This window comes from Gigantopelta aegis, chromosome 14 (assembly GCF_016097555.1).
Source record: "Gigantopelta aegis isolate Gae_Host chromosome 14, Gae_host_genome, whole genome shotgun sequence".
Lineage (NCBI taxonomy): Eukaryota > Metazoa > Mollusca > Gastropoda > Neomphalida > Peltospiridae > Gigantopelta > Gigantopelta aegis.
In genome coordinates this window covers 52,227,119-52,299,207 of record NC_054712.1, presented here as the reverse complement: position 1 = coordinate 52,299,207, position 72,089 = coordinate 52,227,119, and the positions used below count along the sequence as shown (strand labels likewise).

The following is a 72,089-nucleotide window of genomic DNA, read 5'->3' as shown; positions in this document are numbered from 1 at the left end:
TCTGGCGAGCGCTTTACCACTAGGCTACACCCCGTCCCGTTAGAGTACTGACCAGAGGTTTTCATTAATAATTACTTATTATCACAGATGACTGTCATCCATGATAATAATTTGTAAATATTTACACCTTTGAACAATGAGAAGAAAAAACAGAAGAGTTTTATAATGATCATTATTCTGACATATGTGACGGAGACATGCTATAAAGATACCTGGTGCTGTAATATCACTTCGCACCACGCTTTTATCACCATCAGTGCAAACCACTTTTCTAGTTAATAATTAGCCAAGCGTAAAGTGACCTTTAGTACACACGCTCTTTTTTTATACATCATTAATATAAGATGTTTGGCCAGTCCAAACTCGGTCGTGCGTTATACATTAATGAAAACATATGGCACGTTTCTGTTTTTTTTTTTCTTTGTGGATACCTTGGAGTTTTCAACATAAAGAAATGAAGATACAAATACCAATCTAATTAAAACTAGCTCCACTGGTTAATAACTATTACTAGTAGAGCTGTTTTCAATCAGATTTATACAAATACGATGAATTATTTGTTTATGAAAGTGCCAAATGACAAATACTCGTAAAAATTGAAAATGTTAAAGGGACATACCCTAGTTTTTAAACACGAAGGCATATTTTTTTTACTGTTAGAGCCGTTTTTGTTAACTGAAATTATACTTTCCTTAGCTTTTATTGTTTAGATTATTAATTTCCATACATTCGGAGTGGTTTTGGTCATTCTAGTGTTTTTAATATCACAAAATGCACTTCTCATATTTTTAAAAACGCACGTGCGTCTGAGAAGTAACAGCTATGGAGTCCAGTTTTAGTTTATTTTTAGAGAGTATTTCGCCATTTCTAAGTCACAGACTCATGTTTCACTCAATTGTAACTTTATCCAAATGTGTCACAAGTTTGTAGATTAACTGAACTTAGTGTTAATTTTCACGGGCCGAAACTAGGGTTTGTCCTTTTAACAAAATATATCGTCATCTAGCCTAAATAGGCTTATTAGACACGTGCAACATTCCAAAAATAAAACATTACTTAAAAGCCTACAAATATCTAAAAACTAAATCAACTACATAATCATATTAATACTACTAGATTGCTAATAATTAAATTAACATCAATGATAATAAAGATTTTTTTATCATGTGCCATATATTATTATCTATAAATAAATAAATAATAAATACAGTGGTGTAGGAAGGTGCCAAAAAGGGGGGGGGGGGGGGGGTGGCACACTTATATTTACACACTTTTACACTATTATAAAGCAAATATAAAGCAAAATATCTGAAAAGTGTGTGTGTGGGGGGGGGGCATGCCCCCTTGTACCCGCTTCCTACGCGAGAGAGAGAGAGAGAGAGAGAGAGAGAGAGAGAGAGAGAGAGAGAGAGAGAGAGAGAGAGAGAGAGAGAGAGAGAGAGAGAGATAGAGATCCCATTCTTCCAGCAAACAACATAAACTGTAACATTTCTCGCAAAAAAAGAAAGAAAAAAAAAATCCTTAAAAAAAGTTTCTTACTACAAGAACCCTGTATCATACACAGTACGCATAAATAAATAAGTACAGCGGAATCTTCTGGGAGTGTGCCAAAATGTTTTGTGTTGTAATTTGTAACAACAATTTTTAAAACATGCATCATCCCAGCACTTTTATTCAATTAACTCTACCTGTTTGACTGCCCCGAACCTCTACAGACTTTGAGAGTGAATAGCTGAACAAATAAATTAATTTCCCCAGATACCCTGTTTAGTTAAACAAGCATCTTTTGAAATTAAATTTGAATCAAGAAACACATAAACACTTCCCAGGGGAGTCCTACAAGGTGGACTTTCCGTTCCATCGATATACATGGCATGACGTGGAGACGTTTGTACATGCTTTTTTTGCCCTTTGAACAGTCCCCGCGGTGACAGAATTACTGTCGGAAATATGCTGCTCATGTGAAGTGATCCCAAGAAACACAAATAATTCATCGTCATCAATTATGCTTGCTGATGAGTGGCACAAAATACCTTTTTGTTCACGGAGTCGACTAAACACTGGCGAAGGTCGAAACCAGACGAGAAACTCCAATACGTCTCTGGTTTTACATAAACAAATAAATAGAACATTTTATTTTTTGTTTTGAATTCTTCATCCCCGAACTCTATCCAGATCCTCCAAAATTTCACACAAGCTTAAAATAAGAATGGTTTGTGGTTCATTTTGGTATTAAAAAAAGTTTGTTTTGTTTAACGACTCCTCTAGAGTACATTGATTTATTAATCATCGGCTATTGGATCTCAGAATTTGGTATCAAAACGAAACCAAAGATTATTACACAAACATTCCTTGGTTTCCACGCCATTGTCTATCGTATATTTTGTAAATTATCTTCTTTCTCTTCATTTGAACAGTTGAATTTTTATATTGATATTGCTCATCACTTTTGTTTTCCCTTTACCATAGTTTGACACCCAATAACCGATGTATTTTTCGTGCTGGGGTGTCGTTAAATACTCATTCATTCTCCTCATTTGAAGATTTCAAATCCGAAGTTTATATTCAAGTATGGATAGGTGAACAAAACAAAGGTATATACAGTAATGGTGTGCCTAAAATGTACACATCACTGACAAAAACGCTCTAATATGAAAACAAGAAGGAAAATAGTTCATACAAATAAATATATCTATAACAAACAAACAAATAACTCACACACATAAGACACACCTACACACAGCAAATATACAAAATACATTTTTTTGTATGTCTGTCCTTCTGTCTGTCTGTCTGTGTCCGTCCGTCTGCTGTCCGTGTCTGCACACATCTCCGTTCATCTGTCCGTTTGTTCGTGTGTTCGTAACACACAGCCACACAAAACCACCCACCAAAACACACACAAAAACACACACACACACACACAAAACACACACACACACACATACACACACACACACACACACACATACACTGGCACACACACACACACTGGCACACACACACACACACTGGCACACACACATACACTGGCACACACATACACTGGCACACACACATACACACACACACACACACACACACAGACACACATACACACACACTGACAGACACTGGCACACACACACACACACACACTGGCACACACACACACACACACACACACACACACACACACATACACCACACACTGGCACACACACGCACACACACTGTCACGGGGATCCTATAATACACGTAACTGAATGAAACACGATTATCCTAATATTTCTCCTAACTGTATATCTATTAGATCTCTCTGTATCGGGCAGTATATACCCACGTGGCTCGTCTCTAGGTATGAACAGAGATAAGATCTTATATAAAGTATATATAATATAGCACGTCTAGTTCACTAGAAAACACAACAAAACACAATACACTTTGGAATCTGTATTAACCTTACGCTGACAAATATATTTGCCGCAGTTAATTACTTACAACAACAATAATAATAACTACCCGGAACTAATCACTTAATTAGTTAATCACTAGGTGTCTAGTTTACACCATATTCTAATCACTTCACCGTGACACAACACCCACACGTGTTATAATTGAGAAACGCTTCCAGGGGAACTTAATTAATAAAGGAATTACAACTCTATTCCTAACTGGTTAATTTTTAATTAACCCTTAACTACTCATTCAGTAACCTTGTAATACAGAATTAATACTGGTACCTATCACAATAAAGACAATAACCTACAGTTTACCTAGGTCCTCTAGGATGACTAGTTAAGCTTTAATATATATTAGAACAGTGAACCTACAGTTTACTGCATCAGATTACCGGCAGCACCGTCTAAATAATATTGGTATAATACAGTATTAAAATATTTAAAGTCACATCAATCACATCAAGGTTATACAACAGAGCAGAAATAATATATTTACCAGTCCGGACGGACAACGTTCCCCCTGGAAGCCTTCCTATGTTTCTTCCTGATATCTCTAAAACCCCAGCTATTTATTATAAAATCCCAGTATCGCCTGTGGGTACATCACGGCACCAAATACCTACAAGTGATATTTCCACAGGGACCAAGACGACAATTTTCCTTAGATAGCCAGACTTCCTGACGCCTAGTCGCCAAAATCACGGTCGTAAAAACCGCACTCGCGGAGGTATTACGTAACTACTGGCCACATGGCCTCCGCCACGAGGCTGGGTGTGTATTAGGCACAGCTCGACCACGGTCGCGCGGAGGTATTACGTAACAAAGTTCCCAACTGGGCTTAAGTGCATATTGGAACTGCACACGGCCCTCTAAAACAATTAATATCGCCACAGGCGAAAAGAAATAAGAGCATGTTCCGTCACACACACACACACACACACAAACACACACACACACTGGCACACACGCACGCAATAGTGTAGGCATCTTTAACTTCATATCAATGAAATAGTAATGTTGCAAGTTTACGTCTGCGACTAGCAGTTATATCGGTCATACGTGTACACGTTTTTGGCATCTATTTCACGCAGAAAATTACGTTATTATGGAAAACGGAGCAGTTTCAGGACAAAATAAAATAAAAATGAAATGTGCGTTCTTCAAACTATCTTGTGATTTAAAGTTTGTTTTGTTTAACAACACCACTAGAGCACATTGATTTATTAATCAAACTATATGGTGATTTTGTCGTAAATTTACGTTTTCGTGCAAAATTAGGCTTACGAGGTTTTATCAAATTAGATCATAGTTTCTACACGCACGCACGCAGACAACCACCCACCAAAACACACACACACACACACACACACACACACACACACACACACACACACATACACACACACATACACACACACAAACGTACACACACACAGACACACAAATACACACAGTGACACAGACAGACACACAGACAGACATAGATACATATTTACACTAAACACACACACTTCCCCCCAGACGCAGACACACACACGCACACACACACACACACACACACACACACATACATACATACATACATACATACACACAGACACACACAAACGTACACACACAGAGAGACACACATACACACAGTGACACAGACAAATATACACATAGACAGACAGACACATGTTTACACTAAAACACACACACACACATACACACACACACATACACACAATAACCTAATATCAATGATAATGAAAATGCTATAACATGAAATAGTAATGTTATGGTTCCGTTTTTACGACTCTCACAGCACGCTACCGGTCGGTCCACACTGATTGACAGGTGGGCCGCTCGTGGCCATGACATAACACGCTGACCGCAAGACGCTTGGCCATAAAAACGCGACTGTCCGCCGCTTAATATATTCAGCTGTAATATGAATAACAATGAAGTTTATTTCAGATACAAAGAAAGCTTTGTCAAGTGCGCAGAGCGAAGCAACGTACAGCACGCAGGACCAACCAACATAAACAATGCTGTTATCGCTGGTACGTGTTTGTCAAAGGTCCCACTCTCGCTGCGGGGAGTCTGGAAAGTCCTATAAACACTGCGTGGAGAATAAAATTTAAGAAGCGTAAACGCGACATAAAATTCACCCAAAGGGCCCACAGCCTGGTTAAATTGATAAATAAAACACGTTGTAAATTATGTACATGTATTTATTTATGCAAGAAGAAGAAGCGCAACGTCGGCAGAAATCCCGGTTTCAAAGTGGCGAGCCTCAAGACTTGGTGTGTGTATGGGAGGGGGGGGGGGGGGGGGGGGGGGGAATGGAGCTGGAGGAAGGAAGATGAAATATGTCGTAGTAATATATAGTATAAAGAATTGTCAATTATATTACGTCATATTAACCAAATGGTGAATTTCTGTGACACGTGCAGCGGGTCCACACATATTAGACGTACGGGCTCCCATTTTCGTAAGGAACAGGCTAGTTTTAACCCGAATTAACACGATAATACACGAATCTGGATGTTAACCTTTATTCATATTAGCATTACTACCAAACAACTACATGTATATAGGATTGCTTAACTTAACTTCGGTGACATACCCGAGTTTCAACCCATGAAAATTAACACTAAGTTTAGTGAATCTACAAACCTGTAACACATTTGGATAAAGTTACAATTGAGTGAAACATGAGTCTGTGACTTTAAAATGGTAAAATACCCTCTAAAAATAGACTAAACCTCGACTCCATAACTGTCACCTCTCACACGCACGTGCGTTTTTTAAAATAAGAGAAATGCATTTTGTGATATTAAAAACACCAGGATGACCAGAAACACTTCGAATGTACGGAAAAGGATAATTTAAACAATAAACTCTAAGTAAAGTATGATTTCAATTATCAAAAAGGGCTCTAATAGTACAAAAATATGCCTTAGTGTTTAAAAACTAGGGTATGTCCCTTTAAATGAATTGCAACTAATATTGTGAATAGAATGATGGAAATACATGGTGAAAGATTTCAGACCGGCTCATTTTATTTAAATATCTGTATCGTCTCAGCCCAAATTAGGATTTGTTCCAGCAGGGTGGTATGTGTGTGTGTTTGTGTATGTGTGCGCGTGCGCTTATGGTAACTGGATTGGGAAACAGTTGCGTGTACAGAGGGTTGGGGGTTGGGGATCGGGTTCGAACCCCCTGCTCGAGCAAATTTTCTTTCTTTTAAAAAATGTATCCCCCCCCCCACTAGAAACTTAGCTGGCCACAGTCTTCAACTCTCCCCCCCCCCCCCCCGCACACGCTGCAGGGCAGTAAAGAAAAGGACCCTGGAATAGGGTCTTCAGCAACTAGTCAAACAGATATTTTTAAACTAAAAAGAACACTTTTCGTATTTTCGTCCTTTATTACTGCACCACACACAAACGTGATTCTGACTTGCTGACTGGCAGGACTGAAAACAAAAGTGTACATGACCAAATGAACCTTCACGAACACTGTTTCATGGTGCACTATTTCACGCGAATGTCTGTCTGTTCATGTGTTCACTACATACGTTTTTCGTTCACGCGGACCGCCATTCGGTTACCTGGTGATGATAAAGAAGCTAATTAAGACATTGTCGTAAAAAAAAAACAGTTGAAGGGAATCATTCCGAATGATTAATCGGAGCATTGTGGGGAGCCATCTAAGATATTACCAAATTGAGCATTGATACTCAGCAAACTCAGGATAGGCCCTTTTAAATAATAATGATATTATTATTTTTTTAAATTCGTATGCTAAAGGGAACTAAAATTACTGTCCTTGAACTTGTCTCAGCGGAATGGTGGGGAACCAAAGTAATGGATGCAGGCACGTGTACTGGAATTGTAGCAATATCGCCATCAACTCACCACAATTATCAACATCATCAACTCACGACAATTATTAACAACATCACAAGCACTACCACCACCACCACCACCATCATCATCATCATCATCATCATCATCTTCATCACCACCACCACCACCATCATCATCGTCATCATCATTATCATCATCACCACCACCACCACCACCACTATCATCATCGTCGTTATCTTCACTACTACCACCACCAGCACCACCATCGTCATCATCATCATTACCACCACCATCATCATCATCATTATCATCATCATTATCATCATCATTATCATCACCATCATCATCATCATTATCATCATCATCATCATCGACGATAGTATTCTGGTATTCACAATACATGAACAGAGATTGTTTTATGTCCAGAGCAATAGCGAAGGGAACAATATAATTTTTAAACAGGTGCCATACATTTTGTATAGCACTCAGGCGAATGTGATAATTTATTTATTATCTGAATGCGGTTTGAACTCATAACGTAGAAAATAATGGTGTTCCTTGATATAAAACACTGCACATCACCTTGATGCACTGATGATATCAACTTTACCAAAACACAAAACCGCCCCGTGAAGGGCCTGCAGGCGTGATGTCACAGACTGTGGGAGAAAGCTCTGCAAGGGGCGGATCACGAAGTGAAATCCCATTAGCGACAATAGGAACATATGTGGCTTAAACCTGCAACGTGCAACCTTTCAATTAACATCTACACCGATAAATAGAAACACTACAACACCTCGACCTTAAAAATAAATTTTAGAAAAAAGTTAGCTCAAGTTACTCATTTCGGGTAGAACAACAAACGTCCATGATGACCCCCTCAATTGCACACAGAAGTTGTCAACCAGGTTCATAGTTCTTGCAACATGTGCACGGTACACGGCACATGTTACAGGCACACTATATAGTTTCTGATACACTGATTCTAATTCAAATCAAATTACAGGACTTTACTAACCTGATACAAAAACCCACACACGCACTTTATGACAGAACATCCTGTCACAAGCAGTAATATCAAATGCTCTACAGAGCCCGTAGGGACGATGTCTAAAGAGGTGGTGGTGGCGGTCGGGGTTGGCGAGGAAGAGGGGTGACAATGTCTAGTAAGTGGACCACAGCCTCTAGCTGGAGAAGGGGAGGAGGAAGAGACAAGAGCCATTTTGTTTATCTTTGTTTATATAGAGTAAAAGAAAGAAAGAAATGTTTTATTTAACGACGCACTCAACACATTTTATTTACGGTTATATGGCGTCAGACATAGTTAAGGACCATACAGATAATGGGAGAGGAAACCCGCTGTCGCCACTTCATGGGCTACTCTTTTCCATTAACAGCAAGGGATCTTTTATATGCACCATCTCACAGACAGTATAGTTCATACCACGGCCTTTGTTACACCAGTTGTGGAGCACTGGCTGGATCGAAAAATAGCTCAATGGGTCCACTTACGGGGATCGATCCTAGACCGACCGCGCATCAAGCGAACGCTTTACCACTGGGCTACGTCCCGCCCCTTATATAGAGTACGACACAAAACCATACATTTTCGTCGGGGGGGGGGGGGGGGGGGGGGCGCAGAGGGCTGTGCCACCCCAGGCCCCCAGGGTTCTACGGGCCTGTTTGTTTAAAGTTCGGGGCAGTTATAATATTCGACTTTACAGAACTATTTATTTTAACCAAAGAGATAGTAATGTTTGTATGCACTTTCACATAAAAAAGACAGCATTTACCACAGCTGTTATATTTACTCGTAGTACGACAGGTTTATAAATCTTTAGTCTACAGGCCCATAGGAATTAGGCGTGGTGGTGGTGGTGGTGGTGGTGGTGGTGGGGAGTGGCCCCTCACTCGAGGATGAAAATGTGCGTTTTCTTGGCTTGTGCCCCCCAAAAGACTATGACCTGCTTATGCTCCCTACCAACTCCAGATATGGTTCCTACAAGTGTTCCACTAATTGTCTATCGAATGTTGTTTGTGCTATTTCACGTTCTAATAAATATTGCACCACTAATGCAGCTGTAACTGGTGATATGGGATAGATTCCAACGAAAGCGTTTTTGTGGAAGGCTGTAATTGGACGATGGGGTAGATATGTTGATATGAACAGTAGAAGAGTTAATAAACGTATTTTTATCTGGTCAGAACATTTTAAAAAGAAACGATTTAAGAATTGGAATTTAAATATTCAGAACTTTTGTAACATTAATGTAGTTTTTACCCAAATTTACTATTAAGAGAGTTTTAGAACAATATGGCTATCAGCTTGCGTGGTCTTGAGCAGAAGCTATTTCACAGAATACATGAAAACTAAGAACACATTGTATGTTAAAGAACAGTTATTGTGTTGAGCGATATGTGTCCATTTTAATGCCAGGCCGATATAGGCGCGCCTTTGCGAAATTTCGATGTGGTGTTGCTCCTGTTCGGTTAGACCGGCCGATATGAGAATTTGCCGGCGGATCAACGATTCTGTCCTATATGTGATAATCAATCTGTTAAGGATGAAATTCGTGTTTTTATAAACTGTCCGCTATATGAGGATCTTTGTTTTAATTTGTTTGTTCCAACATGCTCAGATATGTTGTATACATTTTACGGTGTTACCTGATTTAGAAAAAGTAATGTGTTTTAATGTCAGAGCTCAACCTGTTATTATATTTTATAATGTCGCAGATACTTGTTTTATACACACAATAGTGTTATTATTATTATTATTATTATTATTATTATTATTATTATTATTTTAATTGTACATAGTTGTATTATATAACTATACCGTTTCTCAAAAATTCCATAAGGAATGGCTTATACACTTTTATGTTTGTTTTATTTTGTAAATATGTGATGTATATACGGTGAGACGTTAATAAATTACCTGTATGTCCGTCTGTCTGTCTGACTAAAATGTCTAATGATGTTACGGTTATTTCACATTCCAACAAGTATTTCACAACTAATCTATCGAAAGTTTGTTTTTATACTGTGTTATCTATGCAGGACGTCATATACAACGCCACTGGTTGTTATTCGTAAAGTGTAGTGTATGTGGCGGCAGTAGATTCCTTCTCAAACATTGTAAAATAGGGGAACAAGAGGAACACTGTACTCAGACTTGTTTAAAGGGACAGACCCTAGTTTTTAAACCCTAAGGTATATTTTTCATCTAGACCCTAGTTTCAACCCGTAAAAATGGACACTAAGTTTGGTTAATTTACAAACCTGTAACAAAGTTGGATACAAAAGAGTGAAACAAGAGTCTGTGATGTTGAAATATCCTTAGAAATAGACTAAAACGCGACTATATAACCGTTACTTTTTAGACGCACGTGCGTTTTTAAAAATTAAAAAATTTTTTTTATGGTATTAGAAAACACCAGGATGACCAGAAACACTTCGGTTGTACGGAAATGGATAATCCAAACAATAAAATATAAGTAATGTTTGATTTCAATGATCATAAACGGCTCTAATTGTAAAAAAATATGTCTTAGTGTTTAAGAACTAGGGTCTGTCCCTTTAACGACACCTCAGCACATTTTGAACTACTGTTATTTGATGTCTGACAATCACGTGGTTACCAGTGTGACGACACAGTCCGGAAAGTAAGAGAGAAAGCAGACTGTGCCATAGAAGGTACTACCGAATTGCAGCAACAAATTGTTCATATGCATTTATTCATAGACAAGACAGCACATCCCATGACATGTTAGAGTTACTTGGGTCGTAGGTTAGAACCAGTTCAGTGGACCCATTCTTTGATTGTTCTTTTTTCCCGTCCCCACTACTGCTATATCAAACGCCGTGGTATATGCTGTCCTGTCTGCGGGAAAGTACATATAAAAGATCCCTTGCTGCTCTTTGGTAGGAGTACCTTCTATAGCGCAGTCGGGAGATTTAGTGGGTTTTTCTCTAAGACTACGTGTAAAAAAAATACCACTCAATCAATATGCTCTAGTCATGTCGTTAAACACAACAACATTTCACTTTAACCACATCTGATATACTAGTCTTGTGTCCTTGGTTGGAACGGGAAAAATAATGGGTCCGTCGATGGCGATCGATCCTGCGACTCGCCATACCTCAAGCAACCAGTCTACCATTGACTGGCTTTCGGCCCTAGCATCATCCAACAAAATAAACATATCCTGCTTTTTACTGTGTTTTTTTTTTAAAAAACACTATCGTACCGTAACCTGTTTTACATATAAAACAGTATACAGATAAACACATTGGGAATGGCTTTCGGCCAAATCATTTCAAATATCATTTGGCCGTTGGAAAGAAATAATAAATTCATACATATGAAATTATTTCAGACAAAAATTAATAATGAGATACAACAATGTCCAGATATGCACTGGTTATAGAGAAAGAAAGAAAGAAATGTTTTATTTAACGACGCACTCAACACATTTTATTTACGGTTATATGGCGTCAGACATGGTTAAGGACCATACAGATAATGAGAGAGGAAACAGCTGTCGCCACTTCATGGGATACTCTTTTCGATTAGCAGCAAGGGATCTTTTATATGCACCATCCCACAGACAGGTTAGTACATACCACGACTTTTGATATACCAGTCGTGGTGCACTGGCTGGAGCGAGAAATAGCCCAATGGGCCCACCGACGGGGATCGATCCCAGACCTACCGCACAGCGAGCGAGCGCCATACCACTGGGCTACGACCCGCCCCTTGGTTATAGAGACATTCGTATTCTAAGCAAGAAATAGTGAATAAATTGTAGTTCTAATATTTTATACGCCGAAAGCCTTTAAAAATAGATACACACTACTAAGACATTATCTTTCTTTCATTATGTAAATTAAACCTATGTGTAGACAGACAGACAGACAGACAGACAGACAGACAGAGATATTTTTAAAATTAAAGTTTTACCCAAAATATACACAGTAAAATAAATGAGAAACATTCTAAATAATCTATATAAAGGCCTCTCCTTATAGAGTTATGAGAGACTAAAATATCACATTATCAACAGTAAAACATACAGACATATAATACTAATAATAAAGAACCTAAGATTTGTTTTTAAGGTGTGGACATGTAAACATATGTCAGTAGAAATATATAACATATGCTTGTGTTCTCCGGTTAGGTATTAATCACTTCTTGTAAGACGTTTCAAAAGCGACCACACCAATGTTCGAAATATGATTAGTAATTTCTACTTTTCAAAATTTATTAAACAACTTTTCTGTTGGCTTGGGCCAACCGTCTTATCCCCTCTCCTAACATCATGGGGTATAAATTATTTTCTTATAGTTATAAATTTATAATATATTTTGATCACCCCATCAAAAATTGAGTCAAACTATTTTATTTTAATTAGTTATAGATTATTTTTTGATTTAAGGATGCGGTCAAAATTTATTAACCTCCACTTTCCATTAATTTTTTTGGTCTTAATTTTCAAAATTTCCAATGACCCTTTAGTTAGGTGATTCCTGTCCCGGGTCAGACCCCCGATCTTATCGGAAGCCGGACTAGGAATAGGCGTGTTCGAAACCATAGAGGTATATGGACACGTTAAATACCTAGTCAAGTCAACAGCAAAGTGTTACGACTAAAGCAATGAATACAATACTAACGGGTGAGAGATTATGTAATACTTGTAAACAAAGTTTTATTGACGACGAATTCCATTTCATTACTGACAATAACACATTAAATGACCTTAAAATATATTCATTTATCTAGCTACTGTTGTGGAAATCTGAACGTAATTAGAATGAAAATAATTAGTTAATAGTAAGGATTTATGAATAAAATTCTGCGAATATATGACACATTTTCAAAAAAAAAAAAAAAAAAAAAAAAAAAAAAAAAAAAAGCGTGAAATGATATATACATACATATATATATATATATATATATATATATATATATATATATATATATATATATATATATATATATATATATATATATATATATATATATATTATATAACGTTCTCCAGTGAAAGCATTAATCCAGCATTGCTTGGTGACGTTGAATATTGTCGGAGTGAATAAACAATTTGAATTTGAATGCTTGAGATCTTAGATCCAAAAACAAATCGCGTTCAGAAAACAGCAAAACCGTAAAACATACACAAGTTTCCTTAAGATGAAGGACTAAGAATATTTCCATACTCCTGTGCACATTTTAAACTACGGCAGTTATGGTTGTTACAACATTCGTAACACTATGCCTCCTCGAGTATCAGAGAGGAAACCCGCTGCTACCACAAAGGTTATTGCTACCGATTAGCAACATTATTAGGTCTTTTATATGATTTTCCCCACAAACAGGAGAACACATACACTGGACTTTGTTGTGGGGCACTGCTTGGGGGGGGGGGGGGGGGGGGGGGGGGGGGGGGGTGAATGCATGAGGGGGGTATTGATCCTACAACCCATGAAACCTCAGGCTAGAACTCATCTGAGCTACATCTGATCTTTTTGTAAAAGACATAGTCCACGAAATATTTATACAAAGCTGTGAGGAAGGATGGAAGGAAATGTTTTATTTAACGACGCACTCAACACATTTTATTTACGGTTATATGGCGTCGGACATATGGTTAAGGACCACACAGATATTGAAGGAGGAAACCCGCTGTCGCCACTTCATAGGCTACTCTTTTCGATTAGCAGCAAAGGATCTTTTATATATACCATTCCATATACAGGATAGCACATGCCACGGCCTTTGATGTACCAGTCGTGGTGCACTGGCTGGAACGAGAAATAGCCCAATGGGCCCACTAACGGGGATCGATCCCAAACCGACCGCGCATCAAGCGAGCGCTTTACCACTGGGCTACGTCTCGCCCATATAAAGCTGTAAAATGCTACATCAAGGTATATGTACATTTATTAATGCATTATGTAATATATATATAAATCAAGGTATATGTACATTTATTAATGCATTATGTAATATATATATAAATCAAGGTATATGTACATTTATTAATGCATTATGTAATATATATATAAATCAAGGTATATGCACATTTATTAATGCATTATGTAATATATATATAAATCAAGGTATATGCACATTTATTAATGCATTATGTAATATGTATATAAATCAAGGTATATGCACATTTATTAATGCATTATGTAATATGTATATAAATCAAGGTATATGCACATTTATTAATGCATTATGTAATATGTATATAAATCAAGGTATATGTACATTTATTAATGCATTATGTAATATGTATATAAATCAAGGTATATGTACATTTATTAATGCATTATGTAATATGTATATAAATCAAGGTATATGTACATTTATTAATGCATTATGTAATATGTATATAAAAAGAGAAACAAACTCCCTAAAGGAATGGCTCAGTGAAGTTTTAATATATTTAGTGGTGATGTATGTTTTATAACTGAGGTAAGATTTAATAAGTATTTTGTCTGTCTGTCTCTGTTTCCCTCCACTTAATGTAACAACAAAACACACAACAATAATTATGGTGATATGAAGTTTTATGATGAAATTTACTAAAGACAGGAAAAATTTATTTGTAAAATAGCCTAATGAAGTTTATCAACGAAAACATTATAAATTATAATTTATTATAATCAAGTTTTTCAAGTAAAATTAAAGGTAATTATAAATTATTTTATTGACATTTATCATAAAAAAGGTGATAATAAACTACTATAAAGAAATTTACTAAATAAAAAAAATTATAATTACTTAAGTGTGTGTGTGCGTGCGTGCGTGCGTGCGTGCGTTAGTGTGCATGTATAAGTATGTGTGTGCGCGTGTGTGTGTGTGTGTGCGTGCGTACGTTAGTGTGCATGTATAAGTATGTGTGTGCGTGTGTGTGTGTGTGTGTGTGTGTGTGTGTGTGTCAGTGAATATATATGCTTGTGCACGTGTAATGTGTGATCTTATATGACTGCATGCTTTCCAAGTGTATATGCGTACAGATATTAAAAACATAATGCAAACAAATCAAGAAAATATTTATGAACCGAAAACATCAACAATAATAAAAACAACAAAAACAAAAATAAACAACCATAACATGCATCACAATCATAATATCTACAACATGATCATCGACATTAAAACAATAACAACACATCCATAAACTCGCTTACAGTTATCAATGCTTTAATACTTTCTTAACGACAAATCCCATGTGATAGTATAAACCTTTTATTCACGCCATTACAGTATGTTTTGTTTTCTCCCACTAAACGTTTTATCTCTTAAAAAGTAAACACGAGGTTTTGTTTAGTGTGAAACCTTTCCCCCCATTAGCTGGGAGCTCCTAAAAGACGGATCGTGAGTTCAGTGCGTGGAATATTATTAGGAAGATTAAAACGAAAGACACCGTGTGCCTCCTAGCACCTTTACGACAGTGTCAACAACAGTTTCACTAAATCTGGGAGTGACCAAAACAAGTGTAAATTTGCCCACGTGGGGGACAGTTGTAGCCGCTTTCGATAATGAGGCACACAAAGCATATTTGTGGCTCGATTCTCTACCGAGGTGTTCCAAAAGGTTTTTCCCCTCTTATACTGTGAGGTATACCAGGGATGAGACCATACTATAAACGTGTGTACATACGTCAGGAGGTTTTTTTGTTACCCTTTTTCTTATTCTTTCTTGCAAAACACGCCCGCATATTTGCTTTTGTCCAATTTCAATTGCGGCGCGCGTGTCTTTGTAAAAAAAGTACCCATTTCAAAGCGGTGTGGCATTGTCACAGATATATGTTTACAGTGAACACAACATAAGGAGATTTTTTTGAATTGGCTTTTGTTAGGCGATCGTTTTTCTAGCATTACGTTTTAATGCCTCCATTGTTGTAGCAATTTGAACTCAGAATGAGAGGTTGGTGATATATATATATTTCTTCACACTTCAAGCAAGCCGGCGGAACATTTTGCTAAAGAAAGTGATACTGTTTATTTCGAAAAAAGAGAGAAAATCGAATACCGAGTATATTTCTCTAATTGGCAATAATTCTACACATTTTTCTTGTTGATAGCAAGAACAAACGAAACAATCGCGAAAAGAAAACAACACCAGGTCTTGTAACAAGTTAAAAATAAAAACATAATGAAAGAAAAAGAGAAATCGCACCGCATAATCTCTGTTGGCACACCAGGAAGGCGGGGCTTAAACAGCTCCGCTGCGATGGGCGGAGCTTGAGTAAGAAGTCCCAACTAGTCGATCAATACCGTCTGGTGACGTCAGCGAACAGAACGCCAATCGTGTCGGCTCTCTTGTAGAAACAGAAGCGACTAAAGAGCTCAATTGACTTCTCAATAAATATAGAATCATTCCATATTAATGTGAACTCGGCCCGGCCCGTGTACGGTATCTCGAAAACCATTTGCAAGACTACAACTACACACCGCCCTTGTTCAAACGATGCCTGCTAGCTCTGGAACACGGATAGTGTTTAGCCGACGCGCATGTCCAATCGCCGGACCGATGTAGTTCGTGACAGCAGCGTGCAGTGATATTGTTGTTCGACCAGTACCGCGTGACATCACAGACAGTGTTTGTGTGTGCGTGCAGGTCCTGATTGCTGACGGTGGAAAAACCGACTACTGCCGAACAGGGAAACTTGTTCTGTGTGATATGTCTTTTACCCAAATCGCTGCTGGCCTGTTACCGACCTCTGCTGTTACTCGACCAACATCACAGGTAAGGCATTAATTTCGTTTTCGCAATTTAAAAAAAATAAATTTAAAGACAAAACGTTCGCTTCAGATTTAAAAACCCCAACAAACTTTGATTAATTTTTATGTTTTTAAATAATATGTATTTGAATGATATTAGTTTAGAATTTATATAATTTTTCAGGGGTATTATTATTATTTTTTTTATTATTATTATTATTATTTTTAAATAATACTTTTTTGTTTCTATTAATTTTTAAGAATTTTATTTATTTGAATTTATATTTTTATATTTAATTTCTTCAGTATACACTATCTACATGCCATATTGTAACAATTAATTTACTTTTAAAATGTATATCATCTAAACGAATTTATTTATTTAGATCACAGTTTGCATAATTATTCTTTTACACATTTTAAAATTTACTGATAAGAAAATAATGATATATTTTATTACTATATATTATTGTTAATATTACTTTATTATTTTTTCGCCAGATGTCAAGTTCATCTCCGCCATCGGCGGCACCAAGGGCGTGTTGTGAAAATGGCCGCCCCATAATGACCGACCCCCACACCGGACAAACTATTTGCTCCTGCCAGTACGGCACCGCCCTGTTGAACTATCCCCGGGTCCCGGGACTAGCCGAAAGTGTGTACACCGCCTCCGCCTATGCAGCGGCGGTATCCCAGGGTTACGTCGCCCTAGGGGCGGAGGGGTCGGCCTTCTATTCACCTTTGGTAAGTGTTGTTCATTTCTACCTTTTTTTTTACAGGTGTTAAGAGATAACAGGGACAAGTTGTCCCGTGACTTGAGACTCGTGTGACAGATAGCGGTAGTCAAAGTGTCAGTGTAAATATTTTATGACAACCTCGTGTTACTGTACCTGTGTAAATTTAAACCCTCGGGGGAAATCTATTCCATAATGTCCATCAGTTGCAGAAATGTACATTCCTGGTTTTACAGCTTTTACAAACCAGACTTAAATACATATACATGGATATACATCTTGGTTTTCAATTTGGAAGAAATAAACTTTTAAAAAACACACCCAGACTACATGGCTATAGCTATTGTACCTGTGTAAATTTCATCCCCCCCCCCCCCCCCCCCCCCCCCCCGGGAAAATATATTTCATAATATAATGTACATCAGCTGCAGAGATTTACATTCCTCGTTTTACAGCTCAAACCAGACTTAATTTTATTTTTTTAATTTTGAAGGTATAAACTATTACTAATTTAAAAGCAAACTGCAGGGCCGTAGATAGTCGGGTGGAGGTGGAAGGTAAAGCAATAGCCGTCACTACCCCGAAGTATCCCAGAGGATAAATTTTTATTTTTATTCTACAATTTTAGTTAAACTTAATAGTCAACACTTGTTGCTCTAAATGTTATACAAAGTTGTTTTGTTTTAATGACACCACTAGAGCACATTAATTTATTAATCATCGGCTATTGTATGTCAATAAATGTCATACAATGTTATTTTAATCTATCCAAACTTCACAGTTTTTTTCATTATAAATACATCCCACAAAGCACCTTGCTGCATGTTTCTACTACTATACTGCTCCGAAGGGAAACCATGCCCTCTAGAGAAGTAACATTAGCTAGAGATGTTATTATTTAATATTTATTTTTTAAACCGCTACCGAACAAGTATGCAATTGTAAATGTGTTAAAATAAAGGGGGAAAAACAAAAAATAATATCCCGATTTTCTATAAAATGTTAATATAAATAAAACATTTTACACTCCCCCAAAAAGAGTCCCAAAAGACAACATTTCGCCTATTAGCAACACACGAATAACGACTTTTCCTTTTTATATATATTTTATGATAACCGTAATTGCGCTGTTATCAGATGGCGGTAAACGGCCCCCGAACAAACTCCATATTCCTCGGTGGGCTACCAGTTCTGTGCCTGTCCGTTTAAATGACGGCTCAATTACAAGGTGGCTCGAATTTCTGCCACGCTCCTAGCGTGACGAATTTCACGAGGCTAAATAATATTCCCATAGGCACGTATCCACAATTTTTTTTAAAGAGTGTTTCTTTTGTTTGTTTTAATCATAGATAATTAGTATATATATTTTATTTTTTCTGAAACTGACCAATATTTTTGTTACTAAATTGACTGTAGGCCTATATTTGTATAAACGTCTGTGGTCGTTAAACATGTTCATATTTTAAATTATATAGATGTTATTTTGTATAAAACAGTTATTCACACAATGTGGACATATATAATTTAAATTGTATTAAAACTAAACATAATATGGTCTTTTTTTGCGCATTTGTACAAACCTAATCATAAGCAGCGAAAAATATTAAAATGGGTGCTAGGAAGTTGAAGTGTGAATCATATAGAAAGTGCTTATTGATTATACACTTGTAAGTGGAAAATGGATATCTGTCTGAATGTGGGTGGTTTTTAGTTTATTTATTCTTATTTTTTGTTTCTTTATGTTCTTAAAAGCCCTGTTCATGCATTACGTTAGTACATAACAATTATATTAATGTGTTATAAAACTGACGTACACAGAGATGTGTTAATATGTTATTGTGTGTGGAATGCTTAACCAATAACCCTAGGTAATTCGTTTTGCGGTTAGCAAAATTCCATGAATACATGTATAGATTTTCAGCTATATAAAAATGCTGTAATTCAGTTCACATTTTACATATGTATTCCTTAACATATGCGAAGACAAAAACGTTTAGCAATTTCGTAAATTTGCTTAAATAATAAAAAAAAACCTCGTGACTTTCAGAGTGAAACCAGATACTGCATTTAACTGTTGCATTATTTGTCAGTTTAAGTAACAGGAGAGTTTTCAATACAAAACGAAAAGCGTAACTGTGACGTCTTTCAGTGTAGCTTGTATTTTAAAGTACAATACAATAGTACCAAACTGCTGAACGATTTTATCTTTTTTTTGTCTCAGTATATTTATTTTATTTACTTATTGTTATTTGTAATACATCAACTTTCATTCATCCATCGTGCTTTAGAAATAATACTTCATATGCGAATTAAAAAAATCAACTATTTTTTGCCAACATAATATTAAATAAACTATGACCAACTATGTTAATGATGACAACAGTGATTATGATAATAACAAAAAAATATAAACCGCAAAGAAGCATCCACCTGAAATGGTTTTTCATTATCCTAAAATAAATTCTATCAACATTATAATGTTGTGGTCTACAATACACACTCGGAGCTGATGCTTAAATATAATAATGTGGAAATATGTGTATATTATTACACAAATGTCGAAGCTAAACACTTGTGTGTTCATTAGAAATATTTGTTTGATTTACCATAATTTGACACCCAATAGCCGGTGTATTTTATGTGTTGGGGTGTCGTTAAACATTCATTCATTCATTAGAAAAGTATAGGCTTTGTGTCCATCTTGTTTGCACGTGTATGTAACATGTGCTCCAGTGTTGTCGTTATACAAAACAATATTTTTTTTTATATAAATGTAACATGCTTTACATCCAGTTCTCTATGTGAAATGAAGTTTTTATCTTTATCTTTGTTCTGTGTGAAATTTAAATTACCTTGAAATATAAAATTAAATTGAAACCAATGATTACTTTTTCTTCTAATTGTACTTTTAAATAGTAAAAATATCGGCAAAATGTAATACGAAATACTTTAAAATTCACCAGAGAACATGAATTGTCATAAATCCAGGGGGAAATAATTAAACCTTTGTAAGTAAGCGTATTTTATATTGTTAAGTTTTACTAATTGTTTTAGTCTGTTTACTATACGCATTTTAAATTTACTTTTCAGCATATAAATAGTATCTGTTTTTCCATTAATAAATTATGACATATAAAATCATTTTACATTTCAATATTTAGATCAGTTAAAACTAAGGTTGTTTGATATCTAACATACATTATATATATAATAATATATCTAACATAAGTAAAAATGCAACGTGTCTATTTCTGTTGCCCAATTTTGTATGTACATTGTTACTAGCATACATTTCTTCACTTTAATTTATTTCATATAAATATAGCTAGGAAAGTATGTTGTATGTTTTTAATTAATGAATATACGATAACATATTTAATGATGATATTTATAATTTTATTGTGACACTATGTTCTAGCAAAAAAAATATCTAAATATTAAAAAAACCCATATATTGAAATAAAACAATATCAAATATGTTACCCGAAATTAATAAAACTAAAATTATTTTAACTATTTAATTTGCCGGATACAATTTGTATGAAAGATACAAAAGGCGACAAAACGTTATACAAAAAGGGGAAAAAGGAAAAAAAGAAAAAAGAAAGAAAAGAAAAAGAAAAACAACCGAATAAAAAAAACCCAAAACCCAAAAACATTATCAAAAAGAAAAGAACTCCGCCCCACAAAAAAACACAAAAAAAAGGGAACTAAACAAAACAAAAAAACCCCACAACTACACCCCCCCCCCCCCCCCCCCCTAAAAAAAAACCCGTCACCAAACAACCAAAAACTAACGTTAATGAATTTTGTTTTTCAGGGAGGAGGTCCGTACGACCTAAAAGACGCACCGGAGGCGTGGCGCACACTGGCGCAGTCCGGTTTTCCATACGACCCTGCAATGGCTGCCGTGTACCCGTACGGCACTGGGTGAGACCTTGTTTACTTTACGTAATATTGGCAGACAACTTCACGAACCCGTAAAACTATCTGTTTTCGAAGGTGTTAGATCCTTTATTTGCTTTGTAACAAGCGCATCGCGTTCTGTGAAATCAATTTGTGCAGTTATATAAGATGGGTTCATCTTTGTTTTGTTCGGTCTAAGTAGTTGTTGACTCTTTGCATCGACGGGCAGTACACCGAACTTAAACAGCGGCTAGAGTTTCAACAATAACACTATCAAAAGTTGATGGTTAGCTTTGTGGGCACTTCATAGTGGAATTCAAGTGTGGTTTTATCATTTAGAAACACACGTGTGTCGAAGTATTGTTACAACTGGAGGATCGAGATAGGATGAACAATGGCCACATTTGTAATACAAATCAAATATTGTATTCCCTTTTTTGTTATAATATGAATTCGAGGACAATTTAATATTCTGAGATTTGTATAACAATAGAAATCACGCACTTAATTTCTTTGTTCTAAAATACTTAAACCTAATTTAGTTATATTTTCAAATTTTAATTTTGTTTCAACTACTGCCTTTAATAATATTATAGCCTTTGAATCCTTTAGTAACTTCTTTATACACATTTTATTTCTTTTGTCCTTTTGTTTTTCTTCTTTATTAATTTTAATTTTTTTTACAAATACAATCACAGTCTATCCACTTCAGCTAAAATAAAGCTAGTAATAGTCCATAAATCTGTTGAAACATTAATTAAAACACAAGGAGAAAGAAATCCGGAGTTCGTTATAACTTGAACATTTGAACTATCAAAACGTCCCGATAAAACGAAACAAACTCCGACATTCAACGATTGTCCCGCGATTCATTGTTAATATTTATGAGATTAACCGAAGAACCTTTTACCTTTCAATAAAGGAGAAGGAGAAAAAAAACCCTCTAAAAGACTTTTGACTTCCCTCAAGGGAATTTTTCGCATGACAGATGATTTTTCAATGGTTCTGATTTTTTTCCTTTTCTTTTCCCCCCTTTTTTCTCTCTTCCCTTCACCCTAGCTACGGCGGCTTGGATTTAAACGCAAGACGAAAAAATGCGACAAGAGAGAATACAAACACTCTAAAAGCGTGGCTGTACGAACACAGGAAAAATCCCTACCCGACGAAAGGGGAGAAAATCATGCTGGCCATCATCACGAAGATGACCTTGACCCAGGTGTCCACGTGGTTCGCCAACGCCCGGCGACGGCTGAAGAAGGAGAACAAGATGACGTGGTCGCCGAGGAATCGATCGGAGGACGGCAGCGACAGCATCGACGGTCACGGCGACGGCGACGGGGACTCCGACAAGGAAGACCACAACGACACGTCGTCGAATCTCGGCAACGCCGACGACATGGACAGGCTGGGAGTCGACCGCGGGATGCTGTCACCGGGTGAGTTTCGGTTTCGGTTTCGTTTTTGGTTTCGTTAAATTTATTTTTCTGGGTATATTATAATAAGGTTGAAGGACAATGTTATTGGCGTACACTTCATGTGTCTGAAATTCAGCCGGTACATGGGTGCAAACATAAAAAAAAGTAAAATAATACACGCACAAAGTTTATGAAAACATTGTTTTTGAATATTAAATATCATATTAACAAGAAATAACAAAATAGCAACAACAAAAAGAAAAACAAAACAGAAACATCATAAACCCCCCCCCCCCCGCAACCCCCCCCCAACAAAAATAGCAAAAAAAATATACACAGAAAAAAAAAAAAAGTAGTGGTAGTGGTAGTGGTAGTGGTAGTGGTGATAGTAGAAGTATCAGTGGTAGTAATAGAATAATAATAATGGAGAACAAAAAAGAAAAACAACATATATATATATATAAACAAATTTTGTCAGGTGTCTATTATTCCCTGCACCCCACAAAACCCCACAAACATAAATAAATAAAGGAAAAAAAAAAATAATAAAGAAAAAAAAAAAAAAAAAAAAAAAGAAGGGGAGAAAGTGCAAAGAAAAAAGAACCTTTCTCTCTCTTTCTTTGACAGTTAATTAAAATTAAAAATTATATATATACATGTATACACATACAATTTAGAAACTTGTATTTTTATCGTAATCCTTTTTGTAATAATGTAATTGTTATATAATAATTTATTCAAGGAACAACATATACACATATATGCAGATAAGTGACACATAATGAGAAAATACGGTAATATCAACTCCTACATCATTGTTTAAAAAACACGTTTGAATGCCAGTTTTATATTAATTAGTTAACAATTTAAAATATTATAATAATATTATTATAATCAATGTTTAACACTGAAGCTGATATTTATTTATATTTTGTATGGTTAAATATAAACCACTCACCCCAAATATTTCACTAAAGCCTCAACTAACTAACTAACTAACTAACTAACTAACCAACCAACCAACCCGCCAACCAACCAACCCGCCAACCAATCACAGAAATCACGCCCCTAAAAATTCCCCAAGAAATTACAATGAAAACCAACACCAAGAAGCAGCCAATAAATGTATTATTTGACATTGTAATATTGTATATTTTTTGTATATAATAATGCAATATTATTCTGATATACAATGTTTTTCAGCTACACATGCTACAAAATCAATCAGTTTTACAAAACAGCTCACACAAATATTAACTGTAACCTGTACATGTAATTAAATGTTTAATACTTTGTGTTATATTAAAAAAAATAAAACATTCTATATTCCAATTAATGAAATTTAGCTACTTATTATACCTGTAATATTATATACTTTTGTCATTAGATTTATTCCAGTTTGTACACAATTAGCTGAAAAAGATGCATTTTCATATTCATATATAAATACTCTATACAGTACTGTGCAAAACACTTTTGACTAAAACATTTTCATTATGGCTAATAAAAATCCCATTTGGCTAATTGGTTGGCTACAGATTTGTTTAGCCAGGGTGAGACCTGAATATATCTGTTATACGTGAACTAGTATGTCCACTGATAAATAAATAAATAAATAAATATTATTTTAATTACATACTAAATAGTTTATTTAAAAAGTACGCAACATAACTGAGTATTTTACTGCCATATTTACTTACATGTTAAAAACTTATATGTTTTCTTTCCAGACAATTTATTAAAAATAAAACACTTGACATACTTGGTCACAAAATAAAACTCTATGATAAGCGCCAAAAACCATTGCGAGCATTCATGGTCTAGGGTTGCGTTTCGCACTGAAAAAAGTCGCAGACTTTTATACACACCGACCACTTGGGTTTTGCATAGAAGTCGGGATATAATTAAAGCTGCAATGTCGTGTATATTTACGAGCAATAATGTCACTCATATAGCAGTTCGACGTCCTTATTCGGTGGTATATTAATATTTTGTGTATGGAAACACCGATATCAATCTTGAATAACAGCGATATAACTCGAGCTAGTGTATGGCGTGGCTTATTTATTTATTATTACATTCAGTATTTAATACGCCAATAAAGTCCACATCTTGTATGGCTGCCAGAGTCACAATAAGCAGTATACATGTTTTGCTTAGGATTTCCCTGTCACTTGTTTCAATGTTCCTGTTGCTCTCTCTTTCTTTTTCCGTAGTTTTTATTTAGTTAATTTATTTTTCCCCTTTCTTTCTTTCTTTCTTTCTTTCTTCATTCTTTCTTCATTCTTTGTTTCTTTCTTCTTCTTTTTTTCTAACTTTCTTTCAGTTTCTCTTTTTCTGGTTTTCAGTTTTCCTTTTTCTTCCTCCCGTTTTCTGTCTATCTCTCTGTCTATCTTTAATTCATTAGTCGTTTCTCTCTTTCGTTTCCTTAATTCCTTCCTTACAACCTTCTCACTTTCCATTTTCTTCTTTCATTCATTCTCTGTATCTACTTTTGTTTTCTGTATCATTCTTTCTATTCTGTTTCTACCATTACCACATCTGTCTGTCTGTCTGTCTGTCTGTCTATTTACCCTCCTGTCTGTCTGATTGTCCTCCTGTCTGTATTTCCGTCATAATTGTGCCATAATTATTTGAAACAGCCTAGATCGTCCCCACACTGTATTGTGTTTTAATATATTTCTCGTTTACTTAAATGAGCAATGTAATATTCGTATAATTATGTCATTGTAATGATATGTAATGTAACGTTATATTAGTTATCAACAACAGTATGCTCGTATCAAATATTCACATAGTTTGTTATTATGTGGATTACTAGTTGACAATGTAGTATTAATATTTGTATCAGCTATTAATTAATATCCCAGACGACAGTTATGATGTATCATTTATTAATTAATATATTGAGGTTTTCTAAACTGCTTTATTAATTTGATATCATCAATAACAAGGCTTGCTATTGATTACGAACCTTATTCTACATAAACTCTTTCCAACACGTGTTCATACACTGATTTTCACTCCATACCTTTTAATTAGTGCATTGTTTTCACGAAATGTTCGCCAAACATGTCGGTATTGCGCACAATGACTCCAAAAGTACAGAAGTAAAAGAGTTATTGTGTGACAATATCCAACATTAGCACACGCACTGCGGAAAATACTTGACGTGCTGGAGTCGAAAGAATACTTGAATTATTTCTCGATAAACGCAAAGTCCCCACAGACCGGTGTTAATTTGACGAGTTTTCAATAACCTCCCCCTCAAGGCAACGCATGCGGAATTATAGCAATTGTATTTTGTCCCGTGTAGAAATTGTTAACGGATTTTTAATCCGAGGAATGCAAACTGTCCGCAAATAAATTAACCAAATGTTTGATTAATCGATTGGTACTCAGTTTCGTTATCTGCCACAAAGACGGGAGTAGTCGCTGCTACAATTCACATACGCTCTACACACGCTTTATGCCTTTTCTGCTCGTCGCAAGTCAATTTCAGTGTTTAATTTCACGTGTAATGAAACTGTTTTTCTTTCAATATTACATAAATGTCTATTGACGAGTATGGAATATTTGTTTGCTCATTGTCGATTTAGCGGTTGTCAATTTCCTATGTAACGTAACATGAAAACCAATATGTAATTCTCCAGTTCAAACTATTGACAGATGCGTTTTTTCCACTCAAATAATCAAGTTAACGGCTGTTAGTATTCTGTGTAATATAACATGAAACACAGTGTTTATTTATCTTTTATAAACTACTGACGAATGTGGATTTATTCCTATTAATGAGTGTATGGTTGTTAATTTCCTATAAAGAATATAAACTCAATGTCAATTTCCCAAGTTAAAACTGAATTTGTATTGCGATTTCTTTCATGTTAGGCATCGAAGCAATGCAAACTCTTTTCGACAAGTATTTTTTTTATCTTCGAATTATAAGTGTTACTTAACATATCAAGTTTGACAAATGTAACGTACTTCTGGTCGTGTTTGTGATTGTAATATCTCAAAATATTTCTATGCACTGTGATGAACATCCATAAGTGCAACTATAAACCAAGTTTTATTGATCTAAGACTATAGTTTGCGACAAACTGATCTAAACGCGAAACATTAACATTAAACTATAAGGCAAAAGTTGAAGCTAACGCCGCCGTCGGAAAGGTAATTAAAAGTATTAAAACTACAGCAAAATACAAGATGTTGTTAGCGTGAGCTCTACTGCAGTTAAACTTAGTTTTTTGCTTAACGAAACCACTGGAACACATGATTATGTAAATATCGGCTGTTGGATGACAAATATTTGGTAATTCTCAAAGGAAAGTCGCTAAATTGTTTTCATTAACAGCAAGGGACCTTTTATATGCATGTTCTCACAGACAGGACAGCACACACCACCGCCTTGGATATAACAGTCGTTGTGCAATTGTGGGGACAGCGGAAACCCAATCAGATAATGAATCCACCGAGGGGATTCGATCCGACGACCAAAGCACACCAAGTCTTACTACAGACCAGAAAGGTGTTTCGTTTAACGACACCACTGGAGCACATTGATCAATTAATCATTGGCTATTGGGTGTCAAACATTTGGTAATTCTGACACTTAGTCAGAGAAAACCCTCTACGGTTTTCCTAATGCAGAAAGGGATCTTTTATATGCACTTTCCCACAGACAGGAAAACATATACCACGGCGTTTGTCCAGTTGTGGTGCACTGGTTGGAACGAGAAAATACTACAGATAATACAAACGTCGTTATTACTACCGCTTGAGGCTTTCTCGGTATCTACCATACAAAGCTGATCTCTGGTCTAATTAATGTGATGAATGGTCTGATTAATCTCTCGGAAATTATGTTTAAAAACAGAAGAAAATTCGCTACGAGCAGAAGAGTGGTAGGGATGTGGGGTGGGGTGTGGAGGGTGGTGGTGGATGTGAACCCCGAAACCCTCACCTTGCATACGCACCTGGGACATTATTTTAGAGCTGTTTGATGTCTAATATTATAAATACATGTAGTTTAAAGTTTGTTTTGTTTAACGACACCACTAGAGCACATTGATTAATTAATCATCGGCTAATGGATGTCAAACATTTGGTAATTCTGACATCAGAGGAAACACGCTACATTTTCCCTAATGCAGCAAGGGATCTTTTATATGCACTTTCCCACAGACAGGAAAGCACATACCATGGCCTTTGACCAGTTGTGGTGCACTGGATATTATAAATAGCCTGAAATTTGGTTTCAGGAATGGAAGAGAAGAAACACGCCGATTATTCCTTCAAATTAACACCAACATTTATATTTCAACATTATCAGGGCAACAGTCTCCGACATACCAGCTGTTGGGCACAGGTGGGGATACTGTAAGGTGACGCGAGCGCCCTAACCATTCGTCTACACTCAGTATCCCATTTCTAATGAGATAATCAGAAATCCGATATTCCGTAATCACCACAGCTGATGCGTCCTTGCTCATGTGTTAAACCCGCATCCGGTTCCGGGACACGCGCTTGTCTGTGGGTCAGTCCGACATGCATACAGTCGAACCCGATATAGACGACACCCTGTATATAACTACCACATGTCTGTACAGAACATTCTTTATCAATTATCATTATGTGTCTACCGACTTTCATACAGGTACATACGTCCGTATCTACACACACACATGCATATATACACACCCATCCGTTCATCTGTCCATCCGTCCGTCCGTCCATCCATATGTCTACCTACCTATTTACATACTTATTACATAAAGCGAGACAAATACATACCTACACCCATCCATCCACCCGTCCATCCATATGTCTGCCAACCATAACGCACTTTATTAACCAAAGCGAGACAAATGATATATACTGATGGAAAGAAATAAGGGAACACATCGAATTGCGGACCAAATTTAATTCACAACTAGCATAGTAATGTCTGTATTTCATACCAAGTTGTAATGTGGGATTGGGTGTCTGTAGTGTTGAATGTGCTGCCTATATGTTCCCAGTCAACTTCTAACAATACGAATTGATTTTTGATGCAGTCATTATTTCTTGTTGCTATCTGTGTGATCCTTTATTTCTTTCCATCAGTATACATTTACAAAATAGTGGTATACTGTATATGCAATTATGTTGATATAATATTTGGTGGGCATGTAAATCTTTACATTTTATAAACAAAATTAATAAATATTTTAAATCATCATACAACTTTGAGACTTCCCCCTTTAATACTGCAATACGAATTGCGCGGACTGCCAATCAAAGTCCATAATATTTGCGTTATGAAAGTCGACCAAATTTAAAACACGTCAAATAAAGTAGTATGTCTTTAGAATGAAAACACCTTAAAAACAGAAATGAAAGAAGTGTTTTATTTAACGACGCACTCAACACATTTTATTTATGGTTATATGGCGTCAGACATATGGTTAAGGACCACACAGATATTGAAAAGAAACCCAGGGGCCCGGCTTCCCCCTAAATGTTGCAACAATTATAAAAAAAAAATTTTTACGATCCCTTCCAAACCTCCCCCAAAGTTCCATTGGCATTTCGCCTCATGTTATTGTCCCCCCCAAATGGATTTTCTGGATCCGCCACTGTAATGTTTTTTTTTTTTTTTTAAATTTTTTTTTATCAACATTTACCTTTGACCTTATGCGACAGTCCGGGGGGATTTACATGTCTCTGACGAGTACTTTATGTATTTTGTTGGACTTAAAGGCATATAAACTGGACTTAAGACCTGTCACATATATTCACATTGTTATAAGCAAGCGACTGTTCGTGTCTGAGAATGAAGAATGTTGTAGTAGGAACTGTTTTCACGGAACACTTTGACCTCATTTAGGCGGGATTATAGTCCGATCGGTAGAGCGCTAGTCTGACGTGACTGGGTCGCAGGATCAATCCCCCTCAGTGGACCAATTATTTATGTTTTCCAAGTCTTAACCAGTGCTACCTGACTTATATATCAAAATATGTGGTATGTGCTGTCTTGTTATTGGGAACGTGCATATAAACGATCGTCTGCTGCTAATGGAATTGGGGGTGTTTTAGCTATTTTCTCTAAGACTATTTGCAAGAATTAGCAAATATTTGTGATCCAATAGCCGAATGATTAATCAATCAATCTTTCTCTAGTGATGTCGTTAAACAAACTTTAAACTTTGACTTCACTTTGTTTTTATACTTGTTAAATGTTCTTAGTCCCTTTATAACAGTGTATGATTTTTCTCTTTTTTTTTTTGGATTTCCTTAAACTATACTGACGGAAAGAAATAAGGGACGATATAAAGAGTAAAATCAGATATTGGCTGTAGTTAAAACCCTCATCCTCAGTGTCAAGAAGTCCACTGTGTGTTACTCACAGTCAGTCCCGCACTTCTGACATTCAGTTCCATAGAATATGTTTGTTTGTTTTGTTTAACGACACCACTAGAGCACATTGATTTATTAATCATCGGCTATGTGATGTCAAACACATGGTCATTTTGGTCCAGTCATTAGAGAGGAAACCCGCTAAAAAAAAAATTCGAATGCAGAAGGGATCTTTTATGTGCACTTTCCCACAGATAGGATAGCAAATACCACGGCCTTTGATATACCAGCCATGGCGTACTGGCTGGAACGAGATATAACCCAATGGGCCCACCAACGGGGATCAATCCCAAACTAACCGCACATCAAGCGAGCGCTTTGCCACTGGGCTACGTCTCGCCCTCCCATAGAATATGTCTGTATTTTATAATGACGTAACTACTTTAGAAGAGAATTAAACTTGTTCCAAAAAAACAACAACCCCACAGCCCCCCCCCCCCCCCCCCCCCCAACACAACAAAAAAAAAAAAAAACCCAATAACAACAACGACAACAACAACAGCAAAGAAATGACAATTCCACCCACCCGACTTCCAAACACATACCCTCAAACATTGTTTTACTAAAAACTCACAAACAAATAAACAAAACAAAAAAAAGACAAAGAAATACAAAAAACCCAAACACCTCCGACCAATATATATTTTTTTTTATTGCGCCCAAGCAGCAGACGAAAACATATTTTGACGTCTGGAAACAGAACGGTGACGTCTGCGTTTTTAAGAGAGACGACATGTTAAAAGGACAAGACGTCTGCAATCTGTGTGAAGCTTTAACACTGTTGTTACGAACTGTGTGCATATTTTATATACTTCGTAATTGTCTATTCAGGACACGACCCCGTATGGCATGACAGACACATATAAACGCTCGCTGTGCCCTACCCGACTTTTTGGCGATTCATAATTTATACTTCACCGAAGACAAAGAATCGTCACATGGCGTCTGGTGAAAAACGTACGATTGAGAACTAAGTAACTAAGTAACTAACTAACTAACTAACTAACTAACTAACTAACTAACTAACTAACTAACTAACTAACTAACTAACTGACTAACTGACTGACTGACTAACTAACTGCCTTTTGTCAAAACTGTTCATGATTTTTGGTTTTAAATCTCAGGAACGTTAGTACATAATGTGTTAATTCCTAAAATCGTCAAATGGTGATTAGAGACCACAAAATCTTTAGAGTTACCATACTTCATATTCATATTTCCCGAAACTGTCATATGGCGATAGCAAAGTGAATGCATCGACATTGTATAGGTTTTAGTTTACATAGTGTACCGATATGGGGAGCTTTAACAAACTAGTACATACTGTTCTATTTCTGAAATAGTCTGTCATATTGTGATATTTAAAATGTTGGTACTAACATATAATGGATTATTTCCTGACATAATCATATTATAGTTTATGAAAAATCAGTTTGTTTTATTTTAAATTAATATGCAACTAGCGATCTGTAAAACATCAATACATAATGGGTTTTTTTTTTCATGAAATAATCATACGACATATGTCAAAAGGTAGTGCGAACTTTACTTCATGAAAGTAATTAGATTTTGATCATATAATAATTATTTCCTGAAATTGATTATGGTGAAAAAACTTTACTACATATAATTTATTTACGGAAATAGACACATGGTGATAACTAAACGCTTAATAAATATCCTTAGATGTTTTTAAAATTGAATATTCACAAGGCAATCTTTGAAGCAGTTAATATATGTTATATTGTATATATTTTAGCACAATAATCTGCTTATCTACTTCACACAATTATACGCCACATGGTAAAACGTGAAATATTATACACACCAGCAAACAGGATTTCGAGGTGTCAATCTATGTTTGTTCAGGTAACCATTTAATTATCCAGACATACATATTGTGGGTCGCACCTGTTCGCAGTGTGCGTTTGACAAGTCTATTAATGAAAATATCCTGGATAAATCATATAACACAAATCAAACTAACATAAAAGACGTGATAGGTCCTGCATGCGATGCAAACTATTCGTGGCAACAAATCGAAGTGGTGTAGTTGTATAGGTGACAAGATAATTTAATTCATTTTTTAAAATTAAAAATAAAACATGGAAAAAAATGGAAAAGCAATTAATACAAAACAAAACCCCAGTTCTCAAAGTTAGTTTGTCAATATGTAATATATTTTATAAAAAAAACCTCTCACACACATACGGACAGAAAGAGAGACAAATATGGAACAGAAGTACAGACGAGCGTATGCCCGTATTATTAATTTCATTAGATACACAAACCAACCAGCAAGCCAAACAACCAACAAATAAACAGTAGTATTAAATGCAATGAAAAGATAAAAAATTTGTTTTGTTTAACGACACCCCACGAACACATTGTTTATTAATCATTGGCTATTTGTTTAACGACAACCCACGAACACATTGTTTATTAATCATCGGCTATTTGTTTAACGACACCCCACGAACACATTTTTTATTAATCATCGGCTATTTGTTTAACGACACCCCACGAACACATTGTTTATTAATCATCGGCTATTTGTTTAACGACACCCCACGAACACATTGTTTATTAATCATCGGCTATTTGTTTAACGACACCCCACGAACACATTGTTTATTAATCATCGGCTATTTGTTTAACGACACCCCACGAACACATTTTTCATTAATCATCGGCTATTTGTTTAACGACACCCCACGAACACATTTTTCATTAATCATCGGCTATTTGTTTAACGACACCCCACGAACACATTGTTTATTAATCATCGGCTATTTGTTTAACGACACCCCACGAACACATTGTTTAACGACACCCCACGAACACATTGTTTAACGACACCCCACGAACACATTGTTTATTAATCATCGGCTATTTGTTTAACGACACCCCACGAACACATTGTTTAACGACACCCCACGAACACATTGTTTATTAATCATTGGCTATTTGTTTAACGACACCCCACGAACACATTGTTTATTAATCATCGGCTATTTGATGCTAAACGTTTGGTAATTATGACATATAGATTTAGAGAGGAAACCCTCTAAATGTTTTCATTAGTAGCAAGGAATCTTTTACATGCACTCTCCCACAGACAAGACAGCACATACCACGGCCTTTGATATACCAGTCGTGGTGCACTGAATGGAAAAAAAAAAAAACAATCAGAGAATGGGTCTCTGAAGTGATTCGATCCTTCGACCCAAACTCCCCAGACAAGCGTTCTACAGACTGAAATAAATAAATAAATAAATAATTTGCAAGTCTACAACATTTAATCAACCGGCTTCGGTGACGTCGTGGTTAGGTCATCGGTCTACAGGTTGGTAGGTACTGGGTTCGGATCCCAGTCGAGGCATGGGATTTTTAATCCACATACTGACTCCAAACCATGAATGAGTGCTCCGCAAGGCTCAATGGGTAGGTGTAAACCACTTGCACCGACCAGTGATCCATAACTGGTTCAACAAAGGCCATGGTTTGTGCTATTCTGCCTGTGGGAAGCGCAAATAAAAGATCCCTTGCTGCCTGTCGTAAAAGAGTAGCCTATGTGGCGACAGCGGGTTTCCTCTTAAAAACAGTGTCAGAATGACTATATGTTTGACGTCCAATAGCCGATGATAAGATAAAAAAAAATCCATGTGCTCTAGTGGCGTCGTTAAATAAAACAAACTTTACTTTACAACATTTACTTTTTTCTAAAAATAAATATAATAAATTATATCTATAGCGCCACCATCCCCCACCCTCCCCCCTCCCTCCCCTCCCCTCCCCTCCCCCTCCCACTACTACCCGAATACCCAATCTAAACCAAATCAAACGGTCGTAAATTTCCATAAACTCACGGGTGACTTCTTGATAATTTACTGGCTTAAGAAAACAGCGGGTGATTGTAAACACCCATCGCAACAAACCACGTTTCCAAACAGCCAAATCGTGTACTCGGCGCGTTTTTGTCGCAGGAGTTTAAATCTCACCCTCGGGGACGCACCGAGTTTACAAGCGCTTCGTAGTCGGTTGAATGCGGCCCTTTGTCCTTGGCGGTGTTTGCGCCGACCGGCCTGCCCGGGGCCGGAGCGGTTATCTGTATTTGTAAATCAGAATGATGTTTTTATTAACGCATTAGAGATTGGATTAGGCTATCAGTGTTAATACCGTGGAGCCGGGGGCCATATCAATATACGGAGAGAGAGAGAGAGAGAGAGAGAGAGAGAGAGAGAGAGAGAGAGAGAGAGAGAGAGAGAGAGAGAGAGAGAGAGAGAGATTGAGAGAGATTGAGAGAGAGAGAGAGAGAGAGAGAGAGAGAGAGAGAGAGAGAGAGAGAGAGAGAGAGAGAGAGAGAGAGCGAGCGATGCGAGATTATTGCGAGGGCAAATAAGTGAATAACGCAAAGTTCCGCAAAGCACGATTTTAAATGTAGCTTCGTTTCATTATTTTCATTATCCTTTTATTTTCTGTTACCCCTCACTATATTTTCTTTATTTTCGTTCGTTCGTTCGTTCGATCCTTCCTTCCTTCATTCATTCTTTTATTCATTAATTTTTTTTTTTGTTTTTTTTTCCCTTTCCAAAAATTATTTCTAATAACATATTTAAGCACCAAATATTGTGATAATTTGTGTCATCACAAAACGCGATGTGAGTTTGTTCCGTTTAAAACATACTCACTTTATGGTGGTGAAGAAGCTATTAAATATACATGTATATTAATGTATATCTTCTCTAAAGAAGTCAAATGTTTATTGCTAACGCTGTACACGTTGACGTACTCATTTATTTATTGTTTGGTAATATAACATACCTGCATGTACATAACATTTATTTTATTAATGTAAATCTCCCCTAAAGAATCCTTGACGTAATTTATTGTTTAATATACTAGCATGTACCAAAATAAAATTAAAAAATCACGCACATAACATCTAGTTTGACAAATTAAAATAAAATAATCTCCTGTGACATAATCAATTTCATTCTGAGTAAGAAATTTACATATTATGCTGAGGGGGACAGAGGTAGATGTCAATCTTCGCTGGCAACATGTGCGTTTGCTATGAATGTCAGATCGCAAAATGTATCAACTGCACAGACAGCCAGCTGTCATTTTCGCGCCTCCAACCGAGAAAGAGTGCCGGACCAGTCCCGCAGAAACTAATCCCGCGGATTATTATTGGCTCCGATTTGATAGTCTCTATCTCTCGTGTCGCTTACAAGCAGGTGCTCGAACCGCATCCGTGCTAGGGAAGGGACTGAAATAACTGAGGCTTCAGGCTCGTTACCTGGGTATTTGACGTCCCCGTTTAACGGATAATGCTCCAAGTGGATTTCGATAATAGACCAGTAATAGGACCCCACCGATAGCGAGATACTTGGCGAGCCGGCGTAGCCACAGAGCGGCGCTGACGTTCAGACATTCGAGTCCGGACGTCTGGACTCGAGGAATAATTCGACAGCGGAAAGATATTTTAACATATCATTATTATAAAGACATTGAACCCGTTATTGAACAGTGTAACATTATTTTCGGATATTAGACAGACAGACATACAGACACACACGCACGCACACACACATACAAGCGCGCACGCACACACACACAAACACGCGCCAACACAGACACGCACTCAAACACACAGTTATACGTATAGTAGCCAGCATATATCACGACCTTTGATATACTAGTCGTCGGGCACTGGTTGGAATGAGAAAAAACTCCAAGACAATGAATCCACTAAAGGGGTTCGATCCTTCGACTCAAACACCCCAATAGTAATCTTATTTCGTTTCAAATTTTTGCCCATATTTTGCCACTAAATGTGAAGGACTAAATATGAATTTCTACCAATGCCTTTTAAAAACAAAAAGTTAAAACAAAGCTAGTTTTGAGAAGATAAATTGTCATGTTGAATTGTTCCAAGGGTAGTTGTGTATTCTGCTAAAACGCATTTACCCCAATAAAGCATATACATGTACTCCAAAAAAAAAAAAAAAAAAAAAAAAATAGACGGTGAAACAAGATTTCATTTGACAAACATAAACATTTTAAATCACTTTAAATAGCGGAGATTTATTGCGCAAATATTAGAATAACAGACCCACCCCCACACCATGTGAATAGGAAAGTACTAGGGGCGAGGCCGGTCCCTTTTTCAATTTGACACTGGCTTTTGTTATAGACATAAATGTATCCTATGTTGCTGAATAAATGGCATATGGTTCATTCAAAGACTGCCGGAAAAACATCGAAAATTAGCGATTGAAAACCTGGATTGGTTATAGAAAATAGGTATTTGTGATCGTGTTTAAGCTGACATTTATTAATATAAGTCGGTGTTATATATGTAAACTGCTTTTAAGTATATCAAACAATATTTCCTTTTGATGTACATCGTGTTGCAGAAATTCATATAACATAAATCACAGACGACATTCATAAGTTTTTTTTTTTTTTGGCCTGTATATAATGTACGTATAGAAAATTGTTTGACAGAACTGTGCTTATATTATCGCATGTATTTAACACTTATTATATAAACTGTGTATATCATGTTGCGGGTATAAAGCGATAGTTTTCCTGGTATAAGATTTATTGAAATGTCGTTAGAGGTACATATATCAAATATCAATCAGAGATATGAATGAAAGATGACGTCATTATGACAGATTTTTCTTTTTCTTTCATGTTGAAATGGTTTTTCTTGTACATAATAGTCTAGTGTTCATTATTATATGATTATTGGACTGTATGTCACGTCTCACATTATCTTCAATGTATGGACAGTCCCATGTTACTTGACAATCGTTTACGAATACATTTATAAATAATTTATATATTAAATGCACCTTATTAATTTATCGAAAATCTGGAAGTGTTAGTATCACTATTCTTCTTGTATGCGTAAATCATGTTCGAAAAAAGAATTCCGAAATGATCTGTTGAAAGTTAAAAAAAAGTAGTTTTAATTCCACTGATAAAATGATGACAAAACATAACAGCTCAATACCCGACTTTATAACACCAATTTTCATTGTAAAAGTCTAAAGTCACAACAGTTATATCAAAGAAGAAAATGGAATCTTTCAGCATCTACTTACTCCTAGAATAATATAAAATATAAGAAAGAGAGAAGATGGAAAAGAAACGAACAGAAAAATAAAAGCAATTAAAAAAAAAAAATCTTTAAAGGAATGCTCACGCAAAGCTTTTGAACTGATATGCATATTCAACGATATATAATGCACATTATTGCTTAATATCAACAAGTATAATCTTATATTTAATTAACAAAACGGTTAAATGTGACGGCTATTATATATAACATGTTCGTTGAATATTATAAAATGTAACAAAAGGAGAAAAAGAAATTAAAAAGAAGATAAAGAAGATGGAAAAGAAACGAATAGAAAAATAACAGCAAAGATGAAAACATCAAAATAAGAGACAGAAATTGAAGAATAATCTTTTAAAAACATAGTGATAGGAGTAGACTAAAATACTACTACTACTACTACTAATAATAATACTAATAATACTAATAATAAAATAATAATAAGAAAGAAAAAATGAAAAGAGAGGGAAAAAACCCAACAACGATAACAATGAGAAAAAAGAGAGAAGGACAATAAAATAACAGTTTTGTACCCAAGAGGGCGCTGCATCCAAGAATAGACAACTTTTGCAAGAGCACGTGTTTGTACTTTCGTGACAGATTATCTGTCAGAAGAAATTAAATATGGCCACCACGCTCACCAGGTTGTATTTCAACATATGAAATAACAAAACCGCCGACCTCTGACACGATGGCATTTCCTTGGAATTCCCCCCACAAACGGTTGCCTTGCCTAAACGTCGGTCTCGGTCGGGGAGCCCAAACTCCCATAACAATTCCTTCGTAACTCCCACTCCCCGACGTCGAAAAGCGCCAATAAAAGAATGACTCAACTTGACGTAAAAATATGTCGAGGTATTCGGCTACATGTTGGCGTATGTCAGTTAGGAATGCTAAATAAGCGATCGTGGTGTTTCTCCCACTTAAAACGAAATGGACGCCGAGTTCCGTGTTTTGGTAGGAACCCTATCTCCAACTGGCGAAACCACCGTTGCACCGGTTCATTCCGTTAATTGCAGCCACATGACGTTTTAGCGGTTATATCAGCAAGAGTTGAGTTTTCGGTAAAGTTTACTGTCAACGTTCATTATGATAGCTGGGATAAAAAGACAGACAGAGAGAGCGAGCTCATGGTAAAACATTTGGAGTTCTTCAATTTGATATCGTATCTGCAAAAGGTCTCTGCGAACAATCTCATATTAACATGGCAGTAAAATAAAAATTCTTGTTACTTGTGAGAATTGTTTAAACAAAATTATTTTAACAATCTAGGTGTTAAATAAGTCGTATTAGTGTGAGCAAATAAATGTATACGGTGGTTTTCTTTTAAAATCTTTATTTTTAAACATTTTAAACCTGAAGAGGAAAATACACTTGGATGTGGGAATATGGCAGACAGACAGACAGACAGACAAAGACAAACATACATACAGGCAGGCAGACAGAGAGACACAAGCATAAATATATTATTTATTGTTATTGTCATACCTTATGTACAAAATAAAAACGTTTCCAGCAATACAAAATGTATGTATATTAATATTTAATGTCACCGATTCTAGTTTCCGAAGTACATACCTTCTCTCTTCTACGAAATACTGCATTTCTCTTCAAATGTTTAGGAAACTTTTTCTTTGCTAACTGCATAACTGAAATACTTGCCTAGAAAGGAGACTGCCGGGCTAGTATGAGCAAATTAATAAAGAAAACTCCACAAAGACTATTATTTATTTATTTATTTATTATTAGATTTATTTATTTATTATTAATACGAGGTATTTTATATGCACTTGCCCAAAAAGCAAAACACACACCAGCCTTGGATTTACTAATCACTTTCAGCGTTTACCGACAATAACGTCAAAAAACATATTTTGAACTTGTCTTGTACAGGGTTGCGAGCTAGATTTCTTTGGGTGTTGTCGTTTTGCTGAATATTTATTGGCATTGCATGAGATGCTGACTCCAACTAAAGTAACAATGCAATATATTTTAAACGAAATCCTATTTCGCTTTATTTGATTTTTGTTTTAATACTATTTCAGACGAAGATATTTCTGACCAGGAAGACGGAAAAGACCGAATCATAAACGTGGAGGACGAGGACTCGAGCCACAGTTTCGACCACCGTCTGGGCAGCGAGGCCTTGCTGCTACAGAGGCGAGTTCTCCTCTCTCAAAGCGACACACGTTTAAAGGAGAACCTGGACAATTCGGACAGTGACTCGGGCGAAAAGATCGCCGACCAGTCTCCTCCCCCTCCTCCTCCTTCTTCTCGTAGTTCTAAAGACTGTGAACTCCCGGCAAACGGAAGTGACCGCGTTTCAGCCAGCGCCGACCACGCCTCGCCCTCCAGACCGAAGATTTGGTCCATTTCCGAAGTCCTGCAGTCCTCCTCGTCTTCTAGTGGTGGCAGCGGTAGTACCTCCAGCGCGTCAGCATCCAGACCTGCATCTATATCGTCTCAAGCTCGACCTGTGCCAAGTTCAGGATACTTCTTTCTCCCAGCGTCTTCATCCAGCTGGGTGGCAGGACGGTACACGGGCAATTCCTACCCCCTGTCCCTCTCTCAAACGACTCTGTCTTACCCCTATTCGTTGTCGACCCACACGGCTTCTAAGCCCGGACTAGGGGCCTCACATGTGCGCGGACTTGAAAGTTTGAGGGATGGGGAAAAAGGACTCGGACAAAATAGTATGTTGTTCTCACCAGCGCGGGATATCGACGGTTTACGTAGCTCAGGTGAGTCAGTGTTATCACATAGATGCATGATGGATTGGTAGATCGACGGATGGTTGGATGGATGGTTGGTTTGGGTATGCGAATGGACGGATGGATAGGGCAAGAGCGAGAGAGAGAGAGAGAGAGAGAGAGAGAGAGAGAGAGAGAGAGAGAGAGAGAGAGAGAGAGAGAGACAGAGAGACGTTACGAGAGGGTGACAGAATAGGTGGAAATAACTATATATTGTTTATTAATTGTTATTCTGGGGCTTCCTGTATCTTTACCCACAAGTTATGAATAGTGACCAGTCTCGTGCCATAGCATTTAAATATGACGTCATATTATGACTTCGTTTTGTTATCCATTAGTTTGTTCCATTTACAATTGGTTTGCCAGTCAACAACCTAGAATGGGCGTACTGTTTTATTTATTCAATTGCATGCTCCAATTGTATGCACAGACCTTATATTTGTGAATCTGTAAGCACTTGAAAGTAGCTGATGGTCTGTGTGAATATAATTTTATATGACATAAAATTAATGTAGACATCTAAATGACAAATTTAGCATTCAAAATATCCGTAATAGCAATAACAACAAGTACAACTGCAAAAGACAACATAAAAACAATGATAATTCAGTTACAAACTGAAGTCCACCAATTTGACCTGATAAAAGTGCCATGCTAGTGCATAAGGCTTTACAGATACGGGTTGCAAGGGACTTATTACTATGTTAATTGTAACTTTAAACTGGGTCATCAATGAGTCACGGAACCTAGTTTCTCGAAAATTTCTTTAAGCAATCCCGGCTCTGGCTTTCTTATGGCTTTCAGGAGAGTTTTGTATGATCACAAACTCGTGTTGTCTGGAATCACCAAACACGGAGGAAAGCAAAACATCCTCTTCCTGTAGCTGCTAGAAGTCTGTAATGACTTCTCCCCTTCTCCCCTTGTTGTGGGAATCGGGACATGGCCGCCATCGTCTGTCTCCAAATAGACCGGGATTGTAAACATGCTGTACCATAATTATTCCTAATTTTACTTGCCTGTCATACAATGGTACGACTGGCCGCCGGTCTCTCCAAGCCAGTGATTCTTCTAGTTGATTAGCAAACGTCAACCGTCAGCGCATCAAACGTAATTGACTGTGTTTCTGCGATAAGACGGGCAAGACGCTGGCACAGTGTCCCGGCTTGGGACTCGCCAATTACGTGTCATTTAGACTGGTCGTTTGCGACGGAGCGTATTGTTCGGCGCGATGGCGGTTGTGCCATGCAACTTCCTCTTCTTGGCAGTGTGAGTCTGCGCCGCAAATCCATGCATCATTTAGCGCTTGTTCATTTCCTCTGTTTGTCCGTTTTCCCGGAGATGGTGATCCGTAATTGTAATTCAAGGCATGAAAACAATAGAACGTACAAGACAGGGGCCCCGCCAGCGTGTTGTTGCACCAGATTCCAGTAATCCGTAGTCAGGAAATTTTGCCGTCATGTTCTAACTGTCTGAAATTGAATGTAATTTGCTAAGTCTAATTCAAATGCATGTAGTCATGTTACTCGCCCCGATAGCTGTGGTGCTTGCCACTTTAGACGAGTAATAAAAAAAGAGAAGATAAATAAATTTAAAAAAACCCAGAAGACGCGAAAAGAACCAAATGTTGTGACTTACTGTCAGCCATTTTTGTTTCTTCTTGAATTTTTACAAGCCGTTTCATGTCCACAACTGCACGCATACTATTTCAAATAAACCAGCCTCGTCTCCATCAGCACTATTAAAGCTTAAATCACATTTCAGTACAAGACAGAGTTCAAATAATCAATATCACAGAGTTGGAGTTAGCATCTTAAGTATTTGTCAAGTAATACTCAGCCTTTACGGTAGTGGCCATAATCACACAAAAACGACAACACTTCAAATTAAATAGAACTAAGACTACAGAAATTCTAAAATAAACTACTTACAAAATGCTATAACAAAATGCTAAAACAATTAACAATGTCTAAAACAACAATAATGTCTAAAACAACAACACAGCAACAACAACAAACAAACAAACAAACAAAAAACCCGATACAATTCACTATCATCAAGTTATTTTATTTAGCCAGTCACCGCGTTTTTTGTTGTTCCAGTATCCACTTATGTAAAGACGAGAAATTCGAAAGGGTGTTGTTGTCGGTTGTTGTCGGAGAGGTCAAGATTGGAAAGCAAGAAGTGAAAAAGGATCTCTGTCTTCCGTATTATATGTCCTTTGATACTGACGATCAGGCCACAGCTGTAAGAAATGTAACAGTAAAATCTGACATAAGACATTGCTTTCCTAACACAGATGTATCTTTATTCCTGACCCACCGGGTCGAATGATACATAACCTACATTTGATATACGGATCATATTTCATCCTAGTCGCCAGAACAACCTAATATTTATCATCATCTAGCCGACGTGGTGACCTGCGGGGTCAGAACAAGAATCCAACAAGATTCAAGTTTGCGATAACGACAATCGTTCTGATTCCGGTAATGACATTTTGTCGGAAGCCGCGATATGTAAAATCATTAATTTGAGACCGATGACATAAAACAGAGACCTCACGGCAAGGTCTCTTTAAAAATTGTAAATAAGATGCAGATGAAAAGAAATTGTTTCAAGTTGAATAACACTGTGGTCACATTTCAAAGGGAAAGTTGCCTACGCTATCGAGACGAAGCGAAGATTATATACATAGTAATCGTGTCTCTTGTTTGTTTATGTTGTTGAATATAGAATAATTAGGATCGTAGAAGAACATCATAACTATATGATTATACTTCATTGAAAAAGAATGCCGCTTGTTAAGGGAACGTAGTCTAGCGAACAAAAAAAAACTTGGGTTTTGTCCGAATAAATGATATCATTAGCTACGTAGTTACATCATAATTTTGAATTGTGAAGATATTGCCAATAAAAACAGTTAATTAACGTGAAAGTTCGCAGTGGTAATAATAACATAGATGAAACTTTATTCCTATACTCATCGCCGCGAACCTTTTAGTAATAATGTATGTAATAATTCTAATAATACGTTCTAAGATATAAGCAACAATAATCTTCATAAATTTGTATTTGAAATTTATTATTCCCGTTAAAGGGACACATAACTGAAATTGAGATAAAATTACAAATATATAATGATTTTAATAACTTAGCATTCTACTATTAAGTTTACTATTAAAGTACATGTATATCGTATTGAAAACAAATTCAGATACAATTACAAGTCGAGTATTTTTTAATAACTTTAAAAAAAAATATTTGCTGTTAAAGGTATATTGAAGGTAAATTAAATGTGAAATTACAAATAAGTAATTATTTTAATAACTTCGTATTCTGTTAGTATCTTTACTGTTAAAGGTATACTAAAAGTAAATTAAGTTAAAATTACAAAAAGATAGGATGTTTTCAATAACTTACAATTTTTTGTTTAACATATTGTTAAATGTATACTGAAAGTAAATTGAATTAAAAGTGCAAATAATTTGAATTAAAATTACAAATAAATTGAATTAAAACTGCAAATAAATTGAATTAAAATTACAAATAAATTGAATGAAAATGACAAATTGCATTATCTGTTTAGTTAAAGGTACCTCTACGAAAATTAAATGGGAACTACCAAGAGTTAATTTCAAAACGTTTAGCGCAACACAAATTGAAACATCAGTCTTGAAAAAAAGAAGCGAAACCAGTGTTTGGGAGCGTAAACCCACGTGGAATGAGAACGCGGGAGACATACCAGCACATACATGTCCAACCATGTCAATTTCATTTGAAATGGACACGGTATTTATTGTGCGTTAATGTCCCGCCCTTTCTTTGACTCTCAAACTTGAAGGTATTAATTTGAAAAAGAAACATGATTAATCGTAACTTGCAGCGAGCCTTTCTATACGTGAGTTGTGAAGGCAGCGATGTTAGCGGCCGGCATCTGACAGATTTATTCACTCTTCATTGAGAAATGAAAGGTGTCGTGATCAAGTCACCGCGAATAGGTCTAATGGACCCTATGTCATCACGGTAGGCTCACCGCTCGGCCAGAAGGGATCACACGGCTGGGAGATCCTTAAGAAAAGACCAAGAAGAGCAAGGGCCATTTTTTTCTTTTTCTTCTTCTCACGAGGCCTCCGTTTGCCGAAACTGGTCAGCCAAACTACTTAATCCGTAGAAAATTTGTCCCATCGATAATTAGAAATAATGAGACATTTGAACTTGACGGTCTAAACGAACGGCCACAAAAGCCGGTGTTTATAATAACTTGGCCCTGTGAAATGTGACATGGGCTAATAGTGTTTGACGAAGAATAGGGGGATGGGTCCGGACACTCGAGGTTTTGGGTCTTTATTGAAATGTTTTTCGCATTTCAAGCCCAGATGCTCCGTGCCTCGACCCGATCTTTGTGCCCGATAAATGGATTTCCACGGCGATAAAAGGGATCACGAGTTAATTTAACTTTTCTTTCAATACGTCTAACCGAAAGGTTTTCGGGTTTTAGATCAAAGAGTTCAAGCTCGGCCTATTCTGCTAAACAGAGGCCAACACGAAATGACTTGGTGTTAAAAAAAAAAAAAAAAAAAAAAAGAGAGAAGAAAACCAGACGACGAAGCCGGTAGACGAACGTGGTAAAGATTTGGGTTCGTTTGAAAATGACAAGTGTCCTGAGATGGCGGAAACCATAGATCAAACGTTTATTAAACCTTCAGCGAGATTGTATTGAACAATTCAAGAAGTGCCAAATTGGACTTCGCTAGCCGGGTTGAGGTCAATAAAGACACCGTTTTGGCATGCTACGGCGAGCGGTGGAGCGCTTCTTAATACTCACAAAGTAATTGAAAAGAGGAGAAACCCACTCCCGATTTCGACGTTTCGCTCATTCTGACAATGCATTAAAAAAGAGAAAAAGCGAGAGAGGGGAAAATTAGGAAACAAACGTTAACGAGAATTAAAAAAGACACGCTACGAACATGAACGAAGACATCAAATTCATTTATTTTAATTCTGTCTCGGCAGTTTGCCGCGCTGTTTGAACGCAATGGTCGGTTTATTTCCGTGACTGATCACAAACCAATCATTAAATCCCACTGCGTGGCGCTTTCATCAAGTAGTCGATGCCAGTATTTGGTGTCCAAACTACGGAGGTCATGAGATCTGGTGTGTCAGAACAGAACAGAATTTATTTACACTCTGGCCGTTCAGCAACGGCATAGGAGGGTTACATAATATAAAGGAACATATATATATATATATATATATATATACATGAAGAATTTGGGATTTACAATATAAATGTATATATGTACACACATTCACTTCACAATATACACATGACAAGATGGTGGTTGACAATATATGCAGTAAATAAGTTATTTTCCAGTATAAACAGTACAATCCTTAAATACTGTTAGTTTGGGTGCATTTTGAGCGTTTAAAGATATTAGTAATAACATTTATTAATTTTGATAAATTCTTTAATACACTGATTCGTTTTTGTTCATGAGTTATTTGAATTTGAAAGTATTTGGTCGTGTATAATAATATGGATGTAGAAACTGGACCCTGGAATCATGAAAATATTTACAGACGAAAATATAATGGTATTCGTCGCCAATGTCTATTTCATCACATAGGTTACATAGCCTGTCTTTCTTAGGTATGTTATTCCAGCGTCCAGTTTCAATAGGCAAATAGTGATTAGATAATCTGAATTTCAAAATAATTGTCCACATCTTTTCAGGGATAATAGTAAAATATTTTTCTAGACTGAGGTGTTCTTTGTAATATCTGTATGTAGTGCCTTTCGATGAGAGTTCTATTTCGTTACTCCATGTTTGTAAATATTGGTCATATTGTCTATTTTTTATTTGTTGAGAGAGGACCTTAACTGATACAAAAGACTGGGAAAGCCAGACATCGCTCATTCCTAAATTATTCAGGATATTTTTTACTGTAGTGATCCAGTTATAATTGGTATTATTGCTAAGATGGTCTAATAACATTGCTCTATATAGTAAGAAAGATAGTTTAGATTGTTTCCCCGATACAATTCGTGCCAATAACAGACCATTCGTCTGTATATAGTTAGCTCGATAGGCATTCTCCCCAGCTCTCCATATAACATAAATAGTGGTGTCGATTTTTTTACTGGTAAAATATGTCTGAAAAAATGTATTTGGACAGCGTTTAAGATATCAGTTTTCTCATGTCCCCAAATTTCGCACCCATGTAGTAAAACTGGAAGGATCATCGAGTCGAACATTCTAAGTTTACAGTCGACTGACAGAAAATGATCTTTGGCTTTTGCAAGTACAAAATACATTGCTTTGGTAGCTTGTTGTTTAAGTCTCATCTTTGTAATTCGGAAGTTATTTTTATTAGTAAATGTAATTCCTAGATATTTATACTCTTTAATGTTTTCTAAAGCAGTGTTTCCTATCTTGAAAATATGTCTGTAGTCTTTAGCTGTACCGTTAAAAATAATTACCTTCGTTTTAGTGATATTAATTTTAAGTTTCCACGTCTTGCAATATTCATAAAAGGTGTTTAACGTATGCTGTAGGTCAGATGAAGTTGTTGCTAAGAGGGCTGTATCATCAGCATATAGCAGACAGATAAGTTGAAGACCAACGTCAATTGGGTTTTCGGGATTATCTGGGATAGGGGAAAGCCCTTCACATCCATGATTGAATAAGTAGTCTTCTAAATCATTTAAATATAAAGAAAATAAAACAGATGATAAATTTTCGCCTTGCCGGATACCGTTGTTGCATGGAAATAGCCCGGAGTGTTGGTTGTTTACATATATAAGTGATTTAAGGCCTTGGTACATCTGGTGTATGATTCTAAAGAATTTGCCGTTTATATTATTGTATAATAACTTTTGCCATAGATTAGTTCGTGAAACCATGTCGAAAGCTTTCTGAAAATCAACAAACGCGCAGTACAACTTCTTTAATAAACCTGGGGAAATTCGTTTTTAAAAATACCATTTTGAAGTTAAAATGAAAGAAAGAAATGTGATTAAATAATACATAATAAACAGAATGGAAAAAAACCCACAAAAATAATATATGCTTTTTAATTTGTGAATGTAAATTTATAAAAAAAATGTATTAGTAGTAATAATTAGAACAGTAACTTTATTAGCGCTTTGAAAACAAATGTAAAATTATAAGCAATAATGTTTCAATATAAATAAATGATATGGACGAAAATATAATTAATATTATGAAGAAAAATTACTGGCTTTAAAAAAACCTATAATGATTACATACAGCTATTTATTATTATTATTGCAATGCTAATGATGATGATGGTGGTGGTGATGATGATACTAATGATGATGATGATGATCATGATGATAACAATAATTATTAAAGTTAGCCTTTTATTTCAAAACTCATTTTTCAACAGCTAATAGAAACAGTATGATGTTTTGTGATATCATATACGATTTTTTTTATGTAAATAAAATTACTAATACATAAACCATTCAGAATGCACATTAAACCAACCGTATGCTCGGTGATTTCTTCCCTCGTTTTCAGAGCACATATTTTGAGTTCCGCTCTGCGGGAAATCCCAGACCATTTCTGAAGAACGTTTATTTTTGTTTATAGAAAACAGGCTATAAATCTGTCGCTTAATGATCAGTGAATAAAAACAACAAACATGATGTGTTATTATTGTTTTATAAACAAGAGGCTACAAATAGCAAGAACTTACATGTAGAGTAGGTTGCTTTCGAAAGGGACAGCGAAAACTGTTGGAATTAAAACAAAATATGTGGACTAACACTAGTCTTTAAGCCAGACTAATATACCTATGAATTCCTCAAAACGATATCATCATCAACAACAACAACAACAACAACAACAACAGAGATAACAATAATTAGCACAAACTAAGTTTATTAGCGCTTTTAAATAATAATACTTAACAAAAACTAATACCACCACCAACAAAAATAACAACAACAACAGAACTAATGCCACATAAGGTAACAGAACAGACAACACCACCACCACCACCACCACCACCACCACCAACAAACAGCCACAACAATAAGACAAAACTATACATATTTACAATAATACACCCCCAAACCCCCCCCCCCCCCAAAAAAAAAACCAATAAAAAAAAAATCCATCAACCCTCTCCAACAATCAAACCAACAAACATCCTCCAAAGTCCCAAACAATAACGCCTCCAGCAAACAAACAACAACAACCCCCCGAAAACAACAATAAAAGAAAAGAAACCCCCACCAAAACAACTTAAAACCAAAACCAAACAAACAACAACTAACACGACCCTAAATGTAACTGTAATAAGGCAAATTTCATCTGTAAAAAAAGAAAAAATATTTTTGTTTTTAACGCCATTCACTGTCTTCATATATCCATTCCAATTAATTAAAACGCTTTTTTAAAGTCCATATTCGTTGACAATCTCCTTACAGTGTTCTTTAATTCAGTCTCTCACCAAAGGAATAATGTTCCATTCGCTAACTCGACATCGAATCTGTTAGCGAAATCACCCCCCTTTCCCTGCCTTCTACGAGACGTCTAACGGCGAAAAGACACGTGGGAATAGCGCGTGCTGTCATATCATAATATTGGCATCATTTTCAGTCGGCGTAATGACACACGGGGGTGCACTCTGTCAATTAAATAGTTCCAGACGAATAACCGCCAGAACCCAGCGCAAGCTTCATCGTCGTTCAGAAATGAAAAACGCGAACAACTGTGTTAATAGAGAACGGATTATTTTTTAACTATGGATGAATGAAGGATATTAACTGAATGATTGAATGAATGAATGGATGAATGAACAAATAAATGAACGAACGAAGGAAAGAACAAACAAATGAACGACCGACCGATTGACTGAATGTTTGAATAAATGAATGAACGAACAAACGAATAATGGATGAATAAATAAATGTATAAATGTATGAATGAATGAATGAACGATGAATAAATGAATGAATGTATGGATGGATAGATGCATGAATGGATAGACGGATAAATAAATGTGTGTATGTGTATATGAAATGAAGTAAGGACGCAATGGTGGATGGATGTATAAATGTATGAATGCATGGATGGATGAATGAATGAATGGATTGCTGATAGATAGATGGATGAATGATAGTGCATAAATAATGAACAAATAGATTCTATATTATTATTAATTTGATTTATGTAGTCATAACGTATAAACGAAATTATTTTCCTTCTTTCTTTCTTTCTTTCTTTCTTTCCCTTTTGTTTGTTTGTTTGTTCGTTCGTTCGTTCATTTATTCAGTCTTTCTTTTTGCTATTCTTTATCTTTCATTCTTTCTGCTATTCTTTATCTTTCTTTCTTTCTTTCTTTCTTTCTTTTACATTTGCTCCCTGTGTTTTTGTCTGACGTGTATCACTAAATGTCATGTCTGTTCGTATTTCAGCCGTCGCTTCCAGTCGGCTGGTCGAGTCTAACATCTAGTAGAGGGGATCCGCCTTCTACACGTCAACGTTCTTAAAGCAGCATTGTCTTCTTCTGTCTCTTCATTTGTTTTGAAATCCATTGAAAATATTATGATCTTGGCGGTGCACAAGAAAACAAAACGTAAGTGAAATGCAAGTTTTCGGTTTTGAAATCCATTTACGACAATAATAATGATCTTGACGATGCTCAAGAAAACAAAATGTAAGTAACGTGCTAGTTATCGGTTTTGAAATCCATTGACAATAATATGATCTTGGCAATCACAAAAAAAATAAACATAAGAAAAGCTAGTCGTCGGTTTTGAAATCCAGTCACAATAATATGATCTTGGCAATCACAAGAAAAATAAACATAAGAAAAGCTAGTCGTCGGTTTTGAAATCCATTTTCGAAACCAAGGATTGAATATAGATTTATATAAACAAATAGTAACTGAAACTGTTGAAACTTGATTTAGAAGAACCAAAGACATCCATACATAATAAAATGTACAGATTATTTTGCGACTGTATAAACTAATTGAAAGGAATATATTAGACCAACGCGGGGTTAATATAACTATGCTTTGAACAACTGAACCCTTAACCTACATAGTGTACAATTTGCATAGAGTTAGTCTAGACTTTTATTTTAAATCTGTTGTCACCATTTAAACCCATTTTAAATCTTTATTACATCCAAAATTCAAATTGTTCATCTTTGTCTCGATTCATTCAGACTAAACGATAATTTACGTGCAGGAACCAATGTTATAATACTTTATACCTTTGGACTTTTAAAAACATTTCTTCACTGCTTGCATAATTCAAATTGTCCTTTATCTGTCTGAGTCATTTCAAATTCAAATAATCCAGATTCAAATCTGAATAGTAATTTATGAGTAGAGATATTCATTTTTATTTCTGTTTTATGTATTTTCATGTTTATATCGAACATAAAATTGAAGCACATTTTACACTACCTACACACTAAAGGTACTTGGGTTGTCTGTCCAAGATAGAGTAAAATAGTGGTACCTGGTTCGCTTCCCGGTACTGCCGCCCATCTGAAATGAGTCATAACGGCTAACTGGGGGTGGGGGGGGGGGGGGGGGGGGGGGGGGGGGGGGGGGGGGTGTAAGGTCCCTACACCAACGTCTCTCTCTCTCTCTCTCTCTCTCTCTCTCTTTCTGTGTGTGTGTGTTTCTCTCTCTATCTCTCTCACACACACACACACACTCTCTCTCCACTCTCTCTCTCTCTCTCTCTCTCTCTCTCCCTCTCTCTCTCTCTCTCTCTCTCTCTCTCTCTCTCTCTCTCTCTCTCTCTCTCTCTCTGTCTGTCTTGCCTGTCTGTCTGTCTGTGTCTCTCTCCCCCCCCTCTCTCTCTTTGTCTCTCTCATTATCCACTAGGGGCGAGATCCAGCTCAGTCGTTAGAACGCTCGGCTAATTTTGTTTGGTCGTAGGATCAAACCCCGCGGTGCACCCATTATTTGATTGTTTTTCAAAGCAGTACCCTACGACTGACACATATCATTGGTATGTTCAGTCCTGACCGTGGAAAAGTAAATATAAAAGTTCCCTTGCTGCTAATTGAACAATGTAACTCTTTCCTCTTAGACTGTATGTAATAATTATCAAATGTTTGACGTTCAATAGCTGATGATTAAGAAATCAATGTTCTCCTTAACCACTAACATCTACTTGTTGCATTAACCCAGCCATGGACATACGTACCAGATAGTATAGGTGTGTGCACAGGACAGTGTTTTTGAAGATGGGTTGGGTTTAAGAACAAACATCGAGTTAAAATGACAGAAAAGATATTTTGAATATTGCAACTGTTGTTCTTGGTCATTGTCTGAGATACGCCAATGCTCCACGACTGATATATCAAAGGCTGTGGTATGTTCTATAGGAAAATGAGCGTGTTTCCTCTCTAAGACTATATGTCAAAATTACCAAATGTTTCAAATCGAATAGCCGATGGTTAACAAGTCAATATGTTATAGTGGTAGCCTTAAACACAAAACAAACTTTTGAAACAAACTTTCTTCCCAGATAGCCGAGGCATGTGTACAGGACGGTGGTTTTCAATCTTAGTTGAATACAAGAATGAAAATCAAGTTAAAATGATATACAATGTAAAATATATTTTGACTATTACAAAATTCAATCTATTTTCCGTCGTCATGGTCTTAAGTTATTTCCAGCCAAATGGTGACGTAACGCCGCTGTTTGGCTGGCACCACGTCTCGGCCGCGATGGACTAATAAACGCCTGTGTGTCTCGGCAAACATCGTGCTCATTCGTTGTGTTGTTTTTTGTCTTCGCAGGCTTGTGCGACGTCTGCAGGTCAACACTTTTACAACGTGCAGATTCAACAATGACAGACACCGCCCAGTGACAGCCACAACGACAGCCCACAACAGAACAACAACACCGTATCCCTGAGTACACAAGCAAGTCTGTGGAAGAACGGGTAGCAGGCCGAACCGTCTCGCGGACACGCTTAAAATCCGATAGCGGGCAAGAAAATAGTTTCATGTTGGCACGTGCTGGATCTTCGCGGGGAAGCATATGGGTGTGCACGCGCCATTCCTGACGGTTTATTTAACGCCCCCCTTTTTTAGGGGCCAACCAAGTGCAGATAAACTGCGAAGCGCCCCGGGCTGTCTTTGTCATGATCGCACGGTCGCCAAGAGACAAAGGTAACAATGACCAGAAACAATGGGTGTGACTTTTTGCCAGGTATCGTGACTGAATGGTCAAGGGTCGGACCAGGGTGTTACTGTGGCGATTCCGAACTGGTCATTCTCGATAAGGGGTTGAACCTCTTTTACTTTTTTTTTTAAACCATCGTAGCGACTCTATGTGAAATTTCAACCTCTTGGTACAAATTTGTGACCAGTGACACCCAGACATGAATGAATGTGGCAGCAAAGATCGAAAGACGAATTCTTGTTCTTTTAGGACGCAAGTGACAAGTGCTTAAATGATGATTCTGGCCGTTCACGCATGGACATCAGATTCTTAAAGGACATTTCAACCATTGCTCAGATTTTTAAAAAAGTGACCATTGTAGTAGCCTGTCGTACCTGCCAACAGCAAAACGCATTTAAAAACGTTTAAAGAATTTTAAAAATATTTACTTTGAATATATATTTGTATAAGCCTTATTATGACAAAATCGAGAAAAACCACTAAGATGTTCAATTTTCAACAGATATTTTATTCATTTTTACATTATTTCATTAAAATATCATTCAGTAATTTTAAAACAAATTTCCTTTTTTTTTAAACCGTCATTTCAATACTATAACATTTCTAACAATTATTTTGTCATTTTGTTTCTGCCTTATTTCGTACTAAATATTAAATTTCTATTCCCGGGGGGGTGGGGTGGGGTGGGGGGGGAGGGTGGGATGGAGGTGGGGGTGTCTTTACTTACAAAATATTGATATTTTCAAAGGACTCTTCCAAAATTTATCAGATGGTGCGGGGTTGGGGTGTGGAGGTGTAGGGGCAGCAAGATGCACACTATTTATTAATTTCAATTAATTCGTGTTGGATCTGCCGCATTTACCCCTCCCCTATACATGCATATTATAGTTGCATTTTTCCTCCCATCATTTTACACATATATAATATACACATGGTTACATAAATTATACATATAAAAAACAAATACAATCAACAAACACAGGGAAATAAAACTGAATACACCATAGCAGAAAAACATATCACTATGCATCCTTGGTTTTAAAAATAATTGTAGACCCTGTGATGGATATAGTTGGTCTAAAACATAAATGTAGGTGATGGATTTATATATATATATATATATATATATATATATATATATAAAATTACCTCCCCACCATTTGAAGAATTCTGGAATAGTCCCAAACATATAATATTGTAAATGTATTTCTCAACATATGTCATTTGCTGATGGCAGGTGGTTACAAGTTTACCGAGGAAGAAGAAAAGGGAAATGAGTAAATGTGAAAAAGATAGCTTTCGATTAATCGTGTCCACCCAAACGGCCAATTCGACATTGTGTCCCCATTGCTGGTCTGACAAAGCGACATTTGTGTGGAACTTGAGTTTAACAAGTGCTTGGTTTGACCAAAGAAACATGATCGACATGTATTTATTTATGTTTAGACTTTGCTTTCACGGATGTCTGTTTTGTCATGGGAATAATTTTCACCACCACAGACGGTATCCAGGCAACGTCTTGGTGTTAACCAATGAATGTATATTGAACTTCTTTTTGAGTGTGTCAAAAGTGATAAATGTGTTTTTTTTGCATCTTGAATGGAAAAAAAATAAAAAATCCATCAAGTGCTAAATTGTGTCTGTTTGGTCTCAGAAATCCTTTACTTTTGTGTACAATATACAGTTGTTATCAAACTAAATGTTCTATCATGAAAAATACACCTTATTTGAGAAATGCATTTTGTGGTTGGTTTATTTTTTATTTTTTATAGTTGTCACACCTGTTACCGATGCTGATGTTACGAGCGGCGTAAACTTGGGGGGAGGATTAATTCTTTAATAATCCATAACTAATACAGCCATAAACTGGTTATCAAAAGTGAAATAATAAAAATACAGAATCATTTTAATATGTTTACACATTTTTAGTGCCACAATTAAAAACAGCAAAGTTTTATTTTATGATACAAGCGACATTTATAAAAGCAAGACAATAAAAGAGTAGAAAATGGCTTGTTGGCAACAGCTGCCACTATAAGAAAACGTGTGTGTTAATTTCACGCTCAAGACAAAGGAAGGAAATGTTTTATTTAACGACGCACTCAACACATTTTATTTACGGTCATGTGGCGTCAGACATATGGTTAAGGACCAATTAGATATTGAGAGAGGAAAGCCGCTGTTGCCACTTTATGGGCTACTCTCTTTGATTAGCAGCAAGGGCTCTTTTATATGCACCATCCAACATACAGGATAGTACATACCACGGCCTTTATTACAGCAGCTGTGGAGCACTGGCTGGAACGAAAAATAGACGGGGATCGATCCTAGACCGACCGCGCATCAAGCGAACGCTTTACCACTGGTCTACGTCCCGCCCCCAAGACAAAGGAATGAAATATAAATATATTGATGACAAGAGTATGTCAGTTTCTTCCCCTTTTTAAATAATTTGTTTATTACCAAACTGCCCCCTTCCTTTGTCTCTTCTCATTTCTTCCTGATCATCCCATCTGGGTGGAACGTAGTTCACTGGTAAAGCGCTCGCTTGATGCACGGTCGCTTTGGGATCGATCCCTGTCGGTGGGCCCATTGGGCAATTTTTCGTTCCAGCCAGTGCGCAACGACTGGTATATCAAAGGCCGTGGTATGTGATATCCTGTCTGGGATGGTGCATATAAAAAAAACCTTGTTACTGATTAAAAACTGTAGCGGGTTTCCTCTCTAAGATTATATGTCAAAAACACCAAATGTTTGACATCCAATAGCCGATGATTAATAAATCAATGTGCTCTAGCGGTGTCGTTAAACAAAACAAACTTTTAATCATCCTATCTTTCAACTTCTTCTGTTGTCCAATTCCACAGCCCGGTCCTTGACTCTATAACTGTGACAGGTGCTTCTCTCATGAAGACATCTGTCCCACGTCACTGCCATTCTAGATGCTTAGACCCTTTCGCAGTGATCGGTGATTACTGAAAACACCCAATCAGAGAATGGGTCCACTAAGGAGGTTCGATCCTGCGACCAAAGTACCTCCGGAAAGCTCTCTACCCACTGAGCTAGATCCCGCTCTCTACAATCACGGGTCACGTGTTGGGACGAGGGAACTCACTCCCACATCTTAAAGAGACAGACCCTAGTTTCAGCCCATGAAAATGCACACTAAGTTTAGTTAATCTACAGACCTGTAACACATTTGGATAAAGCTACAATTGAGTGAAACATGAGTCTGTTACTTTGAAATGGTGAAAAATACCCTTTAAAATTGACTAAAACTCGACTCCATAACTGTTACGTCTTAGACGCACGAGTGTTTTTAAAAATATGAGAAATGCATTTTGTGATATTAAAAACACCAGGATGACCATAAACACTCTGAATGTACGGAAATTGATAATTTAAACAATAAAATCAAAGTAAAGTATGATTTCACTTATCAAAAACGGCTGTAATAGTAAACAAATATGCCTTAGTGTTTAAAAACTATGATATGTCCCTTTAAGTCAATCTTACGACCTATAATACCTAAGGCGAGCGTTCTACAACTGGGCTGCATACCACCCTCAATACTGATTACTGAAGCCTTGAAGTGGGACTTAGTATGTCAAAGGTCGTGATAAGTGCTGTCCTGTCTGTGGGGAAAGTACATATAAAAGATCTCTTGCTGCTAATGGAAAAATGTAGCAAGTATTGTCGAAAACTACATGTCAGAAAAACCAAAGATTTGATATTCAATAAATCAATATGTTCTAGTAGTGTCGTTAAACGAAACAAACTTCAACTTTTTAAACCCACTATAATGACTATTGATACATTGTGTTTCTGTCCCACAGCATACTAAAATACACCTTTAAAATAAGTCAAGACACGGAAAAAGGAAAAGAAAAACCCACGAAATTGTTTACATAAAAAAAAAAAAAAAAATTTACATCAAAAAAAAAAAAAAAAAAAATGGAGACCGACGTTCATAAATCTGTTTATAATACATACTAAAGCCATAACACCTATTGTCCTTGTCTATCTTTTATAAGAGGTATGGCGGGTCAGGGTTTTCACCCGTTCCAACCAGCGCTTCATAACTGGATCCGTGGTATGTACTGCACTATCAGTGTAACAATGTGCTTGAACGGTGACTGGCTATAAACGAATAACCGTTAAATTAAACTGTTTTGTTTAACGCCACCACTAGAGCATATTCATTTAGTCATCGGATATTGGATGTCAAACATTTAATAAGTCTGACTTGTCATCTTCAGAGGAGAACTGTTACATTTTTCCATTAACAGCAAGACATATTTTGTATGCACTTTCCCCAAGACAGTACAGCACATACCTGTCCCGGGCAGTTGAACTGTTACAGGTCCTTTCTCGCTCTATCAAAGGTATGTGCTATCCTGTCTGTGGGATGGTGCATATAAAATATCGCTTGCTACTACTGGAAAAATGTAGCGGGTTTCATCTCTATGACTAAATGACAAAATCTTTGACATGCAATAGCCGATGATTAATAAATGTGCTCTAGCGGTGTCGTTAAACAAAAGAAACTTTTTTACAGGTTGTGACTGGGTTATAATTTGTTTTTGTTCAGAACACACCCAGTATCAACTTCGGCTCCAAATACAACAGTTACAATTTGTTTTGTTTAACGACACCGGTAGGGACTATATTGATGTTTTTAATCATCGGCTATTGTATGTTAAATATTTGATAATATTGACATATATAGTCTTCGGAAACCCACATGACGCTACTTGTATGGACAAGTCTTTATTAAAATGTCCTGCTTAGACTTGAAAGTTTATAAACACGGGACCAGGGCCCGTACTTATAAAACGTTTAGAGTCCAGACTCAATTTCTAATGACGTCACACACATACAATTTGTATGACGTTGTCATAACATTACTGTCTTAGAGTCTATTAGAGTCTCGATTCTAGACTCTAAACGTTTTATAAGCACCAGGCCTGGAATAAATAAGGACAAATTCATTTTTAAAGCTTTATTTCTTATACCTTTGAGTTTGTTTTTTCCTACTGCCTTTCACAAAAGAAAATTGTTGATATACATGTATATCTAAATGTCATTGTAAACTGACATTTGCGGGATCAAACAGACAATAACACCAACAAATCTAAAAACTCCATGTGGTTATATCCTAATTTATTACTGACGTCATTTACTACATAAATAAGGACATTTAATGTAGGTACATGGGATAGGCATACCATGGGATATATAAATAACAAAATGTAAACATGCATGGAACTATTTGAAAATCGTTTAACTCGTGAAACTGAAGAAAAGAAAAAGAACGAAAGTTCGAGAAGAAGAGAAGAAACGAAACGAAACGAAACGTAACGAAAAGAAACCAAACGAAAGCATCATTTACATGACATTGGAATTTAACTAGAATAGCTCACTCCCAGAAGGTGACATCTGAATAGACGTTTTGTGTTGGTTAAACGAACCACGATCGTTATTCCGTAATGCTGTTCAATCTGTATGCAAACATCTTTTTTTGTAGTTCTTCTGACAAGATGTCTACAATCGATTACATTCAAAAATACACGGCGAATGAGTGCAGAAAAGGGAACTGTATGGCTTTATATGCATTTTGTTCAGTTAGGCGCGTAAAAAAGGGGGAGGCTTCGGAGGTCGAAACCCCTCCCATGTCAAGGAAATTTTAATTTTTTCTCAATCTTTTTTTTTTTGGGAGGAGCATGACTCGATCCCCCGATAAACGTCTGTGGCCATAGTCTACCCCCCCCCCCACCCCACCCCCACCGCTACAATCCCTGCACATGCTTTTGTAAAGCCAATAAAGCCGCCAGACTGGAGCGGGATTTAGGCCAGTAGATAGAGCGCTCGCCTGAGATGCTCGAGTGTGTGAGCCTTTCCTCTGATTACGCTGTTCCTCGTACCGACCAGTGCCCCATAACCGGAATACAAAAACTCTGCGGTATGTACTGTCCTGTTTGTGGGAAAGAGCATATAAAAGATTCCTCGCAGACTGACATATACTTTATTAACGTCTCGCCGTATGTACAGCACATAGTTACAAACTAAACAAACATAAACGTATATAAGCCACGCCTTATGGAATTACGAGAAACAGTATGGTTAAATAATACAAGTATGTACAATTAAAATAATAATAACACTATTGTGTATATAAAAAACGTTTCTACGACGTTGTAAATTTAAAAATAAAACCCCCCAGGTTTTGACTGTTACAATTTTTTAGTTTTGTTTAAAGACACCACTAAAGCGCATTGATTTATTAATCATCAGCTACTGGATGTCAAAGATATGGTAATTTTTGACAGTCACAGAGGAAACCCGCTACATTTTTTCATTGGTAGCAAGGGATCTTCTATATGCACCATCCCACAGACAGGATAGTACATACCACGGCCTTTGATATACCAGTTGTGGTGCATTGGCTGTAACGAGAAATAGCTCAATGGGCCCACCGACGGGTATCGATCCCAAACCGACCGCGCACCAAGCGAGCGCTTTACCACAGGGCTACGTCCATCCCGTTGACTGTTACAAATGCAAGGTTAGGCTGTGACATTAAAACTTGTCTAAAATCAGGTAACGACACAACATTTCTACAACTGCTAATGTTAACATGTGGAGGGTTTTACTTAACTGGATGTCTGTGGCGAAATGTCTGACATCCAGTAGCTGATGATTAATACATCAATGTGCTCTAATGGTGTCGTTAAACAAAACAAACTCTTTAACACCAGGCATCACAAGTTCGACGCATGCCACTTCTCTGTGATCACTGTTGGAATTGTCCTTAATAACCTACATACTAGACTGTTAAATACCAAATAAAATATCATGTAGTTTAAAATGTGCTGAGCTGTTAATTAAACAAATATTCCTTTCCTTTCCTATTATTTTTTCATAAATGGCTTATGCAGTAATGTTCGTTTAGCGAGAGTGGGTAGATGTAAAGCCCTTGTTTTTATCACCCACTACCCAATAAATAAAAACGAATTCATTAAAGAGGGTGTGACATAGTCCAGTGGTAAAGCGGTCGCCTGATGCGTATTTAGTCTGGGATCGATCTCCGTCGGTGGGCCCATTAGGCTATGTCTCGTTCCAGCCAGTGCACCACGACTGGTATATAAAAGGCTGTGGTATGCGCTATCCTGAGTAGGACAGGCGTGCGCTACAACAGCTTGCTCTGAATGTGCACGTTAAACACTCTGACCTGACCTGACCTGCCATCCTGTCTGGGATATAAACGCATACAACAGTTCCCTTGCTGCTGAAAAAAACAAAACAAAAAATAAAAATGAAGCGGGTTTTCTCTCAAAGACAAAATGTCAAAATTACAAATCTTTGCCATCTAATAGCCGGCGATTAACAAATCAATGTGTTCAATGTGCTAACAAACTTTATAATTTGGTTTTGTTCGAATTTCAAAATTAAAATTTGAAAATTACAGTTTAAAATATTTATTGAATTCCGGTATCTCCCATTTATTATACAAATTTCTAAAGCTGTCCACAACGATTATATATTTCTTCTCCGAGGCACCAGGAGACAAAAAATACAATGAATAATGCACTGGTCTTCGGGTCTGTTGTATTTAATTCCCAGTTATATAAACTAATTCATCTTGACCACCAACACCGTTGCTGTAAATCTGTCCCGCCTGACACGCGGGGACTTCCAAACGTACCCCACAGCGACTTCTGGTTTAAAGTTAATCGCTTTGTTTGTCTGTTACTGTTTGCTAATTGTTCGTTTCTCACTTAGAGAGTGATCTCCCTGTCAGACGAACGCACGCTCTCCACACAAGAAGACACGTTTGGTCTCTGTCAAATCTCGCGCACGCACGTCTCGTGAGAAATAGCGACACGAAGAGGGCATCGCTACAAAAACAGACATCAGCGGTTCCAAAGAGACTTGGGATTTGACGTGTTCTACTTTAACATGAATACCCAAATTATGCGTTGTGCTGATTATATGTCGAATACAATGGCAGCTCAGAACTGTGACGATTTTATGTTACCGTAAAATTAATTAATAATTTTTTGGCCGGTTACATGAAAGAAAAAAAAGAAAAAAGAAAAAAGAGAAAAAAAGAGAAGGAAAGTCTCCCTATGTATGCTTACCCCAGGCGCGATACAAAATGTAATGTTTTGAATAGGATAGTACATGCATTACGACAGAATGCAATTATACTGTAATGTTTTGAATATGATAGTACGTGCATTACGAAAGAATGCAACTATACTGTAATGTTTTGAATATGATAGTACGTGCATTACGACAGAATGCAACTATACTGTAATGTTTTGAATAGGATAGTACGTGCATTACGAAAGAATGCAACTATACTGTAATGCTTTGAATAGGATAGTACGTGCATTACGACAGAATGCAACTATACTGTAATGTTTTGAATAGGATAGTACGTGCATTACGAAAGAATGCAACTATACTGTAATGCTTTGAATAGGATAGTACGTGCATTACGACAGAATGCAACTATACTGTAATGCTTTGAATAGGATAGTACGTGCATTACGACAGAATGCAACTATACTGTAATGTTTTGAATAGGATAGTACGTGCATTACGAAAGAATGCAACTATACTGTAATGTTTTGAATAGGATAGTACGTGCATTACGACAGAATGCAACTATACTGTAATGTTTTGAATAGGATAGTACGTGCATTACGAAAGAATGCAACTATACTGTAATAGATAGTTTGAATAGGAATAGGATAGTGCATTACGACAGAATGCAACTATACTGTAATGTTTTGAATAGGATAGTACGTGCATTACGAAAGAATGCAACTATACTGTAATGTTTTGAATAGGATAGTACGTGCATTACGACAGAATGCAACTATACTGTAATGTTTTGAATAGGATAGTACGTGCATTACGAAAGAATGCAACTATAATTTTTCTTTTACCCGAAAGATTATACTACATTTACTTTTATGAATAGGATAGTACATGCTTTACCAAAATATGCAAGTATATTTTCCTTTAAAAATATTTAATAAAGGTCGAGTTAAAAAAACAACAACAACACCATAATATTTTACCTACAGGATACGGCACGGGATGGGGTGGGTTGTATTGACAGGGGGGAGAGGGGATACTGGTTTTCCAAAAAAATATGAAGGCATGCCCTTTTTACTTTTAATGTGTCTCTTTTTGGTCTAATTGGAGAACACCGTGTATTACACCGTGTATTTCTGTGCCCTGATTATGTTTTCCTGCCCCTTCCTAGATTAGGTACCGCCCTGAAATACCCCCCCCCCCAAAAAAAAAAGAAAAAAAAAGAGAAAAAAAAGGTTTGTTTAACGACACCACTAGAGCACATTGATTTGTTAATCATCGGCTATTGGATACCCAACAGTAGTGAAATAATTAATTTGACACCAGACAGCGATACTGAAGATGACATGTCAGTGATAACCGACAGAGCAATATTGGTGTGATTTCGTACACAATTATTCCATTCCGGCTTATTTTCGTGCTTATATCCAATTAAGGTTCAAGCACTCTGTTCTTCCCACACATCTCATCTATCTGGGCTGTCTGTCCAGGACAGTGGGTTAGTGGTTAGTTGTTAGTGGTTAGTGAGAGAGACGAGGGTGTTAAAACTCGCTCTTTGTGAGAGCCGGTACCGAGCTGCGAACCCAGTACCTACCAGCCTTATGTCCGTTAACTTAACCACGACACCACCGAGGCCGATTATCGTACACATACTTTTCAATACATTAACCCAGGGCTTCTAGAATTTTCTAAAAACTTTAACTTTGGTTACATTGTCAGATTTAACCTGACCATGTAACCAAAGTTAGTTTGTTTTATTTAACGACACCACTAGAGCGCACTGATTTAGTAATCATCGACTATTGGATGTTAAACAGCTGGTAATTTTTACACCGTCTTAGAGAAGAAACCCGCTATATTTTAATAGCAAGGGATCTTTTATATGTACCATCCCACAGACAGGATAGCACATACCACGGCCTTTGATATACCAGTCGTGGTGCATTGGCTTGAAAGAGAAATGGTCTAAATGGGCCCACTGACGGAGATCGATCCTAATCCGACCGCGCATTAAGCGAGCGCTTTACCATGTATGCTATTCTTGACACATCCTCAAAATGTTTTACATACAAATATCTTGTCGATAATTTATGTTTGCAGTATTATTTACAAAAATCTATTGCTTCGAAGTATAAACACATATTATATAAATATGGACTATCTGCACACAGCCTTGCTATAGAAACGGGCAGATATAATAATACTGAAAGATCAGAACGACTCTGTAATTTGTGCAACATGCATGCAGTTGAAGACGAGTTCCACTTAATATTAGTTTGTCCATTTTATAGTACGACGAGAGGCAGATATAATTATATTAAATTTAAATTAATACAATTACTGTCCATTAATAACATAAAGCTGTTAAAAACATTGTGTAAATATTTATTAGCAGCAACAACTCAGAGAAAAATAATTTATATTTATAATAGATCTACGTATCCCTCTCCACAATGTACTGCAATATACTATTATGGGGTGAATATATAACTATATGGTGGATTATGGTTAATATGTGTATGTATAATTATATGATAAACTATGGATAATGTATTATTTGTATGTATGTATGTATGTATGTATGTATGTATATATGTATGTATGTATGTATGTATGTATGTATGTATGTATGTATGTATGTATGTATGTATGTATGTATGATATGTATGTGTGTGTGTGTGTGTGTATATATATATAATATATATATAAATATATATATATATATATAGATATATAGATATAATCTATATATATATATATATATATATATTTATGTTAGGAATAATGTATGTGTACCTATGAACTGTATGTTTACAGCGAATAAAATTATTGTTACCAATGGGCTACGACCCGCCACATACCATGTAACCATGTAACCATGTAACCAGTAGCAGCGAGGGATGTTTCATATGCACTTTAGATCATACTAGGGGTGAACATTTTCACGGTTTTCTGTTCGTCCCTGGTCATAACATTCAAAGAAATGAACTTTAAGCCGATAAAATTATTTTTAAACGGTAATAACGTATACTGGGAATACTGACAAATAAATGGTGTACATACAGTCGAGCACCGTTGTATCGAACTTGCTTGAGTCAATATATCGCTTGTGACTGGCCGGTCTTGGCCAAAACGTGTATTAACTGTCATGTTTTTATCTCGGTTGAGTCGATACGTTTGAGTCAATATTACGTTTGTGTCGATATATTTTTTGGTCCCAACGTAGACTTTTATATTAAAACATGTCTCTATGTGTCTATAATAATTGGCTTAAATAAACAATGTATGACTCGAAAACCAACCCCCCCCCCCCCCCAAAAAAAAAAAAAAAAAAAAAAACCCAACAAAAACAAAACACTTTTTATAATTTTTTTATATATGACTTGTTTTGTTTGTAAATGTTTTGGGACATATTTCACTTAACTTTTGAATCAATATTCGATTAACTCGAATTTGTTATTGTGGTACCCACGATATCGACACAACGGTGCTCGACTGTATACCAAAATGGAACAAATTCTTTGCAGAGTTTTTTTTTTCACTCTGCTCATAACAATTAAAATAAATCCTTGAGTGTGTATCTATAGATCTTACACACTAGATAAATGTTAAACTTAAAATCTATGTTCTTTATATAAAAAAAAACGACACCCAGAAACGTAAGATCTAACAGAAGCGTCACGTGCGTGTGTACTTTCGCTTTTTTGGATCTCGCCACAGTCTCTTTGGGTGGCATGGCACTTTGACCTCATCTAATAGGATTGCACACACTTCCAACACAATTGAATTACCCTAGGTGTTTTGATACCTGGCTGAAAAACACGGTACTCTCTCAGCGTGGCGGGAGATGAAAAAGACACACTTTGATCCTTATTATTGTGCAGTTGAATGGAGTGTTTTCAGTGTGGAGGTAAAATCGCCCGCGATCCGGGTAATGGGGCACCTGCCCAGCGTCATCTCTTTACTTTATCGGCTGCTCTGAATGTGACTCGAACGTGCCTCAAACTCGCCAGAGTCACATCCGCGCACACAATGGGCGGCAAGACACAGACTCCCACTGGCTGGAGAAAGAATGGTGGTGGTGGTGGTGGGGGGGGAGAGAGAGAGAGAGAGAGAGAGAGAGAGAGAGAGAGAGAGAGAGAGAGAGAGAGAGAGAGAGAGAGAGAGAGAGAGAGAGAGAGAGGGGAGAGAGAGAGGGAGAGGGAGGGAGAGAGTGAGAGAGAGAGAGAGAGAGAGAGAGAGAGAGAGAGAGAGAGAGAGAGAGAGAGAGAGAGAGAGAGAGAGAGAGAGAGAGAGAGAGAGAGAGAGAGAGAGAGAGAAGACCTGTGTGTAGTTAAAGAGAGCAATGTTTGTTTAACGGCACCTCAGCACATGAACTAATCAGTGCCTAGTACTTGTCATACTTTGTCATTTGTCATACTAGTGGGGCGAGACGTAGCCCAGTGGTAAAAAGCTCACTTGATGCGCGATCTATCTAGGATCGATCCCCGTCGATGGGCTATTTCTCGTTTCAGCAAAGGGTGTATAAATGTCCTAGTATGTACTCCTGGTACAATCGCATGTTTTCTCAATAATTGTTCATGCACGCATTCCATAGGTTAGAGATCGATAGGATAGAAGTCGTAATGGTCTCACACCTCCAGTCTGTTACTAGAGTGTGGGGAACCATTTAATTTTAATTTATTTTCGTGTTGTCCTGGCTATATACATCAGCTATCTAAGCCGTCTGTCCAGTGCAGTGGTCAAATGTTAGTTGTTAGTGGTTAGTTGTAATTGTTAGTGGTTACTACTACTAGTGGTTATTTGTTAGTTCTTACTTGTTAGTGGTTAGATATTACTGGTTAAATGCTAGTGGTTAGATGCTTGTAGTTTGTGGCTAGTGACAGCGGTGCAGTGTGGTTTTCTTACACTTCAACTACACAGAACTATTAAAACTCATTATTGGTGGAAGTCGGTACTGGGATTCGAAGCCACAACCTACCAGCCTTAAGGCTCATCACTGTTCATCCATTTTATTTATCAAAGCAAGCTGCATACAGGCATAAGCGTACGAGACATGGGGGGTGCAACTGCCCCCTAGTGATGGAGCAAAACCTCAAATTCGGGGGGGGGGGGGGGGGGGGAGATATGGAGATATTCGGCAAAATGTGCTAACCAGACACCTTTACCCCATAGATTTCCATCATTTTACTCTCAAAATAAGTTGTAATCCAACGACTGCATGTAAAAATGCGTAGTAATTTGTTTGCAATCCTATATAGCTGTTTGGCAGTAATGCTAATATGAATAAATGTTATTATCCAGATTCGGTTTTTTTATATTTTAATTTGGGCAAATTCCAGCCTGCCTACAACAATGGGAGCCCATTATGCTTACAGGCTTGTGTATTTGATTTAATTTTCGTCAGTATTACAATGGCGATGCCCTATTCAACATACAATATGTTAATAATAAAGGTATAACAGTACATGTACATCTAAAAAAACTAACAAAAAAAACCCCAAAACAAAAACAAAAAACAAAACAAAAAACCCCCAAAACACCATACTTAGGAGGGACACAGTTTGTAAGAAATTAAGGATAAAGACTGAACCACTACGTCGATGAAGTCTGCAGGGGTTATCCGGTACCCTCTAACCGATAACACGACCACTTAACCACCGAGACGGGTACTAAGTATCTAGATTGGAACTGAATTCTTAAAGGAGCCACTTCGTGTTGCACCGGACTTTCGATATACATTGTTTGTGAAACTCCCGAGCGTGTTTGATGTTCTTCGCGTTGATTCCGTGCGCCTTTGATGTTCCTCATCATGTCGTCATGCTGAGTTCTCGCAGGTCCGCATTCCTGCTCTCGCGAGACGAGATTTCGTGCCTCTTTCCTAGTAGGACGGCCATGCTACATCTACCACTCATTAGAAAACGAGAGTAGAACCCGTGGTTGTGATGTACAGACTAGAGGGTGTAAAGAAGAAAAAAGGTCATACATTGAAAAGTCTTTTCTTTGGTCCAATGCTATGCGGAAACTGGCACGACTTATCTAACTCACCAAATGCACTAAATGGTTGTTTGTTTGACCTTTGCAGCTAAGAATTGAGCAATATATAGAGAGAAAGTTATTTTTGTTTTAAATTTCAAAAGAATGAAAGTTTATATTTAGGAATAAGGTTTCCTAAAACTAAATGTTTACCTATTAATTATGACCACATCTGTGTATGATAAAGTAAAGTAGATTTTTTTTTATAATATATAATTTCGTTATAAATTAGAAGTAAAAAGGAAACAGTTTTATAATATATAATTTCGTTTCCTAATTCCTTAATTAAGCCTAAGAGATATTATTATATAGTTCATAAAAATCCAGTTTTACAAAAATCAGTGCATTAATATTTAAAGAATACACACAGAAATACACTCACGCACAAACACACATTCGCACAAAAACACTATAATTGTATTTTATAACAAACCGGTATGCGAAAACATTTATTTTTAGTGTAATGTTTTAATGCTAAACCAAAATAGTAGTTAGTGTATACATTTATGTAAAAAACATTTTTTTTTATAAAGTACGTGTTACAAATATTACTTTTACGGTTTGGGAAAATTATAAGAAATTAAAACATTAATAAAATAATAAGGAATAAAACTTTTCGTACAAACAAAATAAATAAATAAATAAATAAATAAATGAAATAAAGAAAGTTAAAAAAAATAAAAATGAATAAACATAAAAATAAATAAATAAATGCATAATTAAAAATGAAATGAATTATAAATTAATACATCAATAAATACATCAATAAATAAATAAATAATCAATAAATAAATAAATAAATAAATAAATAAATAAATAAATAAATAAATAAATAAATAAATAAAATAAAATAAAATAAAATAAAATAAATAAATAAATAATATGAATAAAAAACCATTTACTTCTCACTTTTTGTCTGATCATAAACTATTTAACACTGAGAAAACGACAGCACAAAGACAAAGGTGAAAGTCGGAAATTAATCACTTAAAAAAACCCAGTCCGCATTTCACAAGACACTGATGAATGTATGAACAATTTGCAACATGTGTTGAAGACACCGTGGCCCGTGTGTGGGAGACAATGATCTAATGTTCCACTCATTAGTACACGTTTAACAAACCAGCACCTCGCGGATGTAATAATCCTATAAATATCTTCCCGTGGTGACAGCTTTCCTTTACACCGGGTCAGTCTTGTCTAATTTCGCCCCGGACACAAACTAGAATACTTCCTTTTGTACATGTCACATAAATAGAGAGTTTATTATTTTATTGTTCTTATGATATATATAGTATGTGACAATTTCAATACAGAATACCATTAGTATACGGTTGCTATGAAATGGGGCTGAAACCAGTATGGCGAATACAAATAAGCAACCACAACTGTCTGCGAAAATGAAGGTAGCTTTATAAATGCATTCTTTAAATTTGTTAAATGCCACATGTTTTAGCAAGTAGATTATATGTTAGATGCTACATGTTTTATATGTGTACTGCCAAGAACATGAGTTAGTTATTAGTGGTTACGCGCTGCTTTTATCAGTTTTACTAAACAATGTTAACATTATCAGTAACAGAAATTAATACGGTTTTGGGAAACCTTATGGAGGAAAGAACATATCCAAAATCTTTTAGTGCAAGCTCATAAAACACAGTTATCTGTAAAATAACTGATTTCTTCTTCTATTAGAAAAAAATGTAGGTGTAATGATCTTTTACCTCCCTGATGCATCATTAAAGCCCAGTGGGTGGTATAACAAAAACCGTGATATGTGCTGCACTGTCCAAGACAAACTGAATATAAAAGATCCCTTGCTGCCAATGTAAAAACGTGCCGGGTTTCCTCTAAGACTATATGTCAGAATTACCAAATGTTTGACTTCCAATAGCATATGATTAATACATCAATGTGCTCCCTTGGTGTTGTTAAACAATACAAACTTTAACTTTAGTGGTTAGCGAGAAAGAAGTCGCTGTAGTGGCATCACACTTCGTCTCTAGGCTGTTAAAACTAAAAATAATATATATCAAAATTAATTACTCAATTCTTGTCGGTTCAGTAACAAATTAAATTAAATTTTAAATCTTAACATTTCTGGTTACCTACTGCAAGAGGGCGGGACATAGTCCAGTGGTAAAGCGCTCACCTGATGCGTGGTCGGTCTAGGATCGATCTCCGTCGGTGGGCCCATTGGGCTATTTCTTGTTCCAGCCAAGGCATCACGACTGGTATATCAAAGGCCGTGGTATGTGGTATCCTGTCTGTGAGATAGTGCATATAAAAGATCCTTTGCTACTAATGGGAATATGTAGCGGGTTTCCTCTCTAAGATTATATATCAAAATTACCAAATGTTTGACATCCAGTAGCGTATGATTAATATATCAATGTGCTCTAGTGGTGTCATTAAACAAAACAAACTTTAACTTTAGTGGTTAGTTGGAAAGAAGACACTGTAATGGCTTTATATATATATATATATATATATATATATATACATACACAGACACACACACACACACACACACACACACACACACACACACACACACACATATATATATGGCGAGCATAATGCATTATGTATATTCCTAATATGTGATATTGATGATGCCGAAACACACGAAGGTATTAATCTCTTTATCATATAATCTCAACCTTATTACAACGTGGGTTTTTTTTTGTAAACTGTATACGCAACTTTAATTCCAGTCAGCCATTACCGGATATTGACGTAAGAAAATGAAACGCGAAGTCTTTTTGAATGAAAATGACGTTAAACTCGAATGACGTCATTTTGGATATCCTTACATAAAATTAAACTACTGCTTAACTTTTTTGTTTGCTGAACGCTGGACAGTTTTCAATGTAAAGTTGCTATTGAAATGGGTATGAATACATACGTCAGTTATGAAGTGTCACCTTAGTACGTTTCTTAAAAACCAAAACACCTAGTGCCGTGACCTCGATTAATTTACATCTAATTTGTAAAGTTATCAAATTCTGAAAGTATGTGATCTAAACATATCACATACTTTGATTGCATTGGAAATGTAAGATATTATATGATAAATATAACCCATCAAAATTAATTACGTAATTTTTGTTGGATCAGTAAAAAAGTAAATTGAATTTTAAATCATAACATTTGTGGTCAACCACTATAATGATAGTATTCTAGTCTTTTGTTTTGCACAAGGTCTTGCTGATGACTTATTACGGTCACGTGCGGCCGTGACGTACAAGATTTTAGCACGTTCAGTGTCAAGACGGCCAGCCCCGGGAGACTCCGCTCATGTTGGTAAATATTTTATGTCTAATTCTGATTTACAAACATAAGCAACTCGAGTGCAAAGCAATTTATAGCCAGCTAATGCATGACCTTTCCTTGTTGAAGACCCCCCCCCCCCCCCCCCCCCCCCCCACACACACACTACCTAACTGGCTAGTTAGCAAGTTACAATGAGCACATAAAAGAACTCGGTGTTTATATTCATTGACGATGGCTTTTGTTTTGGTTTCTATTGTTTGTTTTTGTTGTGTTTGTTTTAATTCCTATTTCTTCTTCCTTTCTTTTGTTTTAAGTACACGGAAACCTGAGATGCATCCAAGAGTGTTAAAACAGATGATTGATTTCATGTAAGTTTGGCAGGGTTGCCTATACGTTTTTGTTGTTTAACGACACCACAAGAGCACATTGATTAATTAATCATTGGCTACTGGATGTCAAACATTTGGTAATTCTGACATGTAGTCGTCAGAAACCCGCTACAGTTTTCATAATGCAGCAATGGATCTTTCATATGGACTTTCCCCACAGACAGGAAAGCACATACCACGGCCTTTGAGCAATTGTGGTGCACTGGTTGGAACGAGAGAAACACAATCAGTTGATTGAATCTACCAAGGTGGTAGTTCGATCCTGCGACGCAAGCACCTCAGAGCTGAGCTAAATCCCGCCCCTTGGTTGCCTATACTTATATTCTTCTGATTGTTTATACTTAGATTCTTCTGATTGTTTATACTTATATTCTTCTTATTTTAAAATTATTTAAAGAAAACTATCCCGACCCACCTCCACCCCAAAAAAGTCGTGAATGTACATCCATAACACCCCCTCCCCAAAACAAAAACAAAACAAACAAAACCAACACCAACCAAAAACCAATCCATTATTTTACCTTCATAGTTAATTTTCTACATTAAAATTATCTGATTTTTTTTTTAAATCTTAATTTTGTTCATTTTCAGATTCATTTGATTAAATCTAATCATATTATATTTTCTTTTTCATGTTTTGGAGTTTATTATAACATATTCGTTGAAATCTTAATTTTAAAAAAGTTGTTTACTCTTTAAAACGTTATACTATTTACTTAGTCTTTGTTTTTGCCCCATTTTATAAAGATTTTATAGGCTTCGTAAAATGTGAAACGTTCAAGAAGTAACAAGTTAAGGTCAATAAAACCAAATATAAAAATAACAATCCAAATGCATGCACTTTGTTTATATTTGTAATTTTTTTTTTAAGCAGTTTGAGTATATTTGTAATTTTTATTCATATGATAAATACATCACAGACTACTCTTTTTCTCTTTGTTAAATAATTCTACTTCTTGATAATATCTCTCAATAATTATTGATTGGCATTGCTCTGTAAATATACATTTGAATATACAAATGTTTATTAATGTATTTACACTTGCATACAAGCATATTCATAAACAATCTTATTTGCATAATTATATAATTATTAATAAACAAAGTGCAATTTTAATACTGGTTGTCTTATACAATGTATGCATATATATAATTTTATTAAAATTCTACTTTCGATATAAAAAATCAAAACCTCTGATTTAAAAAAAGATTATTTTTATGTATGTCAGTTATTAGCAATATAAATATAAATTTATTACAAAATAGAATTTTACTTTGTGCACATGAATCATTATGTCGCGGTTATTTGTCAACATGGAGAACTGATTATACATGTAATACTAATAACGACGACGAACATTGGAAATAAACTAACTCCTGGATGAAGATACAGATCGTTGGACATGATAATACAAGCGGGGCTATAATAGCCAATAAATTATACACTCTGTGTAAATAGACATGGTAATAAAAGAGCACCTGCTAGAACTCCGCGTTTAACAAACCGAGGTCTTGTGATGTACGGCCCGTCACAGGGAACAGGTCTAACTTATGGAGATTTCCTATCACAATATTAACAGCTATATTATAAATCTAAATCTAAATGTTACTTTGTACATATTAATCACAAGGTAACATTCCAATTTCCGCTGCAATTAAAGTTTATGTTATCATATAGTCGTTTTAGTACTTTTGTTTCGTATCACAATATTAACA

The 72,089-nt window shown here is 36.2% G+C and overlaps 1 protein-coding gene across 2 annotated transcripts; it reads left to right on the top strand.

Moving 5' to 3' along the window:
- The first annotated feature begins 16,640 nt into the window (after nt 1-16,640).
- Nucleotides 16,641-54,300, top strand: LOC121388551 (homeobox protein caupolican-like). 2 transcript variants are annotated; one of them, XM_041519931.1, is made up of 7 exons: nt 16,641-17,060; nt 17,537-17,779; nt 21,590-21,699; nt 22,762-23,111; nt 39,666-40,361; nt 49,822-49,982; nt 52,176-54,300. In XM_041519931.1, the coding sequence occupies exons 1-6, from the start codon at nt 16,995-16,997 to the stop codon at nt 49,857-49,859; spliced, it is 1,503 nt and encodes a 500-aa protein (XP_041375865.1). In that variant the 5' UTR covers nt 16,641-16,994; the 3' UTR covers nt 49,860-49,982; nt 52,176-54,300. The 2 variants fall into 2 exon arrangements, with proteins under 2 accessions (XP_041375865.1, XP_041375864.1); XM_041519930.1 differs by having other exon boundaries at nt 16,643-17,060; nt 22,735-23,111.
- Nucleotides 54,301-72,089: the final 17,789 nt, after the last annotated feature.

What these genes read in the sequence shown, in the direction of transcription:
- LOC121388551 (XM_041519930.1), top strand. Translation starts at nt 16,995, where the DNA reads ATGTCTTTTACCCAAATCGCTGCTGGCCTGTTACCGACCTCTGCTGTT. An exon ending in GTGTACCCGTACGGCACTGG is followed by an intron (nt 21,700 to 22,734) that starts GTGAGACCTTGT and finishes CCTTCACCCTAG; the next exon opens with CTACGGCGGCTTGGATTTAA. An exon ending in CGACGGTTTACGTAGCTCAG is followed by an intron (nt 40,362 to 49,821) that starts GTGAGTCAGTGT and finishes TTCGTATTTCAG; the next exon opens with CCGTCGCTTCCAGTCGGCTG.